Genomic DNA, 72,089 nt, shown 5'->3' on the forward strand with positions numbered 1-72,089 from the left:
AGTTTCAGTGCAAATTCAGTGTAAGGTCGTTCTTTAGGTTTATTATTGGATGAACTTATAGGACTAATAAATGGCTTGTCAGTTGTGTATCTTCCTTCAGAAAGCCAAAATATAATCCCCTAAAATACTGTAAATGTACACTGGCGACCAGTTATCCATTTTCATAGAAACACTCAAAGAGGACCTGTCACCTCTCCTGACATGTCTGTTTTAATAACTACATGCATTCCCCATGTAATATCAGTTTTGGAGCATCTATTCTTATGGCTCTGTTGTGCCATTCCTTTATTATTTGTACTAGAGGTTATGAATGAATTGTCTGCAGTAAGGGTACAGAGGGGAGGTAACCAATTGGGGGTGTGTACCTGCACAGTCTGACACTATCCAATCAGTGCTGCCATTTTCAGACTGTGCAGGTACACAACCCAAACTGGTTACCTCCCCTCTGTACCCTTACTGCAGACTGCTAGCAATTCACTCATAACTTCTAGTACAAATAATAAAGGAATGACACAACATAGAGCCATAAGAATAGATGCTCAAGAATTGTTATTACATGGGGAATGCATGAAGCTATTAATACAGGCATGGCAGGAAAGGGGACAGGTCCTCTTTAGAGGCCTGTCAGCAAGAAAATCACCAGGCACAATGCTTTTCTAGGACTACCCCAGCTTTCAATTAGAGATCCATTGTTTCATTCTGGGAAAAAAGATACTTTTAATCCATATGTAAATGAGCAGTTAAGTGCACCGGGGGCAGGGCCAAGCCACTCTGTGCACCCTTGCTCCTCCTGCCTTTTCTACCAGCCCCTCCCTCTCCTTCTTGATTGACAGGGCCAGACTACTACATACTCATCTTGCCTGGCCCTGTCAATCAAGATGGAATGGTAAAGGATGATGGAGAAAGTAGGTAAAGCAAGGGTACTTGGGCCCGCCCTCGGTGCACTAAACTCGATGCACTTAATTCTAGAGAAAAACTACTTTTAATCCTCATTTGCATATGGATTAAAAGTAGTTTTTCTCTAGAATTAAGCAACGGATTGCTAAGTGAAACAAATCATTACATTCATCTTATCTAGACCTACGAGGCATTGCCCCTCGTTTATCAATGAATTTCCTGGTGACACCCTCCCTTGAATGTTTAAATCTAAGATCAATATGAAGATAGTGTTATTATGTTACTGAAATGTCAACACAGCTATGTCAACCTTGTAAAGATGGTTTCAAGGCCAGTTTTTGAAAGTACTTAATAGTATTCTATGTTATTACAGCGTGAGATCAGACGATCTTTGTACCCAGGCCAGGACAAGGTATTTAGTACCCTATGCAGATAAGGTAAATTGCACCCTCCCCACTTGCCCGTGTAAAATCAATTAACTTAGGATGCTTTCACATTGTGTTTTGCAGTGTATGCTTTCTGTATGCATCCAGATGTATCTATAGGCCCCCATTCGGCCAACTATGGCTGTCCTTTTGGCCTCAGGCTCTCATGGTATGCATTTTATTTACTGCATGCCTGACAAAGGGCAACAAATGCCATTCTTTGGAGGTGTATGACAGGAGTTCCTCCCAATGTGTATCTCTGAAGGACACTGCAAAACGCATTGTGACATAATAATGTCCCACCCTCTGCCTCCATGCTCTGTCCCACTGGATAGGCTGTCTCTGACAGTTCAGCAGTCATACTGGACAGGCTGCACAAGCCAGTTGGGGTATCTGACTGGCTAGCAGAATACAAACCTACCCCTTCTTAATCCTCGCCCTGGCCCTGTTTGCACCTCTACTCTTTCCCTAGTTTTGTAGAGTTGTCAGTCACTACTGTTGCCTACAGCAGCTTTCTAATTCAGATGCCATGATTATTACAAACTGCACTAACATCTCCCTTCAGAAGCTCAAGATCTAGTGTCCAGGAGGTCAACATCTCCAAGGGATGGTGCGCTGGTTCCTAAATCCCACAGTACACGGCTGAAAGGGCTAAAAGCTACTGTATGTGGAATAGCAGTCTGAAATATTTCTGGGACTTGAATCCATGGTTCTTGGAACAAGTCACAGTCAGTTTGGTCTTTGCATAGATTCTTTGGACTTTGAGAAAGGTAATCTTTCACTTGTGGTTGCCATGTGGTCTCCAGATCCTTATCTTCAAAGGGGTTTGGTTTCTTCTCTGGTTCTAATTGTTTCAGGTATCCCAGTCTTACACTGACCACAATTTCCTTTCCGCCATTATCACAATTCTGTGTATTTCCTCTATAGGGAGTATCAGTATGACTGCTCATATGCTTGAGGGTTGGGGAACCGGTTGATAGGCTGATACCGCTGTCTTCTCCTTGGAGACTTCTATCAGGAGGATCTTCTTCTTGTACGGAGAAGTCTTTAAAGTCAAAATTTACCCTTGGCTCCCTTATGTCTCTTTCACCTTTCATCTCTGGGGACACTAGAGACACCTGTAATATTTTGTTGATGAAGAACTGACTTCCAAATCCACTGTCTGCACTGCTGCGCATGGGGGAGTCTCGAGGCTCAGCCATCAGATGATCCTTCAAGGCTGTCTCCCAGCATAGGGTGGTTTCAATCACAGGAGAGGGAGGTTTATCCATCCAGGACCAACTTCTTTGCATAAGGGACTTCTGGAGAGAATATATTACATGTTTTAGGGCTGAATATTCATGAGTTAGTTAAAGGATATAAAAACATGGTGGCATCTGTCTGGTTCTCAACATGCAGGAGTACTATAAAGAGGCATTATGCAGGGGCACTTGTAGGACCACTATTATCTATTAGTGGGCTTGTGTATGGAACTAATGTTGCAGTGGCCTTATGTCTGATACTTATTTTCAGGGGATGTTACAATGTGTGGCAATGTCATCTTTAGGGGCATAATGGCACTATTTTCAGGGGGCACGGTGTATGGCACTATTATTTTCAGGGGGAATCATCGCATAATTTCATGGGCACAATGTGTGGCTTTATAATATTCAGGGACAGTTTTTTTTATCTGGCTAGAAACCCCTTTAATGATATTAAAGGGGTGTTCCAGTTGTGACAACTTATGACTATCCATAGGATAGGGGTTAACTATTAAATCAGTGGGGTCTTACCGCTGGGAACCCTATCGATCACAAGAACAAGGACTACAAAACCCTTGGGACCGCCCAAAATGAACACATCTGTAGGTCAGACAGGCACACTGCAGCTCTTGTCTCTTTCATTTATCTCCGGAAATTGGCAAGTGCTGTACGCAGCTGTCACCAGAACCACAGAGATGAATGGGGCGGCAGGAGCAGCAGTGCGCATGTCCGACCTTTTTGTCTATTCATTTCAGGGGGCCCATGGGTACCCATTCTAGTGATCAGAAGGGGGCCATTTAATAGTCCTCTAATCATTTTTCCCTATCCTGTAGACGGGGGATAACTTGTTACAGCTGGAATACCCTGTTAATATAAAATATATTGGGATAGTGTCATTGTTTATTTGATTATTAATTTGGGGATAATTTTCTGTGTTGTGCTCCGCCACGGACTCTCACGCACACATTTTTATCAGCCAGATGAGGGACCAGTTAAAATTTTAATCCTACCCCTGCTTATCAATATGTCTCAGCCATAAAACCTAGAGTACAAGAGCAGGTGGAGAGCTTCTATCTGCCATAAATACAACCCCAAGTCCAAAAATGTTGGGACACTGCGTAAAATAAATGTAAATAAAAACATAATACAATGATTTGAAAAATTATATTATACAGCCATGGCCGAAAGTTTTGAGACTGACACAAATTTTCGTTTTCAAAAAGTTTGCTGCTTCAGTTTTTATGGTGGCAATTTGCATTAAAGGGGTTGTCTCACTTCGGCAAATAGCATTTATTATGTTGGGAAAGTTAATACAAGGCACTTACTAATCTATTGTGATTGCTTCCTTTGCGTCTGGATTCATTTTTCCATCACATTATACACTACTTGTTTTCATGGTTATGACCACCCTGCAATCCATCAGTGGTGGTCGTGCTTGCACACTATAGAGAAAAGCAATAGCCTATCTGCACTCCCATGGTCTCCGTCACCAGAGAGGACAACACTCTTTCCTATAGAATGCAAGCATGACCACTGCTGCTGGATTGCAGGGTAGTCGTAACCATGGAAATGAGCAGTGTATAATATGATGGAAATCAAAGGAAGCAATATGAACAATCACAATACAATAGTAAGTGCCTTGTATTAACTTTCTCTACATGATGAATGCCACTTCCTGACGTGAGACAACCCCTTTAACCCTAGATTGTAATGAACTGCAATTAATTACATAGACATTCCTCTCCATGAAAATGAACTTAATCACGAAAAAAACTATTTCCACGGCATTCGTCCCTGTCACAAAATTACCTTCTGGTATACTTTCAGTGATCTTCTTGTTAGCTCAGGAGAAAGTGTTAACGAGGACAAGGCAGATGACACTGAATTAGAATGGCACACTGGTTGCATCAAAGGGGCATATTTTTAAAAAAAATAATTGTCTTCTTTTGTTAACCATGGTTATCTCAGTCCTCAATGATTTCCATCAAATTGGCTTGACAGGCAAGAACATTGCTGCCTGTTAGATTGCACTTAAATCAACCATTTATCGGAACATCAGGAACTTCAAGGAGAGAGCTTCAGTTTCTCTGAAGAAGGCATAAGGGCACCAAAATAAGTGCAGCAAGTGCCAGGACCATCTTCTAAAAATAGTATTCAGCTATGGAGCCAATTCACCACCAGTGAAGAGCTTGCTCAGAAATAGCAGCAGGCAGGTGTGAGTTCATCTGCATACACAGTGAGGCAAAAGCCTTTGGAGGAAGAACTGGTGTCATGGAGGGCAGCAAAGAACCTGCTTCTCTCCAAGAAAAACATCAAGGACAGACTGACATTCTGCAGGACTTAAAGGGATTGGCCTGCAGAAGACTGGAGTAAAGTTATTTTCTCTGAAGAAGCCCCTTTAGATTGTTTGGGACATCTGAAAAAAAATGATTGCCCAGAGAAGAAAAGATGAGCGCAACCATGAGTCCTGTGTCATGCCAACAGTAAAGCATCCTGAGACTATTAATGTGTGAAGTTGCTTCCCATCTAAGGGAGTGGGCTCACTCACAATTTTGCCTAAGAACACTGCCATGAATAAAGAATAGTACCAAAACATCCTACAAGAGCAGCTTCTCCCAACGATCCTAGAGCAATTTGGTGATGGGCAATGTTTTTACCAGCATGAAGGAGCACCATGACACAAGGCAAAAGTGATAACTAAATGGCTAGGGAAATAAAACGTTGGAATTTTGTGTCCATTGCCAATCCCATTGAGAACCTGTGGTCAATCCTCAAAAAGTAGGTGGACAAACAAAAACACAGATATTGTGATAAACTCCAAGCACTGATTAGACAAGAATGGGTTGTCTTCAGTCAGTATTTGGCCTAGAAGCTAACATCCAGCATGCCAGGGCGAACTGCAGAAGGCTTGCGAAAGAAGGGCCAACACTGGAAATATTAAGTCTTTGCATAAACTTAATGGATTTGTCAATAAAACTTTAAAAACGTATGAAGTGCTTATAATTGTACTTCGATATACCATAGAAACATTTGACAAAAAGATAGAAAAACACTGAAGCAGCACACTTCGTGAAAACCAAAATTTGTGTCATTCTCAAAACATTCGGCCACGACTGTATTATAGTTAATGAGGTTACCTGGCACACAGTTTGGCCTTATTTCCCTATTCATGAATAAAACCGTATAGTAATTTAACACAATTTTCCATCAACTCACCAGTGTTTTAGGAGTCTTCACCACTCCACGGATATACAAACAGATGAATAAATTGACACAGATCAACAGGACCAAAAAGCTCAGGGTGCAGACTGCCAGGAGCAGAAGGGTAGTGCTTGGAAACTCTTTGAAGAGAGAATTGGAAGCCAATTAATGGCGGTAGACAGGAAATAATAGGTATGAGTTACTTTACAATAAACAATAATTCATTGGATTATAAAAGAACAAAAAAGATTGCTCCTATATAAAATTCTATAAAATATAATTACTATGTAAAGTTTCATACATGCTGGATCCCCAACAATTTAGCAGTAATATTTGAGAATATAAAAAAAAACTAAAAACTTAACATTATTTTGGCAGAATATCCTGTTTACATTTTTATGCTAAAAGCTTTGATCAGCCAAAAAACAAGAGACAGCACGCAGGCTTTGTTAGTTGCGTTGAGCATACACTGGCAGACTGCACTTTTTATGTTCACCTTTACCACTTGTCTAGTTTGCACAGATCGGCTATCCTTTTTATTTAGCTTTTTATACGGAGGACTGGGATAACTCCTGATAAGATCTTGCAGCATACAATACGCATGTGTATTAAGAAATCACCAATAATAATTTTTGTTTAGTGGGGTGATTAGACAATCCAATGATTGGCCAAATGAACGTTCTTAAGATGATACGTTCCTGATCCATGTAACGGGTCCTTAGAAGTCATTCATTCTCAGTGCCATATGAAGTAATTAGGACTGATAACGAATGTTCTTACACCCCAATCTCTGTCCTGCTAATAATAGGAGTTAATAATCTGGGATTGTTGATGGAGAGGTAAAGACAGTACTTTATACTGTAGGTGGTCCTACTACTGACTTACCTTGTTCTGGGATATAAATACAGATCTCTTCAGATGCTTCTCCAATGTTTTTACGTGACGATATTGAAGGCTGAACACTCAAGCAATACTCGTTTGACCCAACAAGGCCTTCAATATTGAAACTTTCGCCATCCTTGACGTACTGAAACTAAGAAGAGGAAGAAGACTAATTAGCTGGAAACCACGCTAATATGTGACATTTGACCTTCACTAGCATGAACATGCATTCAATGGTGAAAAAACAGTATATATACTGATATACTGTATAGGAAGCAGACAGTGTCACAGTGTACGGTTTTCAGTGGTTTCAGGATCTTTTTAGGGTGTGGCAATATTTGAGAAGTTTGCAGAAGGCTTTTATTACCCATCAGCCCTCCTGTTACTGAAGAACAGCACAGCTTCTCACCCTGCACACAGAACTTTGCACTCAGCTATGGATTAGGGCTTGGTAAGACCAGTATTTTTCCTGTCAGCAGCATTGCTGATTCTGTATTTTTGGCTAAAGATCAAACTAATGTGCAATTTTTGGCTGGATGTTAAAAGATGGTACACAGTAACAACATGAGCAATGAGCTGATCCTAATATCTGGTGGTGGGGCCATTCTATATGCCAGTTCCTGCCTTCATGACCTCTATCTTCAAGCTGCACTGATGTTCTAGAAGCCAGCTGATGTTTCAGGAAGGGGACATGCCAGATTCCAGTAGAGAACCCTTCTTGTGGAGCGAGGTCAGTAAAATGGACATCCATACATATGGCATGGCCTGCTTCAATATCAGGTCAATTACTCATCAGAGTCCCTTTTTCTGTATTTCCTCCCACACCGTGCTATGTAATACAAAAATATCCTAACTTCACTCTAAAGGGACACTACCACCAGAAATTTAATTTTCATAGGATACTTTTTTTTTATTTTTTATAATTTTTATTATTTTACTTTTTCATTTCAGCTATAGTCTCCCATTGAAAATTAAATACAAAATCTTGTCCTTCTGTAGCAGTCAGCACAGATAAATAAATCTCCTATATAAATAGGTAACCTGTTGTCAATTTACTGCTGTTGTGAGGAGAAGATCTTATCTGAAGGGTAATGCTCCTGATAATTGTGGGTGTAGAATCAGGATAAGGGTATGGCAGCTCTTTATAGTCCAAGATGAAGATGCCCACAGAAGAGCATTGCACTGATTAGTGTCATGTTTGATGCTATAATGAAGTCACAACAAGGGGCTCTCTCTGGTCTCAGTAAATGGTCTGAAACTGTTAGGCCTCATGCACACGACCGTACGTATTTTGCAAGCCACAAAAAATACAGATGACGTCCGTGTGCATTCAGTATTTTGCGGATTGGAACAGCTAGCCCCTAATAGAACAGTCCTATCCTTGTCCATAATGCGGACAATAAAAGGACATGTTCTATTTTTTTGCGGAACGGAAATACGGACATATGGAAATGGAATGCACACGGAGTAACCTCCTTTTTTTTCTGCGGACCTGTTGAAATTAATAGTTCCACATACGGTCCGCAAAAAAACCTGGAATAGACACGGAAAGAAAATACGTTCGTGTACATGAGCCCTTAAAGTCCAAAAAAAGAAGAAGCAGAATGCATGGAGTGACTTCAAAACATTATACCTAGAAAACCGTCCAACTTTTGTGACAAAAAAAACCTAAAACATAGCACATTCACATAAAAGGCTGATAATATGTCACAGAAATGTTTTGATGGTAGTCTCCCTTTAAATTAAGGAACATTTGCATACACTATAACGATTGCAAAGACGATTGCTATCATCTGATCAGCACGTAGCTTGCAGTAGAATGAAGCTGACCGTACACATTAGATGAACATAATCTTAAACTACCAATTTCAAAAGGATTGGACAACCAAGTAATGTGTATGGCAACCGCCCAACAGAAAAAAGATTTGGCGTATTGGGTTTCAACATGTCCAGTCCTTTTGATCCCTGGGGTTATTAGCTGCAGTGTCTAGCAGCAGCTTAGTCCCCTCTTCCCATTGAGAACACGTGTACACTTGGCCAAGCCGACCATGTACAGTACACTGACGAGCAAAAGGGTAACAATGTTTTGAACTTTTGACTTTCAGGCTCCATATCTCACCATCCACTACAGCTTCGAATCTGACACTGCCATCATTTTATAGATATCATCTTGACTATCACTATAAATTGGACTTGCAACTATTTAGCATATGATTAGTTCTGCAGATTCTTGTCATGTAACTGCATTGTTACTGTTTTGCTCCTGGTGCTGGAACAATCTTTTTCTTCTTGTATACTACAAATTACAACCTGTCCTCACATTCACTAATAGCTCAATATGTTATTTGGTTGATTCCTACGAGAAAGGTCACTGGTTCGAATCCAGGAGCAGCCATGAAGAGGATTTCCCAACAAAAGAGAAGCAGCATCCTCCAGCTCATCGATAGCGGTATCTCGGCCACGAAAGTTGCCAAACTGCATTATGTGAGCGCCATGACAGTTAGAAGAATAGGAAATGAAGTCCATCCATCCATTCCAAAGACAAGAGGTGGAAGTCCAGGTAAAATATCAGAGTCAACAAGTCGGCTCTTCACAAGGTCTATCAGTTCTGGCGCGACAAACATGGCAGTGGAGGTGGCTCGTATGCTTTGTAATAGTGAGATCACAGACGTCCATGTGACATAAGAAGCGTCGGCTCGAGTGTGCAAAAAAGTACAAACAACAATAGACTGGGCTCTGATGGCTATAAATGGGTGTAGAAGAAACAAGAAAAGGGGGCTAACGGATGGAGAAATTGAAGGAACTGCCAAGTTTGGGGGGAGGAAGCCTGATGACATGGGGTTGTTTCACAGCCAAAGGCGTTGGATACTTGACCAGGATCGATGGTGGTCTTAATGCTGAGCTATATGTGAGTATTAGTGTTGAGCGCGAATATTCGAAAAGCGAATTTTTTTCGCGAATATCGCAATTTCGAGATTTCGCGAATATTTCGAATATAGTGCTATATATTCGTAAAAACGAATATTCTTTTTTTTTTATTTTTTTAACAAAATTACAGTACACATATAATTGATTGTTTCCCAAAGGTCCAAAAGCTCAGATCTTAGTCACATTGCCGAGAAAGTGATTGAGGTGCGAATCTTCGTAAGGCAATTATATTAGCGCATAGGCGAATATCTGCACTTGTCCCAGAACAGAGGCAAAGGGCTTTGCATTCATACTTTAGTGAATTGAGTTGCGAATCTTCCTAAGGCGATTATATTAGCGCACAGGCGAATATCAGCACTTGTCCCCAGAACAGAAAGGCAAAGGCCTGTGCATTCATATAGTATAGCACCATATTCGCGAATATTTAGAACTTCGAAAATTTCGACTTACGAATATTCGTATTTTTTATTTTAGTTTCCACCGTACAGATTACATTCATCTGTACTCTGTCAACTACTTTCATCACCCCCCACTGTATCTCGATTGTTTCCCAAAGGTCCAAAAGCTCAGATCTTAGTCACATTGCCGAGAAAGTGATTGAGGCGCGAAATTTCGTAATGCGATTTTATTAGCGCACATGCGAATATCGGCTCTTCGTGAGGACACTAATCCCTCCCTCATTTTAGATTGTGGGCCAATGAGAAGGAGTCCAACAGGTTAGCAACATCCCTAGATCCGATGGTATATTCTAACAACACAGTGAAGTGACGCCTGTAGGATTAGTTAAATGTATCGCATAATATGTATTATCGAATTATCGCATATGCGAAATAATAACGAATTTGAATATTCGCGAATATTTTTCGAATATTCTTTCGAATATTCGCGAAATTTCGCGAATTCGAATATGGGACATGCCGCTCAACACTAGTGAGTATCGTACAAGATGAGTTACTTCATACACTCCAGTACTATGGGTATGAAAAGGATGACACATAGTGTTCCAGAAGAACAACGACCTGAAGAATACGCCAAGATTGGTGAAGAAATGGTTCAATGTCAATGACATAGAGGTCCTGGATTGACCCCCACAGTCCCCAGATCTCAACCCAATCATACACTCGTGGGTAGAGTTGAAGAAAAAGCTGTATTCGTATCCAAGTCAGTCGACCAGTATGCACCAACATCGGGAACGTGTAGAAGAGACCTGGGAACAGATTTCGGTCAAGACATGTTTGAATCTGATCAAGAGCATGCCCAGAAAGATTCAGGCAGTGTTAAAGGCCAAAGGTGGATTTACTAAATAATAAAAATTTAAATTTAGAATTATAGGAGCAAAACATTAACAATGCATTTACATGACAAGAATCTGCATAACTAATCATAAACTAAATAGTTGCAAGTCCAATTTATGTATGAGATAGTCAAGATGATTGTCTATAAAGTGATGGCAGTGTCACGTTCGAAGCTGTAGTGGATGGTGGGATATGGAGCCTGAAAGTCAAGTTCAAAACATTGTTACCCTTTTGCTCGTCAGTGTATGTGTATTGAGGAATTGGGAGGAACACAAGTTGTATGGCCAGCTTGAATAGCACCTTTAAGGCCTCTTTCACACTTGCGTTGTTGGGATCCGGCATGCACTTCCGTTGCCGGAGGTGCCCGCCGGATCCGGAAAAACGCAAGTGTACTGAAAGCATTTGAAGACGGAACCGTCTTCCAAATGCTTTCAGTGTTACTATGGCACCCAGGACGCTATTAAAGTCCTGGTTGCCATTATAGGAGCGGGGAGCGGGGGAGCGGTATACTTACAGTCCGTGCGGCTCCCGGGGCGCTCCAGAATGACGTCAGAGCGCCCCATGCGCATGGATGACGTGATCACATGGATCACGTGATCCATGCGCTTGGGGCGCCCTGACGTCACTCTGGAGCGCCCGGGGAGCCGCACGGACGGTAAGTACACTGCTCCCCCGCTCCCCACTACACTTACCATGGCTGTCAGGACTTTAGCGTCCCGGTAGCCATGGTAACCACTCTGAAAAAGCTAAATGTCGGCTCCGGCAATGCGCCGAAACGACGTTTAGCTTAAGGCCGGATCCGGATCAATGCCTTCCAATGGGCATTAATTCCGGATCCGGCCTTGCGGCAAGTGTTCCGGATTTTTGTCCGGAGCAAAAAGCGCAGCATGCTGCGGTATTTTCTCCGGCCAACAAACGTTCCGTACCGGAACTGAAGACATCCTGATGCATCCTGAACGGATTACTCTCCATTCAGAATGCATGGGGATAATCCTGATCAGGATTCTTCCGGCATAGAGCCCCGACGACGGAACTCTATGCCGGAAGACAATAACGCAGGTGTGAAAGAGCCCTAAGTAAGCATCAAAATGGTTATCCTTTTTTTCTAAACGTTCTAAATGCAGCCAAATCTAACAAATTCTGAACGAAAAAAATTTGCAGCAGCTTACCATGTGATTGTCTTTGGTTCGCCGGATGCAAACTTTATATATGCGGTTAAACTTGAAAACATCCTTGTAGTCTCGAGTAATGTGGTTCTTCGTGATCTTGGGTAAAATGAGCTCAACATGTAGTGAAGAGCCATTCACCTTCAACTCTACATGTGGCGGGGGCAGGTTAACTGTGTGAAAATGATACGATTAGTCTACCAGAAAATGCACAATGAAGGCCAATAGCAGAAGTATACAAATCGACAGGCACACACACAGAAACATAGGAAAGCAAATGCATTTATTACATCTACTAAAAACAATATGATAATATACCTAAAGATATAAACTAAAAATATGCACAGATGTGTGGAGAATAATCCACTGATAGAATTTTTAGGGTAGCAGATAATATGGCAAATAGTGAGGCTGTCCCAATCACTCCAGCACACTGATGAACAGTGTAATAAGACGATATCACAGTGGGTAAATTCAAACACCGTAGTGAGGCAAAGGACTGCCACTTATATTAGGGAACCGCATATTAACCCCTTAATAACAAGTCTGTCCAGACTAGATAGTACTATCAACAGTGTGGTGGAGTGATTGGGACAGCCTCACTATTTGCCATATTATCCACTACCTTAAAAATTCTATCAGTGGATTATTCTCTACACATTTGTGAATATTTTTAGTTTATATTTTTAGGTATTTTATCATATTGTTTTTAGTAGATTTAATAAATACATTTGCTTTCCTACGTTTCTGAATGTGGGAATTCCTGTCGATTTTGTATATGAATTTTATATGAATTGTTTACCACAGACAGGGTGAGTCAATTCGAATAGTGCACCCTATCCTTTACGGTCAACAGGGGAGCCACCTTATTTTGCTTTATTCAATAGCAGAAGTAGGAACCGAAAGTTGGACTTCAACCGATCTGATATTGAATAGTGATGAGCGGCAGGGGCAATATTCGAATTCGCAATATTTCGCAAATATTTTGTAGAATCTTCGTCATATATTTGCAAATTCAAGAATTCGCTATTATTTTCTTGATTGCGAAAAGTCACTTTTGCTACATTTTCCAAGTTGCTAGAAGTTTCCTGAGATTGAAGAAAATGGTTGGCACGGCAGAACATTAAAAATGGCATTATATGCAGATAGAGTGCTCCAATATATTTGTGATTGCGCAAATCGGCACTAATGATGTGAATATTTTGGCGCAATACGTGAGACTTCACATTTTAGCAGGTCTGACTACACATTACTGATTGGTGCACTAAGTATTGTTGTGAACTTGTGACATCACAGCACTATGTCTGTAGCATGTACGTATGGACAGCAGAACCTATCAGCTACACTATATCACTATCTAACCTACACTGACTATCTCCTACTAACTATCTGTATTATATATATATATAAGCTAACTAACTAACTATCTAATGTAATGACACAGCAAAGCACAGAGCACAGCAATGACACTGCTCTCTCTCTCAGACCTTTAAAAAACTGTAGAAAATGGCTGCTGGGGAGGTTCTTATATAGTAAGGGGTAGGCAACTTTTCTATTGGTTGCTAGGGATGTTGCTAAGCTCAGACAAAGACAATGCAGCCTTCTCATTGGCCAACAAGCAAGAAGCAGGGAGGGATCATGGGTTCAGATGAAAAAAAAAAATCTAGAATATTCGATAATACAAATATATATATATATATATATATTACTATATTCTAAATATTCGCGAATTCTCGAAGTGCCGATATTCGTGATTAATATTCGAATATTCGAGCCCAACACTAATATTGTAGATCCAACCTTAAGATTGGTCATCAAGTCCATGAAACCGGACAACCCCCAACGCTCCTTTCACAGGACTCATTGTCCTACTAGTAGTTGACAATTAGCTTTAAGCAACACGATAACAGCAAACCCGTAACCCGTCCTCCAACATACGCATATTACACATATGATAATCACCTTCTGTGAATCTGTATCGTGTCGATCGAGACCACTCTGATGTCTGGCTTCCAAGAACGCTCCTGACCCTTCCAAAATATCCAAAGCTCTCGGGCAAGGTCTCCTCTGTGAGATCACAGGACTGCTGGCTTATATAGCGGCAGTGAGGCACGGAGGTCCAGTTGGAGCCATAACTAAAAAAAGAATGGTAGTCGGTTATAAGAGGGGGGTCCTGTGTCCCCTAATAAATGGAGCGGTGGTCATAAGTCTATGATGCTGTATACCGGAACATGATATAGCCATTGTCCATGTCCACTTTCTCTTACCTTCTATACTCAACTTCATACAAGATGCCATCACCATTGGTTTTGTCGTGATTCCACATTAAAACATGAATAAAAAATTCCTTTTGGAAGGTGACATTTGCAGGGGACGTGACATTTTCTCCTATGGAAAAAAACATATATTTTTTAATTGAATGAAACAGAATCTACAGTTTATATTGTCTCCTAATAACAGTGCATATTTTACATGTTCAGGAGTTGTTGAGATTTACACACCAAGAAGGTTGACAAGTGCCAGCCACCCTCTTCTATAAAGTGCCTAATATCCTTAAAGGGGCTGGTTCTAGATTTGTTAGAAAGATATTATGTACTATATAATGTCAGATTTTCATTTTTTTAAATCAATCTTGGGAAAACCCCTTGAAATTGTAACATATCTCATGTAAGGGTAGATGTACACATAAAGGATGAATCAATGCAACATGGGTTAGTCAGCATCTGAAGAGAAGTCAGTGTTAAAATAACGTGGTTCATCAGACCAGGCCACCTTGTTCCATGGTCCAGTTTTGATGCTCGCATAACCATTGAAGGAGCTTTCTGCAATGGACAAGGGTCAGTACGGGCAGGCTGAGGATTCTGCGTCTACACTGCCCTATAAAGAGGACATGCTCTATGGGATCTGACGCTCTTCTATCATAGCCAGATTAAACATTTTAGCAATTTGTGGGCGCAGACCCAAAGGAATAGCCTCTGCTACTTACTCGACCTCCCAAGTGTCCCTATTTTGGACTGATGGTCCCTACTTTTGACCCAAGTTTCTCTTTGCTATTTACTTGTCCCTGTTTTTGAACTGAGGTATAGATCCATATTCTTACATCTACAAAATTGATCCAGAAAGTATTTCTCTGTTTCCTATCTACCCACCTTGTATATTATTTCATTATTTGATGCAATTTGGATTTTAGAAATTTCAATATTTCGATCATTTTTGCTCAAAAATGTGTAAAAGAAAACTACTGAAGTCAATAAATATGCAGGAAAATTGATCTTTCACACAATAAACCATAATTGTCCCTCTCTGACCACCCAAAAAGTTGCGAAGTATGACTTGCATCCATCAGTGTGCCTTACGCCTATGACCCTGTAGATATTTAACCAGACGTCCTTCCTTGGACCATACCTCTCAACTTTTTGGATGTTCAAAGAAGGATAAATAGTTACAAGAATAGGTGCACTACTGTGGTGGACGCAAACAGTAACATCTGACTAAACCCTGACACTGATGTTAAAAATGAGACTTTAGCCAGTATATCCTTATATGAAGGACATACCTGAGCCCGCGCACCACGCCAAGGTTTCTCAAGTGGCACGGGACCTAACGCTAAACCTACCTGTACCGTATGCGTAGTACCAGGAGCCAGTGGGCAAATACAGCAGCGTAAGATGTTCAAAGAGGGACACTTATGGTTCATTGTGTGAAAGATCCATTTTTCTATATATAAATCTATACACTTCAATAGTTTTCTCTTACAAAATGGTGCAAAAATAATCAGAATATGGAAATTTATAAAATCCCAACTGCATCAAATAATGGAAAAATATACAAAATGGGCTCAAATATACAGAGGAGAGGAACCAGAGAAACACTTTCTGGGTCAATATTGTGAATGTAAGGATGCAAATCTATACTTCAGATCAAAAAGAGGGACATTTAAAGGGCTTGTCTCACTTCAGCAAATGGCATTTATCATGTAGAGAAAGTTACTACAAGGCACTTACTAATGTATTGTGATTATCCATATTGCCTCTTTTGCTGGCTTGATCCATTTTTCCATCACATTATACACTGCTTGTTTCCATGGTTACGACCACCCTGCAATCCATCAGTGGTGGCCATGCTTGCACACTAGGAAAAAGCGCTGGCCTCTCTGGTGGCCGAGACCTTGGAGTGCACATAGGCTGGCGCATTTTCCTATAGGGTGCAAGCACGACCACCACTGATGGATTACACGGTGGTTGTAACCCCCTGGATACGAGCGATGTATAATGTGATTAAAAAATGAATCCAGCCAGCAAAGGAGACAATATGAACAATCACAATTCATTAGTAAGTGCCTTGTATTAACTTTCTCTACATGATAAATGCCATTTGCTGAAGTGAGACAACCCCTTTAAGGAGCAAAGAGGGACTTGGGCCAAAAAGAGGGACTGTCACTCCAACTACTGCATACTGTGAACTGCAAAACCACTGACAGACACAGATGGGACAGGCGGTAATACATATGTCTGTCCTTGGCCCTGTTTTTAATTAGCGTAGTGTTAAAAAGTTTTCCTGACGAAGGACAGAGTACTGTCTGAAATGCGTCTATAGGTATTGTGGTATCTGCAACCATCCGTAGTTGTAGAAGCGACGTCACTGGCTGCCCCATCCGAGCGCGAACCACGACCCTGTACTGACGGAGCCGCGCCACCAGCCGGGGCGCGATTCCCAAGTCTAGGCACTTAACCTTTGCCCACAATAACCCCATACCTGTGTAATGGAGGAATGAGGATCCCAGAAGATTTGAAGTTATCAGTAAGATAATTTGGACTGACCAGATCATCAGGGGTATCTTTCAACAGGGGGGTTTCGCATGCTTTCTGGTTGTAGGGAGAGCGCGGTATCATTTATATTATTGTGTTGTACAAATTAATTTGAATCCATGGGTGCTGCTCCTGAACGTACATCGAAAGAACCGGTTCCACAGAAGCTCCACAGCCCCTCCCCTCTACTGTGAGTGACAGCTGTAGCATGCAATCAGGAGACCCGTATAGCTGGGGCTGTGGAGCTGCTCATACCCCAAGCCCGAAGCATTGCAACCTGCACTTCCGGTGCACTTGTGAGATCCGGTGCACCAGTGGCATTCAGTTTCATTTTTACAGCATAGAAATGAGCTGGAACTTTTCCTGGCAGTAAATTGAGGAAGTAGTCCAAGAAAAATGTATAATTACTGCATCTACTGCACAGTGCCTGCCCACACAGTCTCCTGTGGATACGTTCATATTTCTGTAGACCTCCATTCGTGGATGGCGGCCAAAAGAGAGTGCTTTTCACCTCCGACAAGGTAAATGTGAGCATACCATTTGTGAGCTGTATAGGAAAGTGGATTAGATGGTGCAGAGGGCCACTGCCAAAAAAACAAACAGTTTTTTACGGTGGGACCCTATGAGTGACGGATGATCTGTCACATGCCTCTGTTGGATGCATACAACCTGTATACCTCTAATGGAAGCTGGAATACAAAGTATACAAAGTCTAATATATAATTTTCTTGCATTTTCTCTTAAAGGTTTAGGTTTTCCAAGACTTTTGTACTGATGACCTATTGTTTGGGTATCTAATTGGTGGGGGTCCGACACTCGGGATGCCAGCCATTCAGCTATTTTAGAAGGCACTAGAGTTGCAGCCTTATCCCTTCTCGCCAAGGACAGTGCCGTACATTGTATAGTGGTTGTGCCTGGTGTCAAAGCTCAGACCTAATCACTTCCATGGGACTGAGCTGCGCCTGGGCCATGTGACTGATGAACGTGACATCATATGGCCTAGGGAAAGCAGAGAGAAGGCTGCGGCGCTACAGAGCTGATCGGGGGTGGGGGTCCCACCAATCCATATGATAGGTCATCAGTTAAAAAATCTCGGAAAACCCCTTTAAGGTCCATTTACACAATGTTCTTCTACCCAATCGTCACCACGTTTAACCACGCTCCTGCTCGTTTGTCAGGTGACCACATATTTTACGCAACATTAAAAATTGCATTTAAACGGGGGATGTGCCGCTGACATGTGAGAAATGCATGAGGACTAATTATCTAATTAATATCCCCTTACGGACAATAATAGCCGCATGTAAATGTCACTTAACGAGCGCCAATCAATGCTTGTCAACGTGGAGAAAATCTGTCCATTTCTAGTACTTTGAAATCCCTATGTCGCACGCCACATTCTCAGGCCAGGTACTGTACCGGCATAATACAGTGTAGACTGCATGGCAATTATACAGTAAGTATACATGTATATATTCATATACTGTATCTCTAACCACCTGACCATTTGTTTTTTACCTGTTTCAGCTATTATACTTTGAAATCTGCGAAATGTATTTATATATGGTTTCCATCCTTCATTTCTACATTCCTTAGCTAAACAGGAACAATATGACGCCATTACACAACTTTACAGTAAGTTTCTGTACTCCGCTCTGATTACTAAAGAAAGGTACAAACAGAGCGGAAGCTGCAACAGAAACTTTAAAAGTGTACAGAGGAAATGACTGTGTTCTCGAGATCATCTTGTGATAGTAAACGCGGCATTCTGCCTCTGGAAATGTGACGTTTCTAAATACGGTATATTATAGGTGTCATGGAATAGGCCATGAAGATTACAGCAGGAGGACTTCATACCTCCCAACATTTTGGACGGTCAAAGGGGGACAACTAAGGTTCATTATGTGAAAGATCCATTTTTCCTTCATGTCTATACACCTGAATAGTTTTCGTTTACACAATAGCGCAAAAATGATTTGAATATAGACAAATCCAAAATGCATCAAATAATGAAATATTATACAAGACGAGCTTTAATATACAGAGAGGAACCAGACAAACACCTTCTCAATCAATATTGTAAATGTAATAATGCAAATCTATCCAGGGCCGTCTTTAACCACCTCCCGTCCGCACGTTGTTTTTAAACGTCCGAGAGGTGGTTCTCCATCTCTGAATGGACGTTCTGGAACGTCCATTCAGAGACGGCAGCTGCACGCTAATCGTGCAGCTGCAGATCGGGTTGCCCGCTGTCAGTGACAGCAGGGCAACCCTTAGAGAAGGCAGGGACAGTTCCCAGGTGTCCCTGCCTTCTAGATCGCTGTATACACAGTGCTCACAGAGCGCTGTGTATACAGTGCAGGAAGCGCTTTGCTATTATTGTGTAAAAAATAAATAAGATAAAGTATACATATTAGGTATCGCCACATCCGTAACAATCTGCTCTATAATAATGTCACTTGACCGAACCCCTCAAGTGAACTCTGTAAAAATAAATAAATAAAAACTGTGCAAAAACCAATTATTTGGTCACCTTGCCCCATAAATGATCAAAAAATCATATGTACCCAAAAATAGTACAATAAAACTGGCACCTTATCCCCTAGTTTCCAAAATGGGGTCACTTTTTGGGAGTTTCTACTGTAAGGGTGCATCAGGGGGGGCTTCAAATGGGACATGGCATCTAAAAACCATGTGGCGCTCCTTTTCTTCTGCGGCCGTGTGCCCATACAGCAGTTTATGACCACATGTGGGGTGTTTCTGTAAACCGCAGAATCTGGGTAATAAATATTGAGTTTTGTTTGGCTGTTAACCCTCGATGTGTTAAAGAAAAAATTGGATTAAAATGGAAAATCTGCCAAAAAAGTGAAATTTTAAAATCTCCATTTTCCTTTAATTCTTGTGGAACGCCTAAAGGGTTAACAAAGTTTGTAAAATCAGTTTTAGGCAACTTGAGGGGTGTAGTTTCTACAATGGGGTCATTTATGGGGGTATCCACTATGTAAGCCCCACAAAGTGACTTCCGACCTGAACTGGTCCTTAAAAAGTGGGTTTTGGCAATTTTCTTAAAAATTTTAAGAATTGCTTCTAAAGTTCTAAGCCTTCTAACGTCCTAAAAAAAATAAAATGACATTTACAAAATGATGCTAACAAAAAGTATACATATGGGGATTAAGTAATAAATATTTTATGAGCTATCACTTTCTGTTTTAAAAGCAGAGAAATTGAAATTTTGAAAATTGCGAATTTTTCTAAATTGTTGGTACATTTGGGATTTTTTCATAAATAAAGGTGAAATATATCGACTCAAATTTATGACTAGCATGAAGTACAATGTGTCACGAGAAAACAATCTCTGAATGACTTGGATAAATAAAGGCGTTCCAAAGTTATTACCACATAAAGTGAGATATGTCAGATTTGCAAAATTAGGCCTGGTCAGGAAGGGGCAAATGGCCCAGATGTGAAGTGGTTAATATTGATTGGACCCTGGGCAAGAATTTACTTAGGCCCCCTGGATCCCACCTTCCAACACCCTAGCATGCAATCACACCCTCCACCACAACACACACACAAAAAAAAAAATCCACACACCTGGTAGAGTACAGTGAATGACTGTAAATTTTTCCAGTTCTGAAGACTCCAGCAGGCTCAGGATCAGTGCTCTGGGCTAGAAGTGGGCACCGCTCTGCAGGAAGGAGACCGGGGCTCGGCTCACCCTAGCGTTACAGTGCATCCCAGCACCCCACAGTATGCAGTATAGCACCCTATAGTATACAGCACCCCACAGTATGCAGTATAGCACCCTATAGTATACAGCACCCCACAGTATGCAGTATAGCACCCTATAGTATACAGCACCCCACATTATGCAGTATAGCACCCTATAGTATACAGCACCCCACAGTATGCAGTATAGCACCCTATAGTATCCATCACCCCATAATATACAGTATAGAACCCTATAGTATACAGCACCCCACAGTATGCAGTATAGCACCCTATACTATACAGCCCCCCACAGTATGCAGTATAGCACCCTATAGTATACAGCACCCCACAGTATGCAGTATAGCACCCTATAGTATACAGCACCCCACAGTATGCAGTATAGCACCCTATGGTATACAACACCCCACAGTATGCAGTATGGCACCCTATAGTATACAGCACCCCACAGTATGCAGTATAGCACCCTAAAGTATGCAGCACCCCACAGTATGCAGTAGAGCACCCTATAGTATACAGCACCCCACAGTATGCAGTATAGGTCCTATAGTATTAAGCACCCACAATATGCAGTAAAGCACCCCACAGTATACAGTAGAGCACCTTACAATATACAGTACCCCACAGTATACAGCACCCCATAGTATACAGCACCCCATAGTATACAGTAGAGCAGTATAGCACCCCACAGTAAACAGTATACAGCACCCCACAGTATACAGTAGAGTAGTATAGCACCCCACACTATACAGCACCCCACTATACAATAGCTTACAGTATATTAGCATAAGAGCCCCTATCACCTTTTCCTGATGTAATCTTCACAAAAAAAAGCTCCACAATTATGGCAAACTTCTCCTGCAGCAACACTCCTGGTAGAAAAAAGGACCTTTGATTACCTCATAGCCATGTGACCAGTAATATCGCTATGTTATTGGTGACATGGTGATGTCGTCATCTAAGGTCCTTTCTCCTAAGAGAATCACAGCTCTCACTCTCTCAAAGTTCGCTGCCTGGAGTGCCCGCACGCAGGCAGGCATGGCAACACCCCCCTGTGTAGCTGACAGCCTGACACCCAGGGCGGACCGCCCCCTTCCCCCCAGACATGCCACTCGATGTCACTGAATTTGTGGGCAGTGGCCAGCGGGGCTCAAGAGGCAGCTGCCTTGGGCCCCCCAGGAGCAACTGGGCTCAGGGCAGCTGCCCCTTTTGCCCAGCGTTAAAGATGGCCCTGAATCTATCCCTCAGAACAAAAAGAGGGACATTTAACCACTTCACATCCGGGCCATTTACCCCTTTCCTGACAGAGCCTAATTTTGCAATTCTTACATGTCTCACTTTATGTGGTAATAACTTTGGAACGCTTCTACTTATCCAAGCCATTCTGAGATTGTTTTCATGACAGTGGTAAATTTGAGTCGATATATTTCACCTTTATTTCTAAAATAATCAAAAAATTTTGAAAATTTTTGAAAAATTCGCAATTCAAAATTTTAATTTCTCTGCTTTTAAAACAGAAAGTGAAACCTCATAAAATATTTATTACTTAAAATTCCCCATATGTCTACTTTATGTTGGCATCTTTTTGTAAATGCTATATTTTTTTTTTTAGGACATTAGAAGGCTTAGGCCTCTTTCACACGAGCGTAGCGTGTGAGGGTCCGATAAGATGCGGGTGCGTTGGGGTAAAATGCGCGATTTTTCCGAAGCGAGTGCAAAGCGTTTTAATGCGTTTTGCACACCCGTGAGAAAAACCGCCATGTTTGGTTCCCAGACCCAAACCCGGACTTCATCACTGAAGTTCAGGTTTGGGTTAGGTGTTGTGTAGATTTTATTATTTTCCCTTTTAACATGGTTATAAGGGAAAATAATAGCATTCTTAATACAGAATGCAAAGTAAATTAGGGATGGAGGGGTTAAAAAATAAAAATAAAAGTTAACTTACCTGCTCCATAGCTGCCGGTCTCTGTTCTATCTTCAGGACCTGGCAAAAGACCTGTGGTGACGTCACTGTGCTCATCACATGGTCCAATTACATGGTTCATCACCATGGTGAGGGACCATGTGATTGGACCATGTGATGTGACGTCACCACAGGTCCTTAGCCGGCCGCTCAACATTACAGAAGAAGACAGAGATCCGCAACTACGCGATCAAGTGGACTCGGTGAGTTTTTTTTTTTTTTTAACCCCTCCATGACTATTTTACTTTGCATTCTGTATACAGAATGCTATTATTTTCTCTTATACCCATGTTATAAGGGAAAATAATACAGATCGGGTCCCCAGCCCGATCGTCACCTAGCAACCATGCGTGAAAATCGCACCGCATCCGCACTTGCTTGCGGATGCTTGCGATTTTCACGCGGCCCCATTCACTTCTATGGTGCCTGCGTTGCGTGAAAAACGCAGAATATAGAGAATGCTGTGATTTTTACACAACGCACAAGTGATGCGTGAAAATCACAGCTCATGTGCACAGCCCCATAGAAATGAATGGGTCCGGATTCAGTGCGGGTGCAATGCGTTCACCTCACGCATTGCACCCGCGCGGAAAACTCGCCTTAGAATTTTAGAAGCAATTCCTAAAATTTTTAAGAAATTTCCCAAAACTTTTAAGGATCAGTTCAGGTCTGAAGTCACTTTGTGGGGCTTACATAAATGACCCCATTGTATTAACTACACCCCTCAAGTTACTCAAAACTGATTTTACAAACAAGAATTAAAGGAAAATGGAGATGACATTTCTAATTTTCACTATTTTGGCAGATTTTTCATTTTAATAAAAAAAATTCTTTAACACATCAAGGGTTAACAGCCAAACAAAACTGAAAATACGGTATATTACCCTGATTCTGCGGTTTACAGAAACACCACACATGTGGTCATAAAGTGATGTAAGGGCACAAGGCAGGGCGCAGAAGAAAAGGAGCGGCGTATGGTTTTTGGAAGGCAGTTTTGCTGAACTGGTTTTTAGATGCCATTTGATGCCCCCCTGATGCACCCTTACAGTAGAAACTCCCAAAAAGTGACCCCATTTTGGAAACTAGGGGATAAGATGCCGGTTTTATTAGTACTATTTTCGGGTACATATGATTTTTAATTGCTCTATATTATGTTTTTTGTGAGGCAAGGTAACAAAAAAATGGCTGTTTTGGCACTGTTTTTTTATTTTTAATTTTCTACAAAATTCATCTGACAGGGTAGATCATATGCTATTTTTATAGAGCAGGTTGTTACGAATGCAATAATATCAAATATGTCTACTTTCTTTGTTTGTTTCAGTTTTACATAATAAAGCATTTTTGAAAAAAAATTATGTTTTTGTGTCTTCATTCTCTAAACGCCATATTTTTTATTTTTATGCCGATCGTCTTGTGCAGGGGCTCGTTTTTTGCAGGAAGAGTTGACGTTTTTATTGGTACCATTTTTGAGTACATATGATTTTTTGATCATTTCTTATTACACTTTATGGGTCAAGGTGACCAAAAAATTGGTTGCTTTAGCACAGTTTTTATTTATTTATTTATTTTTACAGCGTTCACCTGAGAGGTTAGGTCATGTGACATTTTTATAAAGCAGATAGTTATGGACTTGGCGATACCTGATATATACTTTTACACAATAATAGCATTTTTGAAACAAAAAAAAAATTGTTTTAGTGTCTCCATAGTCTGAGAGCCATAGCTTTTTTAGTTTTTGACCGATTGTCTTAGTTAGGGTCTCAATTTTTGATGGTTTTATTGGTACTATATTGGGGGGCATACGCCTTTTTGATCGCTTAATGTTGCAATTTTTGTGATGTAAGGTGACAAAAAATTGCTTTTTTTGGCACTGTTTTTATTTTTATTTTTTTATGGTGTTCATCTGAGGGGTTAGGTCATATGATATTTTTATAGAGCCAGTTGTTACGGATGCGGCGATACCTAATATGTATTTCACTTTAACACAATAATAGAATTTTTTAAACAAAAAAATCGTGTTTTAATGTCTCCATGTTCTGAGAGCTATAGTTTTTAAAATTTTTTTGCGGGATGAGGTGACTGTTTTATTGGTACCATTGTGTGGAACATACGGCTTTTTGATCACTTTTTATGATGTAAGGTGACAAAAATTGCTTTTTTTGACAGTTTATTTAAATTTTTTATGGTGTTTATCGGACAGGGTGAATCATGTGATATATTTATAGAGCCAGTCGTTACGGACGCAGCAATACTAAATATGTCTATTTTATTTGATTTTTTCTATTTTTTACTTTTTTTGAAATTATTTAATTGGGGATTTTTTTTTTTTTTACATGTGAAACCTTATTTTATTTTTTTTAAACACTTTATTTTTTTTTGTTTTTATTTTACACTTTGCGTCCCCGTAAGATCATACAAGACCTGTGGGGGACATTTAACTTCAGTTTTTTTTTTCCACTATTCATTTCTCCTGTAACTGGGGCTGACATAGTAGCCCCAGTTACAGGAGAAATACACCCCCCAGAGAGGCTGTACAGCAGAATACAACGCTGTACAGCCTCAGTGCAGGGCTGATCATGGTCTATGGAAGACCCGACAGCTCCTGCACTCTCCTGGCCCCGGCGGTCACATGACGCATAGCGCTTCCTGATCTGTATACACAGCGCTCGCTGAGCACTGTGTATACAGCGATCTAGAAGGCAGGTACACCTGGCAACTGTCCCTGCCTTCTCTCTGGGGTGGCCTGATGTCACTGACAGCGGACCCCCCACTCGGCAGCTGCACGATTAGCGTGCAGCTGCCATCTCTGAATGGACGTTCCAGAATATCTATTCAGAGATAAACATCCACCTATAGGACGTTTATAGTCAATCGGCGGATGTGAAGTGGCTAAGGAGCAAAGAGGGACAGAGGAACATGGATAAAAAATAGGGACTGCCCCTCCAAATGGGGACACTTGGGAGGTCTGGGACATGTCTGACTTGTCTAATAGTAGCAAGGTGTTGAATATTGGGACTATATTGTACTAAATAGATACCTTGCTCAGAAGGTGTAGATATAGATTGTGCCTCTCAGCCACATAAGAAGACACTGGTATCATATATTCCACATGCTACATGCTCCACAAGCAGATCCAAAGAGTGCCATCACATGATAGATTTGTTGCAGAATTTTTTGCAACTGTGAAATTCAGCTGTATGGGACTCTATTTGCCACAACCCCATTCACATAAATGCAACTGATATTTAATTGCTAAAATTTCTGCAACAGATAAGCCGCCTGAGGAATGACACTGTATTTGGCTGTTATAGGACTTGTATTCTGCATTTCCACCGGTTTCACCCTCTGCAGGCTCCATCTCTAATTCATTGAGGACATTATACACCAGTACTGAGTGGTGTAGCTGTAAATCCAGCGCTGAGGTGAGATAAAACACTTAAAACCTGCAGCCCTGCCTCTTTAATTCAACAGCAGCTCCTCCTCTCCTTCCCATCTCCTTATTCTTCTATGGTCAGCAGCTGTAACTTGATCTCTCAGGGCTCCTGTGATTTGATATCTATGCTGCCCTATAAACATATGGACAGTAAGCATTTTTTTTCTAATAAAAGGGGTTGTCCGGGATTGGGGACATTGCTCTAATAGTACAAGTGTGGCCAGGGCCGGGCCGACACAGAGGCTGGGGAGGCTCCAGCCTCAGGGCGCAGGCCAGCTCCCCAGCCTCTGGGCGGCAGGCAGGCCACTGACCACGCCGCTGCTGCTGCCGCGCCTGCCGGGCTGCTGGCCGCGCTGGAGAACGGAGGGAGTAGTGAGCACTAGTTGGCACTGACTTACGTGTTCCCTTCCCGCTCCGCCTCCTGGCTCGGCGGCTCCGCTGCTCTGGTTTCTGCTCAGTCACTTGCCTGACTGGCTGCGTACAGCGCGCACTTTGACCTGACGCGCTGTATGCAGTCAGGTCACATGTGTGCCCTCTGGAGACCAGGAGCAGCGCGGGCAGCAGCACAGCACTGTGTCACGACCCAGCCCAGGCCCCAGCAGGGATAGAGCATGAGAGTCTGCCCTGAAGTGAAGTAAGATAGTTCTTAAATAAAGATAATATTCTTTTCCATCTGATCTGAGGTCTGATGGGGTTCCGGATGGGGTAAAATTACAAGGAACGCCCCGGGGGGGGGGGGTAGGGGGGTTGGGTGGGTTGCGGTGGATGTCTGATTAATAACAAACATACATATCTAAATGGCGGGGGCGCACTTGGGCAGCTCAGCCTCTGTTGGTGGTGGACCTTGTCCCAGCCCTGAGTGTGGCATACACGATACATACAAGCATGTAGTACCTTTGCCACAGATTTTTGAAGCCCCATTTTCATCTTTGAAATTCATGGCCGGAAGTTACTGTTTTCTTCTCCTCATTGACGTCCCGGGTCCATTGCAGGCAAGCAAAGCTTCCTCTTCCACTGCTCAGGGAGCCCAGTGACATTACTGGCAGCATAAGTAATTTATGCAGAGTGGATGGAGGGGCGGTAACCAGGCTGGCCGACATAGCGCTCAGCCCCGCCCCTCCAGTTCGGTGACGTCACTGGGCAAGGAGCTTTAGAATGAATGGAGGTGAATATTGATGAGAGGCGGAGTTACAGCGGCTGGCCGACATCCCGCTAAGCCCCGCCCCTCCAGTCCGGTGACGTCACCGGGCAAGGAGCTTTAGAATGAATGGAGGTGAATATTGATGAGGGGGTGGAGTTGCAGCGGAGCAGAGAGACAGCTGTAACCACCTGATGCCGCGCTGCCCCAGGACCCACAGGGCAGTGCAGCCGGAAGAGGGAAAGATAAACAGATATATAAACAATGAGTGGGGCACCGTTGGAGCCACATAGAAGTGGTGAAAATAGCTGAAAATATATAGAGGCACCTTTATTTAGATTGCAAGTAAATGTGTTTTTTTAACTCCTTAAGGACCGGGCTCATTTTCACCTTCAGGACCAGGCCATTTTTTTACAAATCTGGCCAGTATCACTTTATGTGGTGATAACTTTAAAACGCTTTGACTTATCCAGGCCATTCTGAGATTATTTTTTCATCACATATTGTACTTCATGACACTGGTAAAATGGAGTAAAAAAAAACAACATTTTTATTTATAAAAAAATACCAAATTTGCCAAAAATTTGGAAAAATTTGCAAATGTCCAAGTTTCAATTTCTCTACTTCTATAATACATATTAATACCTACAAAAATAGCTATTACTTTACATTTCCCATATGTCTACTTCATGATAGGATCATTTTGGGAATTACATTTTATTATTTGGGGACGTTACAAGGCTTAGAAGTTTAGAAGTAAATCTTGAAATTTCTCAGAAATTTGCAAAAACCAACTTTTTAAGGACCAGTTTAGGTCTGAAGTCACTTTGTGAGGCTTACATAATAGAAACCACCCAAAAATGACCGTAATGGTCGTAAACTGCTGTACAGGCACACGGCAGGGCGCAGAAGGAAAGGAATACCATACGGTTTTTGGAAGGCAGATTTTGCTGGACTGTTTTTTTTTTACATCATGTCCCATTTGAAGCCCCCCTGATGCACCCCTAGAGTAGAAACTCTATAAAAGTGATGCCATTCTAGAAACGACACCCCTCAAGGTATTCAAAACTGATTTTACAAACCCTTTAAGTGTTCCACAAGAATTAATGGAAAATAGAGATACAATTTCAAAATTTCACTTTTTTGGCAGATTTTCCATTTTAATATTTTTTTTCCAGTTACAAAGCAAGGGTTAACAGCCAAACAAAACTCTATATTTATGGCCCTAATTCTGTAGTTTACAGAAACACCCCATTTGTGGTCATAAACTGCTCTACAGGCACACGGCAGGGCGCAGAAGGAAAGGAATGCCATACGGTTTTTGGAAGGCAGATTTTGCTGGACTGGTTTTTTTGACACCATGTCCCATTTGAAGCCCCTCTGATGCACCCCTAGAGTAGAAACTCCATAAAAGTGACCCATCAAAGAAACTACACCCCTCAAGTAATTCAAAACTGAATTTTACTAACGTCGTTAACCCTTTAGGTGTTCCGCAAGAATTAATGGAAAATAGAGATACAATTTCAAAATTTCACTTTTTTGCCAGATTTTCCATTTTATTATTTTTTTCCAGTTACAAAGCAAGGGTTAACAGCCAAACAAAACTCAATATTTATGGCCCGGATTCTGTAGTTTACAGAAACACCCCATATGTGGTCGTAAACTGCTGTACGGGCACACGGCAGGGCACAGAATAAAAGGAATGCCATACGGTTTTTGGAAGTCAGATTTTGCTGGACTGGTTTTTTGACACCATGTCCCATTTGAAGCCCCCCTGATGCACCCCTAGAGTAGAAACTCTAAAAAAGTGACCCCATTTTAGAAACTACGGGATAGGGTGGAAGTTTTGTTGGTACTAGCTTAGGGTACATATGATTTTTGGTTGCTCTATATTACACTTTTTGTGAGGCAAGGTAACAAGAAATAGCTGTTTTGGCACCGTTTTTTTTTGTTATTTACAACATTCATCTGACAGCTTAGATCATGTGGTATTTTTATAGAGCAGGTTGTCACGGACGCGGCGATACCTAATATGTATACAATTTTTTTTATTTATGTAAGTTTTACACAATGATTTCATTTTTGAAACAAAAAAAATCATGTTTTAGTGTCTCTATATTCTGAGAGCCATAGTTTTTTCAGTTTTTGGGCGATTATCTTAGGTAGGGTCTCATTTTTTGCAGAATGAGATGACGGTTTGATTGGCACTATTTTGGGGGGCATATGACTTTTTGATCGCTTGCTATTACACTTTTTGCGATGTAAGGTAATGGTTTATTTAGCACAGTTTTTATTTTTTATTTTTTACGGTGTTCATCTGAGGGGTTAGGTCATATAGGTCATATTTCTATAGAGCCGGTTGATACGGACACGGCGATACCTAATATGTATACTTTTTCTTTTATTTATGTAAGTTTTACACAATAACAGCTTTTTTAAAACCTAAAAAATGATATTTTAGTGTCTCCATATTCTGAGCCATATTTTTTTTAATTTTTGGGCGATTGTCTCAGGTAGGGGCTCATTTTTTGCGGGATGAGGTGATGGTTAGATTGGTACTATTTTGGTGGGTGTATACCTTTTTGATCTCTTGCTGTTGTACTTTTTGTGATGTAAGGTGACAAAAAAAATGGTTTATTTAGCACAGTTTTTATTTTTTACGGTGTTCATCTGAGGGGTTAGGTCATATGATATGTTTATAGATCCGGTCGATACGGACGCGGCAATACCTAATATGTCAATTTTTTTTTTCTTATTTTTTACCAATTTTTTTAACTTTATTTGGGGAAAATGACGTTTTTGTTTATTTTTACTTGAAACTTTTAAATTTTGGGGGGGAAAACTTTATTTTTTCAATTTTTTTTTCCACTTTATTTTTTGTCCCACTTTGGGACTTCAACTTTTGGGGGTCTAATCCTTTACAATGCATTCCAATACTTCTGTATTGGAAGTCATTGGCTGTATGAGTAATACTGTGTGTATTACTCATACAGCTTCTGGCCTGTGAGATCCAGGGGGCTGGATCTCACAGGCACATCACAGGAAGGCATCATGCTGCCTTCCATGCCATCGGGTCCCCCCTACAGCCCCACGGGGACCCGATGGCACCGCCGCCGCTCGCAACTTGAAAAGCCGCAAACTGCAGGTCTGAATTGACCTGCGGTTTGCGGCGAACGCCAACACGGAGGGGTCACGGGACCCCCCCACGCAATTAGCCAAGGTGCCTGCTCAATGATTTGAGCAGGCATCTTGTTCCGATCACCGCACGCCGCGCGGCGGTGATTGGAAATACACAGGGCGTACAGGTACGCCCTGTGTCCTTAAGTACCAGGACATCAGGGCGTACCTGTACGCCCTGTGTCCTAAAGAGGTTAAAACATTTTTTTATCTTAGGTATCTTTTTTGCGGGATAAGATGATGGTTTGATTGGCACTATTTTGGGGTTTTAATAAAACCCTGCACATTGTAATGGAATCTATTGGTTATTTAATACCAAAGGAAAGCAAATAATGAAGTGGCTTTAAAATTTCATTTCATGTTACTTTCTCTCTGGCTGAATTAGGGAAGTATAAGTTGAGGCCTGCGTCATGGGATTTCCCATTCTTGTACTATCCAACAGTATGAGTGATACTCAACAGCTGCTATGGCATCCCCAATTCCCCAGTATTATTCCACACAATATGGTACACAGGTCCATAGTCCACAAATTTTGTAAATAAATTCTAGGTAGATCCAAATACAAATTTTCTAATTCGATTTGGCTGGACAGAGAGAGACAAGATAAAGAGAAAGAGAGTGAGATAAAGAAATAAAAAAAGTATATATAAAAAAAAAAAAAAAAAGAGAAATACTCTCAAATCCTTTTATCCCAGGAAGTTCAAAAACTATATTAAATACCTTATAGGAACAATAACAACTATGATTCATCAGAACACTTTAGGAAATAGACTACAGTATCTATCTATCTATCTATCTATCTATCTATCTATCTATTTATCTATCTATCAAAAATGTGAACGTAAACCTGCTTAGTTAAGAAATCAGAACGTAATTACCTTCAGAAGGTGACAGCAGGCACACAGCAGCCCTAAGTAATGTCACGCAGCCCAGCACGAAGAGACACAGCTTTGCCATAGAGACTAAATATCATAGCTTAATGATGCATGACTAATAAGTCAAAGTAAACTTATGAGTCCTCTTGATACTTCCTCATTTTTCTCCACGCCTTGGAGGAGGTGTCCTGATATCCCACGCAAGGAAATACCAGGGGATATTTTGCAGAGAGTCCTGAGAATGGAACGAGAGACACTTACTAACTTAAAGCAGTGTATATATATAAAGGAACTTCCTCCAAACTGTAAGCTCTACGCCGCCGCCTATTTGACTGTGTGGTGGCTTCAATCATTTTGTTGCATTTTATATATAATTGCTGTATTGTACATAAAGCAAATGTGGAAATTGACCGGCGGTGCAGATTTTAAAATCCCCAGCCAGTCAATTTATGTTATTCACTGCTGATTTCACTTATTTCAGTGTAGAAGAGATGTGGAGGATCTATCACACATTTGTGGATGCACATGGATCTACTCTAAGGCCTCTTTCACACGAGCGTGTCCGGATAAGGTCCGGATGCGTTGTGGCAAACCCGCGCGAGTAGGTACCCAATTGCAGTCAGTTTTGACTGCGATTGAGTTCCGTTGTTCAGTTTTTATCGCGTGGGTGCAATGTGTTTTGCACGCGCGTGATAAAAAACTGAATGTGGTACCCAGACCCGAACTTCTTCACAGAAGTTCAAGTTTGGGTTCAAGGTTGTGTAGATTGCATTATTTCCCCTTATAACATGGTTATAAGGGAAAATAATAGCATTCTTAATACAGAATGCATAGTACAATAGGGCTGGAGGGGTTAAAAATAATAAAAAATAATTTAACTCACCTTAATCCACTTGTTCGCACAGCTGGCATCTCTTCTGTCTTCTTCTTTGAGGAATAGGACCTTTGATGACGTCACTGTGCTCATCACATGGTCCGTCACATGATCCATTACCATGGTAATGGATCATGTGACGGACCATGTGATGAGCGTAGTAACGTCATCAAAGGTCACAACAAGTGGATTAAGGTGAGTTAAATTTTTTATTTTTTTTAACCCCTCCAGCCCTATTTTACTATGCATTCTGTATTCAGAATGCTATTATTTTCCCCTATAACCATGTTATTAAGGAAAATAATAATGATCGGGTCCCCATCCCGATCGTCTCCTAGCAACCGTGCGTGAAAATCGCACCGCATCCGCACTTGCTTGCGGATGCTTGCGATTTTCACGCAGCCCCATTTACTTCTATGGGGCCTGCGTTGATTGAAAAACGCACAAAATAGAGCTTGCTGCGATTTTCACTCAACGCACAAGTGATGCGTGAAAATCACCGTTCATGTGCACAGCCCCATAGAAATGAATGGGTCCGGATTCAGTGCGGATGCAATGCGTTCAACTCACGCATTGCACCCACGCTGAAAACTCGCCCGTGTGGAAGGGGCCTAAGGGGAGAGGTTCGATCCCACCCGATGAGATGGAATGAGAACTGTGTATTACAGCTGACGCCCTCTGCTGATGGAATAGCTCCTGCACACGGACAATCGGACAATCCCTATCCCTGTTTGTAACACGATCCTGAAACTACTTCCCTCACTGCACTGTAAACCACTGTGAAAAGTGATCGGGGGGATTATAATATTTGGTGGGACCAGCCGACAATCTAATGAGTATGGGGGCCTCCTATCTCTCCTTCGACCACAGTTAGATTTATCCATGTTCAATCATTTTGTTTTCAAGGAGATACAGTGCCTTGCAAAAGTATTCACCCCCCTTGACTTTTTTCGTATTTTGTTACATTACAGCCTTAAGTTCAATGTTTTGTTAATCTGAATTTTATGTGATGGATCAGAACACAATAGTCTAAGTTGGTGAAGTAAAATAAGAAAAATATATAAATAAAACTATTGTTTAGAAATACAAACCGGATTCCCCAAAAGTTGGGACACTATACAAATCGTGAATAAAAACTGAATGCAATGATGTGGAGGTGCCAACTTCTAATATTTTATTCAGAATAGAACATAAATCACGGAACAAAAGTTTAAACTGAGAAAATTTACCATTTTAAGGGAAAAATATGTTGAATCAGAATTTCATGGTGTCAACAAATTCCAAAAAAGTTGGGACAAAGCCATTTTCACCACTGTGTGGCATCTCCCCTTCTTCTTACAACACTCAACAGACGTCTGGGGACCGAGGAGACCAGTTTCTCAAGTTTAGAAATAGGAATGCTCTCCCATTCTTGTCTAATACAGGCCTCTAACTGTTCAATCGTCTTGGGCCTTCTTTGTTGCACCTTCCTCTTTATGATGCGCCAAATGTTCTCTATAGGTGAAAGATTTGGACTGCAGACTGGCCATTTCAGTACCCGGATCCTTCTCCTACGCAGCCATGATGTTGTGATTGATGCAGAATGTGGTCTGGCATTATCTTGTTGAAAAATGCAGGGTCTTCCTTGAAAGAGATGACGTCTGGATGGGAGCATATGTTGTTCTAGAACCTGAATATATTTTTCTGCATTGATGGTGCCTTTCCAGACATGCAAGCTGCCCATGCCACACAAACTCATGCAACCCCATACCATCAGAGATGCAGGCTTCTGAACTGAGCGTTGATAACAACTTGGGTTGTCCTTGTCCTCTTTGGTCTGGATGACATGGCGTCCCAGATTTCCAAAAAGAACTTTGAATCGTGACTCGTCTGACCACAGAACAGTCTTCCATTTTGCCACACTCCATTTTAAATTATCCCTGGCCCAGTGAAAACGCCTGAGCTTGTGGATCTTGCTTAGAAATGGCTTCTTCTTTGCACTGTAGAGTTTCAGCTGGCAACGGCAGATGGCACCGTGGATTGTGTTCACTGACAATGGTTTCTGGAAGTATTCCTGAGCCCATTCTGTGATTTCCTTTACAGTAGCATTCCTGTTTGTGGTGCAGTGTCGTTTAAGGGCCCGGAGATCACGGGCATCCAGTATGGTTTTACGGCCTTGACCCTTACGCACAGAGATTGTTCCAGATTCTCTGAATCTTCGGATGATGTTATGCACAGTTGATGATGATAGATGCAAAGTCCTTGCAATTTTTCGCTGGGTAACACCTTTCTGATATTGCTCCACTATCTTTCTGCGCAACATTGTGGGAATTGGTGATCCTCTACCCATCTTGGCTTCTGAGAGACACTGCCACTCTGAGAAGCTCTTTTTATACCCAATCATGTTGCCAATTGACCTAATTAGTGTTATTTGGTCTTCCATCTCTTCGTTATGCTCAAATTCACTTTTTCCAGCCTCTTATTGCTACTTGTCCCAACTTTTTGGGGATTTGTTGACACCGTGAAATTTTGAATCAACGTATTTTTCCTTTAAAATGATACATTTACTCGGATTAAACGTTTAATCTGTCATCTACGTTCTATTACAAATAAAATATTGACATTTGCCATCTCCACATCATTGCATTCAGTTTTTATTCACAATTTGTTTAGTGTCCCAACTTTTTTGAAATCCAGTTTGTAGAAAACAGAAAATTGGTATGTGCGTATCTATTCACCGCCTTTGTTAGGAAGCCCATAAAAAGCTCTGGTGCAACCAAATACCTTCAGAAGTCACATAATTAGTGAAATGATGTCCACCTGTGTGCAATATAAGTGTCACATGATCTGTCATTACATATACACACCTTTTTTGAAAGGGCCCAGTGGCTGCAACACCTAAGCAAGAGGCATCACTAATCAAACACTGCCATGAAGACCAAGGAGCTCTCCAAACAAGTAAGGGACAATGTTGTTGAGAAGTAAAAGTGATGGTTATGTTATAAAAAAAAATATCCAAATCTTTGATGATCCCCAGGAGCACCATCAAATCTATCATAACCAAATGGAAAGAACATGGCACAACAGCAAACTTGCCAAGAGACGGCCGCCCACCAAAACTCACGGACCGGTCAAGGAGGGCATTAATCAGAGAGGCAGCACAGAGACCTAAGGTAACCCTGGAGGAGCTGCAGAGTTCCACAGCAGAGACTGGAGTATCTGTACATAGGACGACAATAAGCCGTACGCTCAATAGAGTTAGGCTTTATTGCAGAGTGGCCAGAAGAAAGCCATTTCTTTCAGCTAAAAACGAAAAGGCACGTTCTGAGTTTGCGAAAAGGCATGTGGGAGACTCCCAAAATGTATGGAGGAAGGTGCTCTGGTCTGATGAGAATAAAATTGAACTTTTTTTATCCATCAAAGAAAACGCTATGTCTGACGCAAACCCAACACATCACATCTCACCCAAAGAACACCATCCCCACAGTGATACATGGTGGTGGCAGCATCATGCTAGGGGGGTGGGACTGGGAAACTGGTCAGAGTTGAGGGAAAGATGGATGGTGCTAAATACAGGGATATTCTTGAGCAAAACCTGTACCTTTCTGTGCGTGATTTGAGGCTAGGACAGAGGTTCTCCTTCCAGCAGGACGATGACCCCAAACACACTGCTAAAGCAACACTTGACTGGTTTAAGGGGAAACATGAATATGTGTTGGAATGGCCTAGTCAAAGCCCAGATCTCAATCCAATAGAAAATCTGTGGTCAGTCTTAAAGATTGCTGTTCACAAGCGCAAACCATTCAACTTGAAGGAGCTGGAGCAGTTTTCCAAGGAGGAATGAGGAAAAAATCCAAGTGGTAAGATGTGGCAAGCTCATAGAGACTTATCCAAAGTTACTTGGATCTGTGATTGCCGCAAAAGGTGGCTCTAAAAAGTATTGACTTTAGGGGGGTGAATAGTTATGCACATTGACTTTTCCTGTTATTTTGTCCTATTTGTTGTTTGCTTCACAGTAAAAAAAAAAAAACATCTTCAAAGTTGTGGGCATGTTCTGTAAATTAAATGATGCAAATCCTTAAACAATCCATGTAAATTCCAGGTTGTGAGGCACCAAAATACGAAAAAAAAGTCAAGGGGGGTGAATACTTTTGCAAGGCACTGTAAGCCTCAACCAGAGGTGTCTCTGCTATTGACTTACTCCCTCCTCCAAACCTCCCTCCTCCAAACCTCCTCAGCCAAGACGAGGGTGCATGTACGACAGGGTTGGGAGGAATAGATTTTGGCTGACAAAAGTGATTGGCTCACCACCATCTAATCAGTATAGCCTTAGTAAGAGAAGGGGGCCTGTCTATATATGAGGGCTTAATAAGGACTGTTGGAGCAGTTATCCACCTCCTTTCTTCAAACCCTATACTAACGGTGCATTCACACGACCGCAAATATGGGTCCGCCATTTCAATGGGGCTACCAAAGATGCGGACAAGTCATAGTGTGCTGTTCGCATCCATCCTTCTGTTCCGCGGTCCGCAAAATGTGTAATGCACATGGCCTGCATACGTGTTTTGCAGATCGGCAATTTGCGGACCACAAAACACTTACGGTCGTGTGAATGTTGCCGAAGACTGTAACCCTGTAACCTCCAGTAAAGTAACTGGTGACTGCCACTGATGTATATGAGAAAAGTCTCTGATCAGTGTGAGTGTCAATCTCTTGTACAAGCAATGGAAGATAGTAAACTTGCTATTCTCCTTCCCCTAGCGACATCGGTTGCATGTAGAATTCCATGCTTTTAGATTAATTTTTGGACGTACCTTGAGAAATGATGAAAGACTCTCGCCAGCTCTGTGATGCATGTGTGACAAACAGGACAAGACTACAGCAAACAGAAGATACAAGCAAACAGAAGAGGAGTTACAAAATGGATAGCACAATGAAATACAACCGTAGATAACTTCATAAATCAAATATAACAATGGCCCCTAGACAGTGGTGCACCCAGCCTTTTTGCTGCCTGAAAACTAAAATGCCCCCCCACCAATGCCAATTTCTTAAGCTAACCCCTTTGCCACAATAAAATACTCATTGCCCATGGCCCTTCCACTGGCCTCTCTTGCCCCTACCTGGTGCTGCCTGAGGAGATCGCCTCACCTGGCATCATTGGTGTTGCACCCCTGCCCCTAGATAAGTACACTAAATATAGTGGTAAACAGATAACACAATGCAATTAGGAGAAATCTAGTTCATAAGCTATAGCTGGGATAGCACCGTTTTGCTATGGTATCTATGCATTTTGTTGTAGGCACTGTATTTTTTTATGTGAGGTCAGGGTCACACTTGTAGCATTGCAGCACATGGGTTGTATCCTAGGTGGGGCCAGGTCATAAATAGGAGAAGCAAGAATCAGTCAGTTAGTGTCTTATGGCAGATTACAATAAGGGTGTTTTGGGTGGCCACCCAAGGCTCCTGGGGGGTCCATAGCTGCCCAAAGTGTCTATAAATGTCAGACTGTAATTCCTGCCTGAGCAGGATGCCAAAGAGAGCAGCAGCTGCTTCCTTTTTGCAGGAGGAGAGGTCCGGGGCCCTTCTAGCTAGCTATACAGACCACTGGTACTGTGTAGTGGCATAATGCTCCTCCACCACTGGAACTAACTGAAACCAAAGACTCCAACTCTTCCTCCCTCTACTTCCTACATCAAATGATCAAGGTTTTTTGCACAGAGTTCCTGCCAACAAAGTACAGTAAGTGAAAGTGCACGTGTTTGAGTACACATAGACGGATGTGGGGGTCGGGACTGTTAAATATGTACAGTTGCAAGTAAAAGCAAGTTTATCAAGACATTTTGCAGGAGAACTTAAGGCCATCTGTCCACCAGCTGAAGCTCAACAGAAGATGGGTGTTGCAACAGGACAACGACCCAAAGCATAGAAGTAAATCAACAACAGAATGGCTTAAACAGAAGAAAATACACCTTCTGGAGTGGCCCAGTCAGAGTCCTGAACTCAACCCGATTGAGATGCTGTGGCATGACCTCAAAAAAGCGATTCACACCAGACATCCCAAGAATATTGCTGAACTGAAACAGTTCTGTAAAGAGGAATGGTCAAGAATTACTCCTGACCGTTGTGCACGTCTGATCTGCAACTACAGGAAACGTTTGGTTAAAGTTATTGCTGCCAAAGGAGGTTCAACCAGTTATTAAATCCAAGGGTTCACATACTTTTTCCACCTGCACTGTGAATGTTTACATGATGTGTTCAATAAAAACATGGTAACATTTAATTCTTTGTGTGTTATTAGTTTAAGCAGACTGTGATTGTCTATTGTTGTGACTTAGATGAAGATCAGATCACATTTTATGACCAATTTGTGCAGAAATCCATATCATTACAAAGGGTTCACATACTTTTTCTTGCAACTGTATATGTGTAATGTCTGTATGTATATGTGTATATAGATGTATATGTGTCTATGAATACAGTATGTGTATATATAAATGCATGTGTGCATATACACTGTTGATGTACTGTATATCTACCTACGTATCTATCTATTGATGTACTGTTTATGTGTACTGTCTGCATATGTATATATAAATGTGTGTATAAATGTGTCTAATGTGTCTATGCATATGTGTATATATGTATGTGTCTGTATAGATGTACGTGTCTAAATAAATGTATATGTGTATATATTGATGTACAGTATTCATCTCCCATAGACTCTCATAGTTTTTATTACCCAGTGTCTCTCTGAATGGAATAACACTATTCCATAAAGCAAAAAAACTCCATAAAAACGAAACAGGCCTGATGGAGGCCAAAAGGGCACTTTATTGTTCTCCATCAGGTCAATGGAGGCCTATGGATACATTTGATGTATGTGTCAGGGGTTGCATACACCAGCGCCAGTGTGGCAGTGCGACAGAAAAGAATGAGTGGGGCCCAAGCCTGGGCAACAGCTCAGGGTCTGTGGGCCACTTAAAGGGGTTGTCCGGTTACTGATAAGGATGACCCATTCTTACGATAGATCATCAATATCAAATCGCTGGGGGTTCGACTCCCGTCAATCAGCTGCTTGAAGATGTCCCACAAGCACCGCATTTTCTTCACTCCTTACCTGCATGTCATCGGCATCGCATCAGTGAGCAGCATAACTACAACTGCTCTGTACCATTCGAGTTAATAGAATGGAGGAGTTGTAATTACACCTGCTCGTCACTGCAATGCCGACGGTGAGCAGGTAAAGAGTGAAGTAAACGAGGCGCTCACAGGTTAACGTCAAGCAGCTGATTGGCAGGGTGCTGGGAGTCGGACCCCCAGCGATCTGATATTGATGAATTATGCTGAGGATAGTGTAGCGGAGCGCTAGTGCGACATAGGCTTTCTCCACCGGTATTCCAAGGGTTACTTCGGGATAAAGTAGTTAGCACAGGAAGAACAGCATCAGTAGTAAATAAAACCATCCACGAATATCCCATCACTCTTCCCAATAACTGGACGACACACAGTATCAGAAGCAGAACCGTGTTAAATGCCACATACCCTGCTTTTATGCAACTCTCCGATTCAAGGGAGACATCCACAGAAAATGATCCATTCTGCAATCACAAACTGGCTACAGCCCACACATCACCTTCCCTCAGCCTGAGAATTAATCCAATCAACAGTCCAGTTGAAACATCCATTGTAGCCGTTGTGTTTCTACCAGACAACCAGACGAATGCTCAGCAGGTCACTGATTACTTTTTGTCTTACAAGTAACTAACAATAGGGAATTGAACATAATATTGCAACAATAAACGTTATGGAAAGCCAAAATTAAGGATGGTGGATAGTAGCCATACGCAATCCGCTACAGATAGGTCATCAATATTAGTAACAGGAACATGACAACCCCTTTAAATCCACCCTGTTAGAATGGTTATTGCAGAGTGCGGCTGTCACGGTCCCTCCCGTGACAGATGTCAGGATTGTGGACTCCCGAGTTCTCCATAGATCCCTCCAGTATCTCGTTCACTGGAAGGGTTACGGACCAGAGGAGAGGATGTGAGTTCCAGTGGCCGATGTTAATGCTAATCGTCTAGTGAAAGCCTTTCACAGAGCTCATCCTGATAAGGTCGGTCCTGGGTGCCCAGAGGTCACCCGTAGAAAGGGGGGTACTATCACGGTCCCTCCCGTGAAGATCGAAGAGACTGGCTGCACGTGAAGGGATATACCAGCCTCTCTTGCTTCTGTATTGTTGTTGTCAATGACCACACCTCTTGCTTCAGGTGTAGCTTAGTGGTCATTACACCTCCTCTATATAGTCTGACCTCACCCTTCTGGCTATGCGGTTGATAGCTTCATTTGGTTTTGGAAGAGTTTGTGTGTTGTCCTCTCTGGTGTTCCAGCTCGTCCATCTCTCTACAGAAGTTAAGTGTCTCATTCCTTTGTGTTTTATTATCTCTCCCGTGTCTGTTGTTACTAGGCCCCAGGGAGACGCTGGTTCCTTCATCTGGGAAGGAATGGGTCATCTCAAGCCCTGCCAATACCCATAGGGCTCTTTAGGGTCTCCGGGTCCCGGGGTATGGGCATTCCTACCTTCAAGGTGTGCCCATACGGATAGCAGTCAGGGCAAGGAGTAGGGTTCTATAGATGGTGACCCTTTCCCTTGCATTGAGGCCTAGTGGATTTTCCCTTCTGTTGTCGGTGTGGTGTTCCCTCCCATACCTCATCCGTGACATTATCAATCGCCATAAACCGCCATTTTGTTCTGGTCAGTGCAGCTATGGATCCTATGTCTGCACTGGTCGGACAGCTGCAGGGTCTGTCTTTGGAGGTAGCTGACCTCCGCGCGACCGTCTTGCAGATCCAGAGACCACAGGTGGCTGATCCGGTGGTGAGTACCCGGCCTGTCCTGAACCTAAGGTTGCCCTCCCGGACAGATTTTCCGGGGCTAGTGACAATTAGAGAATTAGAGATGTCGCGAACATAAAATTTTCCGTTCACGAACGGCGAACGCGAGTTTTTTCGCAAATGTTCGCGAACGGGCGAACCGCCATAGACTTCAATAGGCAGGTGAATTTTAAAACCCACACGGACTCTTTCTGGCCACAATAGTGATGGAAAAGTTGTTTCAAGGGGACTAACACCTGGACTGTGGCATGCCGGACGGGGATCCATGGCAAAACTCCCATGGAAAATTACGTAGTTGACGCAGAGTTGGGTTTTAATCCATAAAGGGCATAAATCACCTAACATTCCTAAATTGTTTGGAATAACGTGCTTTAAAACATCAGGTATGATGTTGTATCGATCAGGTAGTGTAAGGGTTACGCCCGCTTCACAGTGACAGACCAAACTCCCCGTTTAACACACCGCAAACAGTCCATTTGCACAACCGCAAACTCCCCATTTGCACAAGGTTGGATACCAAGCTAGCCATGTCCCGTTCCTTGTCCTCACTGACATCATTGAAGGTCTCTTCCTCCACCCAGCCACGTACAACACCAAGGGTCCCCGAAAAATGACAACATGCCCCCTGGGACGCCTGCTGTGGTTGGTCTTCCACCTCCTAAAAGCCACCTTCCTCCTCTGACTCCTCTTCTTCAGACACCTCTCTCTCCGTTGCCGCAGGTCCAGCAATCGACGACGACAAGGCTGCTTCTGGTGGTAATCACAACTCTTCCTCTTCATGCTCATCTACGGCCTGATCCAGCACTCTCCGCAGGGCACGCTCCAGAAAAAACGCAGATGGGATGAGGTCGATGATGCTGCCTTGGGTTTGACTGACCAGGTTTGTCACCTCCACAAAAGGACGCATGAGCCTACAGCCATTGTGCATGAGCGTTCTGTAACGCGGCCAAAAAATACCCAGCTCCGCAGAGGCTGTCCTCTTATTTTTTTTAATTAAAAAAATCTGTTCTTACCAGTTTAATCTCTGTTTTGTCCCTATCAGGGGCCGTTGTGGTGTATGGAATAGATTTTAGGAACCGGGAGATGGAAAAAGATGCTTGGTCGGTCCTCTTACTTCCAATTTGGGGCACTGCGCGTGCGCCGTGCAATTTACTGTGCTACCAGATATGAGTGGTATGTTAAGTAGTACTTTTCCTATCAGTTTAATCCCTGTTACGTCCCCTATCAGGGGACGTGTATGGAATAGAGTTTAGACAACCGCAAAGAGTTGTCAATAGTTGACACACTCATGACATAAATTTTATTCCTCTATGCGTCAATCTTGGTGTAGTGATGACTGTGCTCGTGCGCACGTTTGGCAGATTGCAGGCGATGGCGGTTTTTCAAAGCCTATGGTCATGCTGAGGTAGTTCAGTGACAGTTAAGTGACCCAGAAAACAATGATTCCTTAGATGATCACAAAGAAAATTAATGTTTTTTCTATGCAAAATTATCCAGCCGGTCGCTTTTGGTCTGTTCACAATGAAGCAACGACCTTATCTCATCTGGGGTTGTGCCAATATTGCCATTGCCAACACACTCATAGAGGTGATTGCTTCATCGCAAGCCCCTTCACCAGAACAAGGTAACGATCACGAAAGGGAATTGACACATGTATGTGCCTTTTTTTGTTTTGTTTTGTTTTTGCAGCCACAGTGCAGCACCAGAGGCCAGAAAAATTAAGCATTTACACATGCCTGAAAAACTTGGTAATGTTGCAGCCGCTGCTGTAGCAGCGGCCGGAAAAATTGATGTTTTCCAGGCAGAAAGTGCACTAAAACATTGTGGCTTGAACCCTAGTTGGTGGCGGAGAAGTCACGCAAGTCATCCAGCATGCAGAGATAAAATACAGCAGCGTGTGGGCCATTTTTAGCCCAAGGCAGCTCATCTCATCACCAGGCCTTTTTTAGTCAAATGTATCGCCCACTGTCAGTCCCTTTGGGATCCATGCCTCATTCATCTTAAAAAGGTGAGGTAATCTAGACTTTTTTGACCGAGGCGACTTCTCTTCTCAGTGACAATACCTCCTGCTGCACTGAAGGTCCTTTCTGACAGGACACTTGAAGCGGAGCAGGCCAGAAGTTCTATCGCAAATTGGGATAGCTCAGGCCACAGGTCAAGCCTATACACCCAGTAGTCAAGGGCTTCATCGCTCCTCAGAGTGTCGATATCTGCAGTTAAGGCGAGGTAGTCTGCTACCTGTCGGTAGAGTCGTTCTCTGAGGGTGGACCCCGAAGGGCTGTGGCGATGCGTAGGACTTAAAAAGCTCCGCATGTCCTCCATCAACAACACGTCTGTAAAGCGTCCTGTCCTTACCGGCGTGGTCGTGGTAGGAGGAGGATTACTTTCACCTCTTCCCCTGTTAGATTCCCGTTGTGCTGTGACATCACCCTTATACGCTGTGTAAAGCATACTTTTTAACTTGTTTTGGAACTGCTGCATCCTTTCCGACTTGCGGTAATTCAGTAACATTTCAGGCACTTTCTGCTTATACCGGGGGTCTAGTAGCGTGGCCACCCAGTACAGGTCGTTCTCCTTCAGCCTTTTTATACAAGGGTCCCTCAACAGGCATGACAGCATGAAAGACCCCATTTGCACAAGGTTGGATGCCGAGCTACTCATGTCCCGTTCCTCGTCCTCACTGATCTCATTGAAGGTCTGTTCTTCCCCCCAGCCACGTACAACACCACGGGTACCAGATAGGTGATAACGAACACCCTGGGATGCCTGCTGTGGTTGGTCTTCCTCCTCCTCAAAGCCACATTCCTCCTCTGACTCCTCTTCCTCAGACTCCTCTTCCAGCGTTGCCGCAGGTCCAGCAAGCGATGCTGATAAGGCTGTTTCTGGTGGTGATGGTGACCACAACTATTCCTCTTCCTCTTCGTGTTCATCTACGGCCTGAATCAGCACTCTTCGCAGGGCACGCTCCAGGAAGAAAACAAATGGGATGATGTCGCTGATGGTGCCTTCTGTGCGACTGACTAGGTTTGTCACCTCCTCAAAAGGACTCATGAGCCTACAGGCATTGCGCATGAGCGTCCAGTAACAAAAAAATACCCAGCTCCGCAGAGGCTGTCCTAGCACCCCGGTCATACAAATACTCGTTGACGGCTTTTTCTTGTTGGAGCAGGCGGTCGAACATTAGGAGTGTTGAATTCCAACGTGTCGGGCTGTCGCAAACCAAGCGCCTCACTGGCATGTTGTTTCGCCGCTGAATATCTGAAAAGTGCGCCATGGCCGTGTAGGAACGCCTTAAATGGCCACACACCTTCATGGCCTGCTTGAGGACGTCCTGTAAGCCTGGGTACTTATGCACAAAGCGTTGTACGATCAGATTCAACACATGTGCCATGCACGGCACATGTGTCAACTTTCCCAAATTCAATGCCGCCAACAAATTGCTTCCGTTGTCACACACCACTTTGCTGATCTCCAGTTGGTGCGGGGTCAGCCACTGATCCACCTGTGCGTTCAGGGCGGACAGGAGTGCTGGTCCGGTGTGACTCTCTGCTTTCAGGCAAGTCAACCCCAAGACGGCGTGACACTGTCGTATCCGGGATGTGGAATAGCCCCTGGGGAGCTGGGGGGGGGGTGCAGTTGATGTCGAGCAAGACGCAGCAGCAGAAGAGGACTCAGCCGAGGACTCAGCCGAGGATGGAGTAGGAGGATTAGAGGAGGTGGCAGCAGGCCTGCCTGCAAGCCGTGGAGGTGTCACCAACTCCTCTGCAGTGCCACGCATTCCATGCATGGCAGCCATCAGCAGGTTTACCCAATGCGCAGTGTACGTGATATACCTGCCCTGACCGTGCTTTGCAGACCAGGCATCAGTGGTCAGATGGACCCTTGCCCCAACACTGTGTGCCAGACATGCCATGACTTCCTTTTCCACAATAGAGTACAGGTTCGGGATTGCCTTTTGTGAAAAGAAATTTCGGCCGGGTACCTTCCACTGCGGTGTCCCAATAGCTACAAATTTTTTGAAGGCCTCAGACTCCACCAGCTTGTATGGTAAAAGCTGGCGGGCTAAGAGTTCCGACAAGCCAGCTGTCAGACGCCGGGCAAGGGGGTGACTCTGTGACATTGGCTTCTTACGCTCAAACATGTCCTTGACAGACACCTGACTGTGGGCAGATGAGCAGGAACTGCTGAAGGCGAGAGGCAGAGTGGCGGATGGTTGAGAGGGGGCAAGGAGGACAGCAGTGGTTGACGTGGCTGAAGATGCTGGACCAGGAGGAGGATGGCGGCTTTGAGTTTGTGTGCTGCTTGTACTCATGTGTTGATCCCATAGGCATTTGTGATTTGAGATCATGTGCAAAGCAGTTGTACCTAGGTGGGTGTTGGACTTCCCACGACTCAGTTTCTTTTGGCACAGGTTGTAAATGGCATCGCTGTTATCAGAGGCAGACACACAAAAAAAATGCCACACTGCTGAGCTTTGCAATGACGGCATTCTGGTGGTGGCAACAGCATGCGTTGATTGGCGTGCTGTGTGGCTGACCCCGGGTGCCGATACATGCTGTCTGACGGTGCCACTAGCTCCTTGCGATGACCTCCCCCTGCTTCCAACTCGTCTCCTCCTCTCTGTCTCCCCATCTGAACTATTTCCCTGTTCTTTTTCTCTTCAAGCGGGCACCCACGTGACATCCACGAACACATCGTCATCATCAACCGCTTCACTTGTATCTGACAACTCAGCAAAGGAAGCAGCAGCGGGTACAACATCATCATCATCACACCGTACGTCCATGTGTGTAATGCTGCCTGACTGAGACATATCCCTGTTATCTACATCCTCTGGCAATAATGGTTACGCATCACTCATTTCTTCCAACTGATGTGTAAATAACTCCTCTGACAGATCAAGTGAAGCAGCTGTGGTGCTAGTGTTGGTGGTGGCGGCAGGCGGGCGAGTGGTAACTTGAGAGGAGCCCAAAGCTGAGCTGGAGGAGGATGGTGCGTCAAGGTTCCAAGCGGAAGCTGTAGAAGATGGGTGTCCTGTGTTAGTCAGTCAACTATGTCCTCAGAACTTTTCGAGTTCAGGGTACGTGGCCTCTGAACACTGGGCATTATTCTAGGGCCAAAGGGCCCCTGCGGGGTGGCCTGCCTATGCCTGTCATTTTTTTTAGATTAGTTGTACTATGCGTGCAAGCTACTGTGACACCAGATATGAGTGGCACTGTGCACTGGCAGTAGTTGGCACAGTACACACTGTAGGCCTGACACACACGCTTGCAGGCAAGTAACTGCAATTATATTACAGTCAAAAAAGTTTTTTTTATTTTTTAAATGTAATCTACTGTGACACCAGATATGAGTGGCACTTTGCACTGGCAGTAGTTGGCACAGTACACACTGTAGGCCTAACACGCACGCTTGCAGGCAACTAACTGAAATTATATTACAGTCAAAAAAGTTTTTTTATTTTTTAAATGTAATCTACTGTGACACCAGATATGAGTGGCACTGGTGGCGCTGTGCACTGGCAGTAGTTGGCACTGTGCACTGGCAGTAGTTGGCACAGTACACACTGTAGGCCTAACACACGCTTGCAGGCAACTAACTGAAATTATGTTACAGTCCAAAAAGTTTTTAGTTTTTTTTAAAAATGTAATCTACTGTGACACCAGATATGAGTGGCACTGTGCACTGGCAGTAGTTGGCACAGTACACACTGTAGGCCTAACACACACGCTTGCAGGCAACTAACTGAAATTATATTACAGTCAAAAAAGTTTTTTGTTTTTTTTATGTAATCTACTGTGACACCAGATATGAGTGGCACTGGTGGCACTGTGCACTGGCAGTAGTTGGCACAGTACACACTGTAGGCCTAACACACATGCTTGCAGGCAAGTAACTGCAATTATATTACAGTCCAAAAAGTTGTTGTTTTTTATGTAATCTACTGTGACACCAGATATGAGTGGCACTGTGCACTGGCAGTAGTTGGCACAGTACACACTGTAGGCCTAACACACACGCTTGCAGGCAAGTAACTGCAATTATATTACAGTCAAAAAAGTTTTTTTTTTAAATGTAATCTACCGTGACACCAGATATGAATGGCACTGTGCACTGGCAGTAGTTGGCACGGTACACACTGTAGGCCTAACACACACGCTTGCAGGCAACTAACTGAAATTATATTACAGTCAAAAAATGTATTTATTTTTTAAAATGTAATCTACTGTGACACCAGATATGAGTGGCACTGGTGGCACTGGCAGTAGTTGGCACAGTACACACTGTAGGCCTAACACACGCTTGCAGGCAAGTAACTGCAATTATATTACAGTCAAAAAAGTTTTTTATTTTTTTTTATTAAATCTACTGTGACACCAGATATGAATGGCACTGTGCACTGGCAGTAGTTGGCACAGTACACACTGTAGGCCTAACACACGCTTGCAGGCAACTAACTAAAATTATATTATAGTTAAAAAAGTTTTTTTTATTTTTTAAATGTAATCTACTGTGACACCAGATATGAGTGGCACTGGTGGCGCTGTGCACTGGCAGTAGTTGGCACTGTGCACTGGCAGTAGTTGGCACAGTACACACTGTAGGCCTAACACACGCTTGCAGGCAACTAACTGAAATTCTGTTACAGTCAAAAAAGTTTTTTTTTTTTTTTTAAATGTAATCTACTGTGACACCAGATATGAGTGGCACTGTGCACTGGCAGTAGTTGGCACAGTACACACTGTAGGCCTAACACACACGCTTGCAGGCAACTAACTGAAATTATATTACAGTCAAAAAATATATATATTTTTTTATGTAATCTACTGTGACACCAGATATGAGTGGCACTGGTGGCACTGTGCACTGGCAGTAGTTGGCACAGTACACACTGTAGGCCTAACACACACGCTTGCAGGCAAGTAACTGCAATTATATTACAGTCCAAAAAGTTTTTTTTTTTATGTAATCTACTGTGACACCAGATATGAGTGGCACTGTGCACTGGCAGTAGTTGGCACAGTACACACTGTAGGCCTAACACACACGCTTGCAGGCAACTAACTGAAATTATATTACAGTCAAATTTTTTTTTTATTTTTTAAAATGTAATCTACTGTGACACCAGATATGAGTGGCACTGGTGGCACTGGCAGTAGTTGGCACAGTACACACTGTAGGCCTAACACACACTCTTGCAGGCAAGTAACTGCAATTATATTACAGTCAAAAAAGTTTTTTATTTTTTTTAATTTAATCTACTGTGACACCAGATATGAGTGGCACTGTGCACTGGCAGTAGTTGGCACAGTACACACTGTAGGCCTAACACACACGCTTGCAGGCAACTAACTAAAATTATATTACAGTCAAAAAAGTTTTTTTTTTTTTTAAATGTAATCTACTGTGAGTCTGTGACACCAGATATGAGTGGTGGCACTGGGCAAGTGGGCACAGTATACGCTGTGTGCCTGACACACACGCTGGCAGGCAAATGAAGTTATATTACAGAGGAAAAAAAAAAAAAAGCAGACTGATGTACTAGCCCTAAAAAGGGCTTTTTGGGGTGCTGTCAGGACGCTGTCCTTACAGCAGATCAGATGAGTGTTTCAGGACTGGAGTGGACACTGAATACACTGGCCTAACTATTGATTTCCCTATTAAATCAGCAGCAGCTGCACTGTCCCTCCTCTCACTAAGGGCTCATTCAGACGGCCGTATGCTGTCCGCAAAAATACTGAATGCTATCCGTTTTTTTGCGGATCCGCAAAAAAAATGAAACATGTCCTATACTTGTCCGTGAAAATCAGGACATGGCCCCATTGAAGTCTATGGGTCCGCAAAAATACTGAATGCTATCCGTTTTTTTGCAGATCCGTTTTTTTGCGGATCCGCAAAAAAACGGATAGCATTCAGTATTTTTGCGGACAGCATACGGCCGTCTGAATGAGCCCTAAGGGTACTTTCACACTAGCGTTTTTCTTTTCCGGCATAGAGTTCCGTCACAGGGGCTCTATACCGGAAAAGAACTGATCAGGCATATCCCTATGCATTCTGAATGGAGAATAATCCATTCAGTTTGCATCAGGATGTTTTCAGTTCAGTCGTTTTGACTGATCAGGCAAAAGATAAAACCGTAGCATGCTACGGTTTTATCTCCGGCGAAAAAAACTGAAGACTTGCCTGAATGCTGGATCCGGCATTTTTTCCCATAGGAATGTATTAGTGCCGGATCCGGCCATCAAAATACCGGAATGCCGGATCCGTCCTTCCGGCCTGCGCATGCGCAGACCGGTAAAAATGTGAAAAAAGATACAAGACGGATCCGTCTGTCCGCATGACAAGCGGAGAGACGGATCCGTCCTTGCAATGCATTTGTGAGACGGATCCGCATCCGGATCCGTCTCACAAGTGCTTTCAGTTAGCGGCAGATCGGCGGATCCGGCGGCCAGTTCTGATGACGGAACTGCTCGCCGGATCACACTGCCGCAAGTGTGAAAGTACCCTAAGACTGCAGCTTCCGAATGAATCTAAAATGGATGCTGTCCAGGAGGTGGGAGGGTCTGGGAGGGAGGGTATGCTGCTGATTGGCTGGAATGTGTCTGCTGACTGTGAGGTACAGGGTCAAAGTTTGCTCAATGATGACGTATAGGGGTCGGACCGAACATCGCATATGTTCGCCCGCCGCGGCGAACGCGAACAAGCAATGTTCGCCGGGAACTGTTCGCCGGTGAATAGTTCGGGACATCTCTATTAGAGATGTCGCGAACATAAAATTTCCGCAAATGTTCGCGAACGGGCGAACCGCCATAGACTTCAATAGGCAGGCGAATTTTAAAACCCACAGGGACTCTTTCTGGCCACAATAGTGATGGAAAAGTTGTTTCAAGGGGACTAACACCTGGACTGTGGCATGCCGGAGGGGGATCCATGGCAAAACTGGAAAATTACGTAGTTGACGCAGAGTCGGGTTTTAATCCATAAAGGGCATAAATCACCTAACATTCCTAAATTGTTTGGAATAATGTGCTTTAAAACATCAGGTATGATGTTGTATCGATCAGGTAGTGTAAGGCCTCTTTCACACGGGCGTTGCGGGAAACTGTGCGGGTGCGTTACGGGAACACCCATGATTTTTCCGCGTGAGTGCAAAACATTGTAATGCGTTTTGCACTCGCGTGAGAAAAATCGCGCATGTTTGGTACTCAAACCCTGTAGGCCTAACACATGTTTGGTACTCAAACCCTGTAGGCTTGGGTTAGGTGTTCTGTAGATTGTATTATTTTCCCTTATAACATGGTTATAAGGAAAAATAATAGCATTCTGAATACAGAATGCATAGTACAATAGAGCTGGAGGGGTTAAAATAAATAAATAAAAAATTTAACTCACCTTAGTCCACTTGATCGCGATGCCCGGCATCTCCTTCTGTCTCCTTTACTGAACAGGACCTGTGGTGAGCATTCATTACAGGTCAAGGACCTGTGGTGACGTCACTCCGGTCATCACATGATCCATCATGTTGTGCCTTTTCATAGGTAAATACATTTATATCCAATTCATTATTGTCAAGATGGATGTTCATTACCTTTAAGAGCCATGCTCGACTATAGTTGCAATTTTGTATGTCTTGAGTAGGCCAAATTAAGGTCACACAAAGGTTTATACTCTTCAGTGTTATCCTTCCCATGAATGTACCAGTCTCCTTGTCAGAAGAAGCCTCCTTGTCTACTTTTAAATTTATGACGGGAGGTAAAGATGAGCTCTATGCAGCTGGTGATCATTACCTATACAATTAGGCAATTATCAATGAAGCAAAGTATATAATATTCATGTATTAATTTAATGATCCTTAGTTAGTCCTTAGCATAAGACAATCAGTAGGACATATATATATATATATTTGTTTATATTATATTGTTATATGTTACGAAGACAACATGTATCCAGTATATTGTATATATTTCTCATTAGAAGAGTGTCTGTGAAGATGTGTGTTTTGTAACAATTAATCACATCTTTGGTATGACAGAGGAGGTACTGATATCTCTGTGAGAAAACAAGGGAATTTACGATCCATAAATTAAGTGTGAGAAATGTTCAGAGAGACGCCTAGAGGTCTGTCTCTAATTGCTACAAGTGTCAGAATTAATCCCTATGGCTTTGAATTAAAGCTTCTAAGGTCAAAATGTATATTCAGACTTACATAAGTTAACCCTTTATACTATGATGCAGATAGCTTATACAGCAGTGCCACCTATGTATCAGTAGGTGACATTACAACAGTAGCAAAAATGCATTCTGGGTAAGGTTATGATGTCACAATTTTTATCAATGGTCACGCCCATCCGACAATGATTGGAAAGTTCCAAATTAGGAAGGTGTGTCTAACTGATAAGTTTGGGATCATAAGCCATTCGCAGGAGGTAAAGAGGGAGCAAGAGAAAGAAAGGAGAAAGGTAGAAAGAAAGGAGAGGAGAAGTTGAGGGCTATCAAGATGAAAGCCATGGTGAGATGCGCTATGATGGACCACCCAGCTTTCCTAGGAGCAGAAGTGAGATTCCTGCTAGGACTTGGTAAGAGACACAGAAAATGATATTTCATTTTATTAAGACTAATTAGAGAGTGTGGGTGAAATTATACCATCTAGATTGGCGAATAAATAAATAATTAAATTAATTGATCATCTCCATATTGAGATGTAGTCTTAGGATATTGTGAGGCTTCATTCTACCTGCAGAAGAATCAAGACTCATAATCTAGCAAAGCATTAAATAATTGCTTTTATATATATATATATATATATATATATATATATATATTTATTGATAGAACATTCTTCGCCAAGCTAAGTGATGGATTCCCACAGGAAGAACTTATTTCAAGTCCTTCCTATTTAAGATATGGTCTAGCAAGATCCTAGATCCCTGTTATTTGTCTTAATAGTCTTACCAAAGTTATATGTGTGAAAATAGTCCAGGATGGGGTGGAAGTATACAGTTATCTCTTCTAAGTTATATCCTTGAATGGATTTGCCCATCTTGTGGTCATGTGATGTGTAGTTGGTTAGAAGGGGGTGGAATGTATTTAGCATTCTATAATGATGTCTAGGATTAGACATGCCCATCTTGATATCATGAGGTTTTCTCTGAACAGAAGTAATGTATATAACTTATGTTCCTACAGTACTTTGATATCCTAACCTAATAATAGCTTGTGTATAATGTGACAAGTTATTTCCACTCACATGTATTGTTAAGCTTGTAATGCTTTATATTAACGCTATATATATTCAGTTGCATGTATCTTTGTGTTTATTTACTTATATATGTTTATAATCTTGTAACCAATAAATCTGCATATTTTTATAATACCTGTGTATTATTGTATAATGCAAAACGACATTTTATCATTAACGTCATCTCACGTCAAAAAGAACTTATTTATCTGAGGAAATAGTCGGACTCGGATGTGAATTGTATCAATTAGGTTGGCTACAATTCACCAGGTCATGATTTTAAGAATTTATGACAAATTTTATAAATTAAATTTTTTTATGATTAATAATTTTTATGACCATAATTAATAATTCTTAATTGAATTATTACCCACCGACAATCACCATGGTAAAAGATCATGTGATGGATCATGTGATGACCGGAGTGACGTCACGAGTGACGCGATCAAGTGGACTAAGGTGAGTTAAATTATTATATTTTTTTTTTAACCCCTCCAGCGCTATTTTACTATGCATTCTGTATTCAAAATGCTATTATTTTCCCTTATAACCATGTTATAACGGAAAATACTAATGATCGGGTCTCCATCCCGATCGTCTCCTAGCAACCGTGCGTGAAAATCGCACCGCATCCGCACTTGCTTGCGGATGCTTGCGATTTTCATGCAACCCCATTCACTTCTAAGAGGCTTGCGTTGCGTGAAAAACGCAGAATATAGAGCATGCTGCGATTTTCACGCAACGCACAAGTGATGCGTGAAAATCACCACTCATGTGAACAGCCCCATTGAAATGAATGGGTCGGTATTCAGTGCGGGTGCAATGCATTCAACTCACGCATCGCATCCGCGCGGAATACTCGCCCGTGTGAAAGGCGCCTAACGGTTACGCCCGCTTCACAGTGACAGACCAAACTCCCCGTTTAACGCACTGCAAACTACCGCAAACAGTCCATTTGCACAACCGCAAACTCCCCATTTGCACAAGGTTGGATACCAAGCTAGCCATGTCCCGTTCCTTGTCCTCACTGACGTCATTGAAGGTCTCTTCCTCCACCCAGCCACGTACAACACCAAGGGTCCCCGAAAGGTGAAAACATGCCCCCTGGGACGCCTGCTGTGGTTGGTCTTCCACCTCCTCAAAGCCACCTTCCTCCTCTGACTCCTCTTCTTCAGACTCCTCTCTCTGCGTTGCCGCAGGTCCAGCAATCGACGATGACAAGGCTGCTTCTGGTGGTGATGGTGACCACAACTCTTCCTCTTCATGCTCATCTACGGCCTGATCCAGCACTCTCCGCAGGGCACGCTCCAGAAAAAACGCATATGGGATGAGGTCGATGATGTTGCCTTGTGTTTGACTGACCAGGTTTGTCACCTCCGCAAAAGGACGCATGAGCCTACAGCCATTGTGCATTCTTCTCATAAAACCGTGATTCTGGTGGTAGTTGATGGTTTTAGTAAAATGGCGCACTTTATAGCATTATCAGCTCTCCCTAATGCCAAAACTCTTGCACAGGTGTTTGTCGATAACATCGTGAAACTACATGGCATTCCCTCTGATGTGGTGTCTGATCGGGGGACGCAGTTTGTTTCCAGATTCTGGAAAGCGTTCTGTACTCGACTGGGGGTACAATTGTCCTTCTCTTCGGCTTTTCATCCTCATTTGAACGGACAGACTGAGCGCACTAATCAGAATCTGAAGACTTAATTGAGATGTTTTGATGATTTTCCTCTTCTTTGTCTTCTATTTTGGGGAAAATTCTAAATAACCTGAAAAAGATGGGCAACAGGTATAAACGTGTGGCTGACAGGAGACGTATAAATGGTCCTGACCTAAGAGTGGGTGATTCTGTATGGCTATCCACAAGAAACATTAAGCTTAATGTACCTTCTTGGAAGTTGGGCCCATGATTTATTGGTCCATATAAGATCACTGCCATTATCAACCCTGTAGCATTCCGTCTTGAACTTCCTCAGGCTTTGAAAATTCATAATGTATTTCATAAGTCATTGTTGAAGAAATGTGTCGAACCTGTTGAGCCATCCTCCTTACCTCCCGCTCCTGTCATGGTGGATGGTAATTTAGAATTTCAGATCAACAGGATTGTGGACTCCCGAGTTCTCTGTAGATCCCTCCAGTATCTCGTTCACTGGAAGGGTTACGGACTAGAAGAGAGGATGTGAGTTCCAGTGGCCGATGGTAATGCTAATCGTCTAGTGAAAGCCTTTCACAGAGCTCATCCTGATAAGGTCGGTCCTGGGTGCCCAGAGGTCACCCTTAGTAGGGGGGGTACTGTCACGGTCCCTCCCGTGACAGATGTCAGAAGATCGAGGAGACTGGCTGCACGTGAAGGGATATACCAGCCTCTCTTGCTTCTGTTTTGTTGTTGTCAATGACCACACCCCTTGCTTCAGGTGTAGCTTAGTGGTCATTACACCTCCCCTATATAGTCTGATCTCACCCTTCTGGCTATGGGGTTGATAGCTTCATTTGGTTTTGGAAGAGTTGGTGTGTTGTCCTCTCTGGTGTTCCTGCTCGTCCATCTCTCTACAGAAGTTAAAGGGGTATTTCCATCTCAATGATCATAGTTTAATTTAATAAATATGTCCCATTGAGCATTTTTGTAAATATATCTTATAAAAACTTTCCCAGCATTCCCCCAAAAATGTGTTGCCTCCTACCTCATTGTATATGTTTGGTACCAAAGTAGCTCCATCCAGTGCCCGGCCTCTTCATGTTATCGCGAACGAGCATGGCCCCCGGCGGCCGCGCATGTGCTGTTGTTTATTCCTTTGTCTGCATCTAAAACAGAGCCGAGCATTATTTTAGGAGCGGAGCAGAAGAATATAGATCTGTGCATGCGAGGCCGCCCGAAGACTTCTAAAACTGCATAGGAGCGTGAGGACGTGCCGGAGAAGGATCAGAGGACCGGAGGCAAGTTCAAGAGAGATGAGTATTATTTAAAAAATATTATATGCACCATCAAATCCACCAACGATATAATAATATATGATAATAAAGGGAATCAACAGGAATTGAGGAACTCCATTATGGCATCTAGGCACATAGGGGGAAGACAAATATGGAGTAGATGGAACAAAGGGAGCCACATTTATGGAATTGAGTGACGATTCCCCAGCAGGGGGGAGGGGCTTCACAGACACTGCAGGCTGCTGATGACTCATACAATCCACATGAAACAGCACGCAAGGACTGAGCTCTGAGTGATGTCATAAGGAGGCGTGGCAGGCCTTTACTCAAACTGCCTAAATCCGCCCAGTCTTAGCAGCAGGAAACCAGGAAGTGAACGGCAGATCTGGCTGCAGGTCAGGATGAAGTAGCAAGATGGGAATACCTCTTTAAGTGTCTCATTCCTTTGTGTTTTATTGTCTCACCCCGTGTCTGTTATTACTAGGCCCCAGGGAGACACTGGTTCTGTCATCTGGGAAGGAACGGGTCATCTCAAACCCTGCCAATACCCATAGGACTCTTTAGGGTCTCCAGGTTCCGGTGTATGGGCATTCCTACCTTCAAGGTGTGCCCATACGGATAGGAGTCAGGGCAAGGAGTAGGGTTCTATAAGTGGTGACCTTTTCCCTCTCCCTACTGAGGCCTAGTGGCTTTTCCCTTCCCTCCTGTTGTCGGTGTGGTGTTCCCTCCTATACCTCATCCGTGACAGCTGATGAACCAAATTATTCCTTCCGATGAGCACACATATGTGCCCACCTATACAGTATGAAGCTTTATAAGTGTGCCACCACACAGTATGAGGTCCTCATAAGTGCACCTGAAGACACACCTGCAGTTGGGACATGCGGCATCCGTCCTGGGACCATAGGGCAGAGGGTGAAATTCGGGACTGTCCCGCTGAATCCAGGCCAGCTGAGAGGCATAGTGATATATTCCCTTTAAGTTTCTGAACCTCTGCCACTCTATTACTATCTTGAACTGTAAACTATGGTATTCTGGAGATTAGTCATCTGCACTTTAGTCATCTACTTTATGCTCAAAAAAGAGGAGGTGAAAACATTTATGTTGCATTTGAAAGTGAAAATGGAGGTGAGGATAAGCTGAAAAAGATACGGTACTTTTTCTGGAAGAGAAAAGCAACATATGCTGTACTGAACACTTAATCCTCACTGCACCACATAGGAGACAAAGGACCTCAGCTACACTAATGTCAGCTAATACTGCTCCATTAGTAGGAAATCCCCTTGTACGTGGAATGCTGAAGTTAGACATAGAGAGCGCTGGATGACATCTAGACACTGTTTATCAGGCTGGAACAACACCAACATAACCATAAACCATAAGGTCCTGATTAGATATTGAGCGAATTTCAATTTTTGAAATTCGTTTACGCTTTGTTAGGTGATAAAAGCAGAATTGCGTTATGGATTCCGTTACCACGGACCATAACGCAATTCTATGACGGAATGCATAACGGAAGGCCTTTAGAGCCATTCCGTTATTCATTCCGTCATAATAGAAGTCTATGGCCTGCATAACGGATCCATCCCGTTTTCGTTATGCAGGAGAGGACTCCCCTGCATAACGGAAACTGGACGGATCCATTTTGCAACCAATAGACTTCTATTATGACGGAATGAATAACGGCCAGAAGTGAATGTATAACAGTCTCTCTTTACTTAGTGCAAAATATAACCTGTGGCACATCCAGTAGCAGTAAATGCAAAGTGCAGTCTCTGGCACCATATGATTAGGTATGGTGGCTGGGTGGATGGCAATTCAATAGCACTGGTAGGCACTTATTGATATAGGTGTCCACTGTGATACAGACTTGATGTTAGTCTGGCCCGAAGGTGGTTTGGGTTAGGTGTCTGAGCCGTAGTCCCTCACCTGCAGCAGTGTCTATAAAGCTGTAATTTTGCTGATTACCCTGCTGCCTTGTCACATTGAAGGTTTCTGGAAGCAGTGTCCTAAATACTGAAGGTCTCTCTGGAGTGTTGTTCTCACTGGAGAATTAGACACGTTCCCTAGAAGCTCTGACATGTGCTTCCTCTTCCTTCACTGTCTGAACTGGAACTCCTCCTCCTGGCAGGAAGTAGGACGAGCCCACTCCTACCAAGTGGGGAGGAACAGGGTGGTTAACCCTGTTCCTGACAACCATTACCTCCTCTGCTGGATTGAAAGGCCAAAACATGAAAATACATAGTTATACATAATACAGTACACAGAAAACATACAAATTGCAGATACACCCAGATCTGGGGTACTGCAAATACAATGTTAACCCAGCCTTGTAGTTAAGTTTTGTTGGTTGATACTTGCTCCTAGGCTCTAGATAATATTATTATTTATTATTAAAGCGCCATTCATTCCATAGCGCTGTACCTATATTGATGATATCCTTAGGATAGCTGATTTATATTAGATCGGTGTAGATTAACCTGTTCCGGACATAGGGCGCACCGGTACGCCCTGATTTCCCGATCCTTAAGGACACAGGCGCACCAGTATGTCCTATGTATTTCCGATCACCGCCGCTCGGCGGGCGGGGATCGGAACCCGGATAAATGCGAGGGAGGGTCCTGTGACCCCCCCCCCCCCATGTAGGCGATCGCAGCAAACTGCAGGTCAATTCAGACCTGCGGTTTGCTGCGTTTCCGGGTTATTCGGGTCTCTGGGGACCCGATAACCTGGAACAGGATGGTGATCGGTGGTGTGATAATACACCACCAATCACCATCCTGCGATCCTGAGAGGTGATGGTAACATCACCTCTCAGGATCGCTCTCATTGGTTGGCTGGGCGGGCAGGTCATTGAAATTATCGCAGCGCTCCTCTCCTCCTCCTTTTATGTCTAAGAGCTGCATGTCGGATCCAGAGCTGCACGATCTCCAGCCAGCACCCCGTCTGTGCCCCAGCACTACCCATGTATTTAGGGAAAGGCTAGGGTCAGATTAGGTTAGGCAGGGATATTCAGGGAAAGTTAGTGGAAGAAAAAAAAAAATTGGGTGTCTGGGGTCCACAGCACAGCTGTGTGACCCTAGACCCCCAGGGGTGCTGCAGCCTGCCCCCCCCCCCCCAACTTTTTTGGGGCGCAAGCAGTTTTTTTTTTTTTTGTGCGTACGCTGACTGTGGCTGGCACTCTTAGCGTCCGGCCACTGTTAGCGCATCGCACACCCCACCGCTGATCAACGGATGGTTGATCAGCGATTTTGAATTTATTTGTTATATATTTATTATACACTCACCTAAAGAATTATTAGGAACACCTGTTCTATTTCTCATTAATGCAATTATCTAGTCAACCAATCACATGGCAGTCGCTTCAATGCATTTAGAGGTGTGGTCCGGGTCAAGACAATCTCCTGAACTCCAAACTGAATGTCAGAATGGGAAAGAATGGTGATTTAAGCCATTTTGAGCGTGGCATGGTTGTTGGTGCCAGACAGGCCGGTCTGAGTATTTTACAATCTGCTCAGTTACTGGGATTTTCACACACAACCATTTCTAGGGTTTACAAAGAATGGTGTGAAAAGGGAAAAACATCCAGTATGCGGCAGTCCTGTGGGCAAAAATGCCTTGTGGATGCTAGAGGTCAGAGGAGAATGGGCCGACTGATTCAAGCTGATAGGAGAGCAACGTTGACTGAAATAACCACTCGTTACAACCGAGGTATGCAGCAAAGCATTTGTGAAGCCACAACACGCACAACATTGAGGCGGATGGGCTACAACAGCAGAAGACCCCACCGGGTACCACTCATCTCAACTACAAATAGGAAAAAGAGGCTACAATTTGCACAAGCTCACCAAAATTGAAGAGGCTACAATTTGCACGAGCTCACCAACTGTTGAAGACTGGAAAAATGTTGCCTGGTCTGATGAGTCTCAATTTCTGTTGAGACATTCAAATGGTAGAGTCCGAATTTGGCGTAAACAGAATGAGAACATGTATCCATCCTCTGATGGCTACTTCCAGCAGGATAATGCACCATGTCACAAACCTCAAATCATTTCAAATTGGTTTCTTGAACATGACAATGAGTTCACTGTACTAAAATGGCCCCCACAGTCACCAGATCTCAACCCAATAGAGCATCTTTGGGATGTGGTGGAACGGGAGCTTCGTGCCCTGGATGTGCATCCCTCAAATCTCCATCAACTGCAAGATGCTATCCTATCAATATGGGCCAACATTTCTAAAGAATGCTATCAATGCCACGTAGAATTAAGGCAGTTCTGAAGGCAAAAGGGAGTCCAACACCGTATTAGTATGGTGTTCCTAATAATTCTTTAGGTGAGTGTATATTATTTATTATATATATTTAGTTATTTTTTTGTCTGTTAGGTTTAGGGTGAGTTCGCGAACACCCGTGGCAGCACACACGCGCACACCAAATAAAGTTTAACACGCACGCACACACACACGCAGACACACACTCCCCTATGGCCTGCCGGATGTTTCCGGCCCACCAGTTAAATCCACCAGAGCCCCCTGCCGGTGAACTTGTCTGGTATACCCCAGAGCATTTTGAGCCCATGATTCCTGAGTTTGTAGGCCAATCAGGAATCCAGATTTACACAGTGGGCTTCACTAAATATGACTTTTTTAGTCTTTTTTTCAGTGACCACTTTGTAAATCTAATGGTGGAACAAACAAACCTGTACGCTCAACAGTTTGTTGCTCAACACCCGGGCTCCTAGTCAAGAAACCTAGTGTCAGGCATTACTGGAGTGGGGACGTCCTCTACCAGACCCCACTTTACAGTACGGCCATGAGACGCTCCCGGTTTGAGGCCATCCGGAAATTCCTGCATTATTCAGATAATGCAGCATGACCCCCCTGTACAAAATCAGGCTGGTCATCGATCACTTTGGGGCCAAATTTGTACAGGCCTATGTAACTGTAAGGGATGTCGCGGTTGATGAGTCTCTCATTGCGTTCAAGGGGAGACTCTTTTTCCGCCAGTATGTTCCCTCTAAACGGGCGAGGTATGACGTGAAGCTGTACAAACTTTGTGAGAGTACCTCAGGGTACACTTACAAGTTTTGTGTGTATGAGGGGCGAGATTCCCGTATTCAACCCCCAGAATGTCCCCCCACTCTGGGTGTTAGTGGGAAACTTGTGTGGGACCTTATGCACCCGCTGCTAGATAAGGGTTACCACCTGTACGTGGATAACTTTTATACTAGTATCCCCTTGTTCCAGTCCCTCGCCGCCAGATCCACGTCCGCTTGTGGGACCGTGCGGAAAAATCAATGCGGCCTCCCTACCTACCCCCTCCAGGTACCTATCCCCAGGGGTGAGACCCGTGCCCTTACCACTGGAAACCTGTTGCTGGTCAGATATAAGGACAAGAGGGATGTCCTTGTACTGTCCACAATTCATGGTAACGGCATCACCCCTGTCCCTGTGCAAGGTACCGCGGCAATGGTCGTCAAGCCCGATTGTAACATCGACTACAATCTGTATATGGGAGGAGTTGATCTCTCTGATCAAGTCATCAAGCCATATAACGCAATGCGCAAAACCCAGGCATGGTACAAAAAAGTTGCGGTCTACTTGGTACAGGTTGCCTTGTACAACTCTTTTGTGCTATCCCAGGACGCTGGCAACACAGGGACATTCCTTCAGTTCTATGAGGCAGTCCTCAAGTCCCTGATCTTTTCTGACTGGGAAAGAGCAGGCCGGGAACTGTAGGCGCCCAGATCGTCCCTGGCCAACACTTTCCAGGTGTGGTCCCCCATACTGGAAAGAAGGGACAGACCCAAAAAAAGTGCAGAGTGTGTCGCAGGAGGGGGATACGGAAGGACACCACTACTCAGTGTGACACGTGCCCCGATCATGCGGGCCTCTGCATTCAGAGTACCACACTTCCATGGAGTACTACATTTATATCCCAATTTAGCCACTAACAATCGGATAAAAAAATGGTTCTAAGACTTGAGACACTAAAACAAAAAAATGAAAAAATAAATAAAAAGTAGACATATTAGGTATTGCGTGCCAAAAAAGCAATTTTTGGCCAAATTTTCCAGGTTTGTGAGGCAAGGTTACCAGAATTTCCATTTGCCAATAACTCTTGTGCAACACCTAAAGGGTTAACAAAGTTAGTAAAATCAGTTTTGAATACCTTGAGGGGTGTAGTTTCTTAGATGGGGTCACTTTTATGGAGTTTCTACTCTAGAGGTCTATCAGGGGGGCTTCAAATGAGACATGGTGTAAATAAACCAGTCCAGCAAATCTGCCTTCCAAAAACCATATGGCGCACCTTTCCCTCTACGCCCTACTGTGTGCCCGTACAGTAGTTTACGGCCACATATGGGGTGTTTTTGAAAACCACAGAATCGGGGCAATAAATATAGCATTTTGTTTGGCTGTTAACCCTTGCTTTGTTACTGGAAAAAATGGATTAAAATGGTAAATTTGCCCAAAAATTTAAATTCTCAAATTTCATTTCTGCAAACTACAGAATCGCTATGTCTTTTAAAGTGTGGGAGGAAACCCGGAGAACGCGGAGGAAACCTATGCAAACATGGGGAGAACATACAAACTCCATGCAAGGAAACAGTTCTGCATCCATGTGTTACAGGGCTGGTTTTTATATGGTATGGTATGGTCGTGTAATATAATGATGTCTGATTTTTATTTTTTTCATTAATTATGGGATAACCGCTTTAAGTTAGTGCATGGAACAGATGGTACAGTTTGTTTTGCACCAATTATCACCATTTACGGCTTGTGATCAGTTGACTTTCTGTTGATTTCATGAACATCTGATTTAGTGGTTTTTGAACAGTAGGTTGTTATTACAATGTTATCTTTCTTAAAGGGATTGTCCCATGACTAATGCACTAATGCAAAAAATCATATCCAGCTCTGTACCTTGCATAGATCCAAAGATCTCCCTATTCATTGCTCCAATTGCTCTAAAAAATGTTTTTTAAGAGATGGCAGCTCAGGAGGCCTATCCATTCTGCTGCAGCTCTCTCCCTGTAGCTTCTAACAATAGATCGCTTACCATGGTGTATGACAAGTGACATGAAACTGTCTTCCATAACCTCACCTTTGTAGCAGAGTTTGGCTGTTTCTCACCCAGTTTTAAAGGGGTTATACAATTTCATGAACCCCCCCCCCCACATGTGCCGGGCCCCTCATCGGTAATATACTTACCCCACTCCTGGCGCCGCTACTGGTCCCCGCACCGTCGCTGCTGCTTCTCCCTGCACACGGATGAAAACATCCAGTGTTGGGGGGGAGCAGCCAATGGCAGGCGAGGACAGGGGGGAGCCTCCCTAGTGGCAGGGAGAAGTAGCAGCGGTGGTGGGGGGACCAGGAGCGTCGTCGGGAGTGGTGTAAGTATATTACCAGTGAGGGAACCGGCACATGTGGGGGTTCTTGAAATTGGATAACCCCTTTAAGCCTCCAACCCACAAATGAAAATGAAAATGAAGATCATTATCACCTGTTTGGTATAATTGGTTAATTATACACCCTATTATAATCCTACAAAATCCCTGACTTTATGTATGGGTACCTAGAAGAATTGATGCTGTTTTGAAGGCAAAGTACGGTCACACCAAATTTTGATTGGATTTATATTTCTCTTTTGTTCATTCACTGTTCATGTTGTTGGTTGATAAAAATAAACTAAAAACACTTTTATTGTTGAAAACTTTCTTACTTTGCAACAATACTATATATACTACATATATTTGATATTGATATTTGAGGTTGCGAGTCCCCCACGAGCAACTGGTTCTTGGAAATTTAAAGCACAAATACTGTGATCATCTGTCAAGTCTACACCCTCAATGGTCAAATGTGAAAGAAACAATCTGCCAACTCTACACCCCCAATGGGCCAATGTGAAAAAAAATTCCGACTGCCAACCACCCACCTGCAATGACCCAATTAGAAAGAAACTATCCTTCAACCCTCCACTTGCAGGATGTGTTCTTTATTTCTAAGTAGTGCCACAGACACATGCAAACAACACAGTCATCCGCAATCTCGAAAAATAATTACAATGGAAAAATTTATTTTTTCGATAGTTCCTTTGAAAAGATTTATTTTTATCACATGCATTCATAGCAAAGTATTGGCCGCCCAGCCACAACCACAAATTGGAACCTAGTAGTTACCTACAACCCAAATCTTTAAATTCTAAGAAGGGATGCTCTGAGACTACATCCAATACTACACACAGTGCTACAGACAGCCCACGTATTGACCTTTGGGTCATTTTGGTTAAGCTCCTTAGCTCTTTACTCCACCAGTCATTGTATGGTCTGTAGACACAATCTGGGGACTTGAAGCAGGGAATCTCAGATCTCTGCATTGGATTTAAAGTGTAAAAACCTGCAGTGTCTAAGACTCAATTAACCAGTTTGGACAGAGAGATGTCTGACTGTGGAAGCTCTATTTCTAAACCATTACTACTGGAAGTGCCAATGTCTGATAGATGCAAGTCCCACCTCTGGGACTCGCAACGTGGGGTGGAGAATAAATGGAGTTACATGCTTGACTGCTTCCATAACTCCCTTAAAAGTGAATGGAAATACTTGTGCACATGCATGGCCACCTATCCATTCATTCTCTGCATGGATGTGGTGGCCTCTTCTTCAGCCATGACAAGTGTTTTTTTATTATCTTTGTATCCTATAGATGAGTCTGTAATGGGAATGCATTTTTAAAGGCCAGGCTCCATATATGATATTAATATTGCCGATATTGCGTATTATAACTGATTATAACGGTGGGGGTATAAAATGACATGCTGTTCCATGAGCTTTTACCCTAAAATGAAGTGAGTCAATAGTCAATATAGTTTCACACCTCTCCTGACATGTCTGGTTTAGTAACTGATTGCGTTCTTCAAGAAGGAGACACAGTGGTAGACGTTCCTAATTGATTAGTCAAACAAAGCCTGCGCAGAACGTTAAAAGAAAAGGAAAAAAGGGATCCGTTTTATTGTTCAGACTATTAAAACATGGGGCAGACAGCCCAAAAAGAAATAAACCTCTCAAGCTCAAAGGTGTTGTCCGAGTTATGGAAAAAAAAAGATATAGCACTGTAAATCTGATGGTCAGCATTAAATAACTAAGCTAAGCAAGTTTTAGGCAAAAAGATATCTACAGTATTTAATTTCCCTGGTTCTCTTCTGGCCCTTTGTTTACTTGCAATAAAAACAATCTGTGCCCCTCCCCCTGCACTGCTAAGGGAGTGAATACAAGTATTGCCCTGAGTGACATGTCTGCCTGCTGGAAAAGTAGAGGGCCACAGCAGCATATCCAGCAATTCTTCTTTATTTAAGTCGATCACCTCACAACATAGCATAAAAACAGCAGCAACGTTTCGGCTAGGAATAGCCTTTGTCAAGCATGACCAGGCTCGGACTGGCCCACAGGGGTACAGGGGAATCCCCCGGCGGGCCCCTGAGCAAGTTGGGCCCCTAGTCTCCCACCCCCTGCACAAGTGGCACATAACACATTAGACATACTGCACTACATACATATATTCAATGTACAGCACCTCAACCAGCCTATGTTCATATAAAAAAACTTGTTAGATTATTTAAAGATAAATTTTACTGGTGGGCCCTAGGTACCCCAGTCCGACACTGAGCATGACAAAGGCTATTCCTAGCCGAAACGTTGCTGCTGTTTTTATGTTGTGAGGTGATCGACTTAAATAAAGAAGAATTGCTGGATATGCTGCTGTGGCCCTCTACTTTTTCTACATGCCTATGGATTGCGTTGGATCTGTGATCTCCTGCCCAGCTGTTGCATGACCTCCACCATTGCTCTTCACAAGCCGCTTGCTGTGCTGCTCCTGAACACCTTTCTTTCTCTATGTCTGCCTGCTGGGAGACTCAGCAGCATGTTGTATGTATAGAACTACAAGTCCTAGCTGTACAATGACACTGCTAATACACACAGGATCTTCCCCCTACCTGCAATTCTCTGCAGAACTTCTCTTTCAGCTCCTGTGCCCAGAATTTGTCTCCTCACTGCCTGCAGCTAAACAGTAAACACTTTAGCCCTGAGTCTGTGCAGCTGAAGGGGTTAAGAATCCTGGGAGAGAGCAATAAGCAGCAGCTAGCAGTGCAGGGGGGCGTGGCCAGCACAGTGACATTTTGTACAGATCTCTCAGGCTTGTGCACAAACATTATCAGAGCAGGGAGAGAAGCTGACATCACAGGTCATGTGACCCTCAGTGAAATCTCAGAAACCAGCCACTGGAGATAAAGTGAGTTAATTGGAAAGCTGTTACATTTGCCTAGTTAGAAACATAGAAAGAATAAAAAAATAACTCGGACAACCCATTTAACCACTTTAGCCCCCCTAGCCTAAACACCCTTAATGACCAGGCCACTTTTTACACTTCTGCACTACTCTACTTTCACCGTTTATGGCACGGTCATGCAACTTACCACCCAAATGAATTTTACCTCCTTTTCTTCTCACTAATAGAGCTTTCATTTGGTGGTATTTCATTGCTGCTGAAATTTTTACTTTTTTTGTTATTAATCGAAATTTAACGAAATGTTTGCAAAAAAATGAAATTTTTCACTTTCAGTTGTAAATTTTTTTTTTAAAAACGCCATCCATATATAAATTTGTCTCTAAATTTATTGTTCTTCATGTCTTTGATAAAAAAAATGTTTGGGTAAAAAAAAAATGGTTTGGGTAAAAGTTATAGCGTTTACAAACTATGGTACAAAAATGTGAATTTCCGCTTTTTGAAGCAGCTCTGACTTTCTGAGCACCTGTCATGTTTCCTGAGGTTCTACAATGGCCAGACAGTAGAAAAACCCCACAAATAACCCCATTTCGGAAAGTAGACACCCTAAGGTATTCGTTGATGGGCATAGTGAGTTCATAGAACTTTTTATTTTTTGTCACAAGTTAGCGGAAAATGATGATTTATTATTATTTTTTTTCCTTACAAAGTCTCATATTCCACTAACTTGTGACAAAAAATAAAAACTTCCATGAACTCACTATGCCCATCACGAAATACCTTGGGGTGTCTTCTTTCCAAAATTGGGTTACTTGTGGGGAAGTTATACTGCCCTGGCAATTTAGGGGCCCTAATGTGTGGTAAGTAGTTTGAAATCAAAATGTGTAAAAAGGGACCTGTCAAATCCTAAAGGTGCTCTTTGGAATGTGGGCCGCTTTGCCCACCTAGGCTGCAAAAAAGTGTCACACATCTGGTATCGCCGTACTCAGGAGAAGTTGGGCAATGTGTTTTGGGGTGTCATTTTACATATACCCATGCTGGGTGAGATAAATATCTCGGCAAAAGACAACTTTTCCCATTTTTTTATACAAAGTTGGCATTTGACCGAGATATTTCTCTCACCCAGCATGGGTATATGTAAAAAGACACCCCAAAACACATTTCCCTACTTCTTCTGAGTACGGCGATACCAGATGTGTGACACTTTTTTGCAGCCTAGGTGGGCAAAGGGGCCCACATTCCAAAGAGCACCTTTAGGATTTCACAGGTCATTTTTTACACATTTTGATTTCAAACTACTTACCACACATTAGGGCCTCTAAATTGCCAGGGCAGTATAACTACCCCACAAGTGACCCCATTTTGGAAAGAAGACACCCCAAGGTATTTCGTGATGGGCATAGTGAGTTCATGGAAGTTTTTATTTTTTTTCCCATTTTTTTATACAAAGTTGGCATTTGACCAAGATATTTATCTCACCCAGCATGGGTATATGTAAAATTACACCCCAAAACACATTGCCCAACTTCTCCTGAGTACGGAGATACCACATGTGTGACACCTTTTTGCAGCCTAGATGCGGAGAACCTTTTTAAAGAGAAACTGTCCGCAAGATTGATCCTCTTAAACCTATTAAAATGATACCAGTTTTGTGAAATTGGTTGCACTGTTCCAAGAAAAAAGATTTAAATTTTTTATGCAAATTAGGCCTCTTTCACACGGGCGTCGCGTGTGAGGGCCGGACAAGATGCGGGTGCGTTGCGGGAAAATGCACGATTTTTCAGCGCGAGTGCAAATCGTTTTAATGCGTTTTGCACGCGTGTGAGACAAATCGTCATGTTTGGTACCCAGACCCGCACCCGGACTTCTTCAAAGAAGTTCGGGTTTGGGATCGGTATTGTGTAGATTTTAACATGGTTATAAGGGAAAATAATTGCATTCTTAATACAGAATGCTTAGTAAAATGTCCATTGAGGGGTTAAAAATAATAAACAAATTTAACTCACCCCATCCACTTGATTGCGTAGCGGATCTCCTCTTTTTTCTACTTTCTTCAGGACCTGGCTAAAGAACCTTTGATGACGTCACTGCGCTCATCAGATGGTCCATCACCATGGTGATGGACCATGTGATGGACCATGTGATGAGCGCAGTGACGTCACCACAGGTCCTTTTCACTAAAAAAGAAAGAAGACATGCCAGGCTGAGCGTTCAAGTGGATTAATGTGAGTTTATTAATTGTTTTTTATATTTTAACCCCTCCATCACTATTTTACTAAGCATTCTGGATTTGCATAGAGAATTAAAGTGGGTCCTTTATTAAAGGGAACCTGTCACCAAAAAATCGCTTATTAAGCTGTTCAGAGTACCTTATAGAGCTACATAGTAGTGTCCTATTGCACTTTTTCTTCGTTTTCCAGCATTTAGCCTCATTGGGAAATCAATGTTTTATTCAGCTGCTGCAAGTCAGGCTTGAAGTCAAGGGGGCAGTGGCCTAGTCGTCTCCAATCCTGCTCTTCCCGCCTCCCGCCGCCTTGATTGACACGCCGCATCTCAGTGCCGGGACCGCGCTCTCAGCCCACATGCACAGTAAAGGGCTGCTGTAGCGCGATCCCGGCTCCGGCTCGTACACTCAGCCGGCTTCAGTCTCGCTACAGCGCATGCGCCCGCCTTACATACTCGCGCCCGCGCCCGGCATCTTCTCTACCTGCGCATACAGAGCGGGCGCATGCGCTGTAGCGAGACTGAAGCCGGCTGAGTGTACGAGCCGGAGCCAGGATCGCGCTACAGCAGCCCTTTACTGCGCATGCGGGCTAAAAGCGCAGTCCCGGCACTGAGATGCGACGTGTCAATCAAGGCGTCTGATTGGGCATCTGAAGGGTCTTACTGGGGGTCTAGAGAAGTCTAATGGGGGTCTGAAGGTCTAATGGGGTCATATTGGGGGTCTGGAGGTCTAATGGGGGTCTGAAAAGGTGAGGAGGAGGATGAAAAGGTGAGGAGGATGATGGAAAAGTAGGAAAGTAAGATGTCTGTGTTTGTTAAACTCTGCAGAGACAAGACACAGCTGAAAGAAGTCGCCGGTCTGGTCTGAAGGAGAAGATGAGGAAAGAGAATATCTACATCAGATGAGACATCACTGGATGGAAGAGGTATATATGTGGGGCTGTATGACCCTGTATGTTCTGTAGCGCTGTATGTAATGTTTTCCAAGTATGTCTTTAAAGGGGTTGTCCACTTTATTTTTCGTGCAATTGCTGCGGTGAGCAGGTGAACAGAGCAGAGAAAGCAGCTCTCATATCAGCACTGCTCTCTCTTCAAACAGCTGATCTCCAAGCACCCCTGATATTAATGTCTGATATTAATATCTTTAGGATAGGGGGTCAGTAGTAAAAAGAGGACAACCCCTTTACCAGTAGGACTGGAGGGAATCGGTTAGGTTGAGAATTTGGCATGGGGTGGAGATGTTTAAATTTTTGCCTCAGGCCTCAGAAAGGCTAGGTGCACCCCTGCCCCTTGCCATAAAGCACTGAGGGAGTGGGGGAAGGGGGTTTAAGCTATACTCCTGCACCAGGACCCATGAGCCTTTAGCTACGCCCCTGCCTAGGCAGAAAGTCATGTAGCCCCCCCACTGACCCCACCCTTCTTAACTCGCTATCCCCCCACAGCAGGGGTCGAGTCGAGGGGGAATGCGTGGGAACGGCGTTCCTGCACTTTTTTCATGGCAGGAACGCCGTTCCCTTTCAGGGCAAAAGGACCAGGAGGGGAAGCGGTGAAATCAGATTCACAGGGGGCGGAGCGGAGGCGAGGCCCTGCGTGACTCGCACTGTGCAGGGCAGGCTAAGTGAGGAGAGAAGGGGAGCGGCTTCAGTTGAGGACGGAAGACTCACTGACTGACTCCCCCCCCCTCCTGACTGAGAGCTCCCCTCCTCCTATCCTGAGCCTGCGACTGCCTGACTGCAGTGGCGTACCTACCATATAGGCAGACCACGCAGCTGCTATGGGGCCCGTGAGGAAGGGGGGGCCCTGCAGTGGAGGAGAGTCCCCGCCCCTGTCTATCTTCCTAACTGTCTCCCGTCTGCTAGCCCCGCCTCCTAGCCCCGCCTCCTGCCTGTTAGCTCCGCCCCCGCCTGATTCCTCTGGATTGCCACAACCAGTAATGAAGTAAGTGACGACTTGTAGGTGAGGACAGTGCAGAGGTGTATGTGTGTGGAGGGGGGCAAGGTCACTCAGCTTTCCCAGGCTATTCCTCTGCACATATGCCATTCAGAACAGGAGGGAAGCTGGGTGTCATTACATTATGTTATGTGACTCAGCTTTCCTGATGTCCTGCATGGCACAAGTGCAGAGGCATGAGAAGATATGAGGGTTGTGTTACTCAGCTTTCTCATGTCTCTCCACATGTGCCATGCAGGAGAGCAGAAAAGCTGGGTGCTATTACATCATGTGATGTCACTCAGATTTCCTACTATCCTGCAAGGCATAAAAGCTATGGGGCCCAATGATTTCTGTGTACGCCCCTGCCTGACTGTCTGCTGAGGTGGGCGTGGCTGGACCATCCGACCGGACCGGGGTCCTCGTGGTCCGGTCCAGACAAGTCTAAGTGTCTGTGACTGTCCCTGAGTCAGTCCGGGGGCCCTAACCCGCCTGGTGGGAGCGCCGGTGGCCAGCAGCCCTAGACCAGACCAGTCAATACCCCCTCTTTTATCTCAGTCAGTACTCTCATCAGATGTGACTGCAGGCAGCACAGCAGCAGGCCAGAAGAGATCGATCAGCCAGGATTAATGTGCACAGCCTGGGTGGGAGGCCCCCCTTACCCTGGCCTTAGGCAAGTGACAAACTGCCCCCCCCCCTCCTCAATCTTAGGCAAGTGACAAATCCAGCTCTGCTACATCTACAATGAGCAACTACAACAAATGTAATGCCAAACTGCAGTTCCTCTATGCGATTGTGATGCCTCAGATAGCTTCCACTGGACCCACAGCCTGTGGGTCCAGTGGAAGCTATCCAAGGCATCACATAGAGGAACTGCAGTTTGGCATTACATTTGTTGTAGTTGCTCATTGTAGATGTAGCAGAGCTGAGTTTGTCACTTGCCTAAGAATGAGGGGGGCAGTTTGTCACTTGCCTAAGAGAGGCCTCCCACTGTGCACATTAATCCTGGCTGATCGATCGCTGCTGCTCTCACATCTGATGAGAGATTTCCTAAGGGGGTATTGACTGGCATTAGAGACGGGCTGGTGGATGAGGGCAGCCACCCGGTCCTGCCTATGGATCACCCAGTTTGCACTTAGCTATGCCCAGGCCCCATGCCAGGGGGTCCCTGATGTATTAACTGACCAATAACATGGAGATCCCAGTGCCAGCTGCCTTGCTGGTGGACGATTGGCATATACTTATATGGGCCACAGCAGAAGTATATGCCAATCGTCCACCAGCAAGGCAGCTGGCACTGGGATCTCCATGTTTATTTCATGTTAATTTTGCAGTTGTTTGTGTAAACTGGCACTTTACAATAAATTGTGCACTGAATTTTCAGCGAAATATATATCTTTTTTTTTTTTTGGGGGGGGGGGGGGTTGCAGTGGATCTTGGGTAAGTTCCCACACTTTTTTCCCCAGGACTTGACCCCTGCCCCACAGCCAATCACTAAACCCTGTAATGTATTACCCACCCAGGTTAAACTATTTAACCCCTTCCTAACCCTGCTCTCCTACAAACCCCGTCATGTCGGACCTGCACTAAGCTCCACTCTCCTGGCCCTCTCTTTCTTCTGTCTTTACTTCAAACTTGATAGTAAAAGAGAAAGTAGCTGATAGAGAAGAGGCAAAAAAGTAGACTGTCTATCTCTATCACGGCTCATTATCTGCATCCTAAACTATTTCCTATGCATTCCTCCACAATAATTGGAGTACAAAGTTAAAGGGGACCTCTCTCTGTGAAATGCAGCGCAATCTGTAGGCAGCATGTCAAAGAGCAGGAGACCACCAGGAAATAATATATACAGTTGCAAGAAAAAGTATGTGAACCCTTTGGAATGATATGGATTTCTGCACAAATTGGTCATAAAATGTGATCTGATCTTCATGTAAGTCACAACAATAGACAATCACAGTCTGCTCAAACTAATAACACACAAATAATTAAATGTTACCATGTTTTTATTGAACACACCATGTAAACATTCACAGTGCAGGTGGAAAAAGTATGTGAACCCCTAGACTAATGACATCTCCAAGAGCTAATTGGAGTGAGGTGTCAGCCAACTGGAGTCCAATCAATGAGATGAGATTGGAGGTGTTGGTTACAGCTGCCCTTCCCTATAAAAAACACCGACCAGTTCTGGGTTTGCCTTTCACAAGAAGCATTGCCTGATGTGAATGATGCCTCGCACAAAAGAGCTTTTAGAAGACCTACGATTAAGAATTGTTGACTTGCATAAAACTGGAAAAGTTTATAAAAGTATCTCCAAAAGCCTTGCTGTTCATCAGTCAACGGTAAGACAAATTGTCTATAAATGGAGGAAGTTCAGCTCTGCTGCTACTCTCCCTAGGAGTGGCCGTCCTGTAAAGATGACTGCAAGAGCACAGCGCAGACTGCTCAATGAGGTGAAGAAGAATCCTAGAGTGTCAGCTAAAGACTTACAAAAGTCTCTGGCATATGCTAACATCCCTGTTAGCGAATCTACGATACGTAAAACACTAAACAAGAATGGATTTCATGTGAGGA

General features: G+C 43.4%; 1 protein-coding gene across 1 annotated transcript; it reads right to left on the minus strand.

Moving 5' to 3' along the window:
* Positions 1-1,539: 1,539 nt before the first annotated feature.
* On the minus strand, positions 1,540-31,367 carry IL10RA (interleukin 10 receptor subunit alpha). Its single transcript, XM_040425768.1, has 7 exons — positions 31,162-31,367; positions 14,303-14,423; positions 13,998-14,170; positions 12,039-12,208; positions 6,650-6,797; positions 5,780-5,904; positions 1,540-2,623 (listed from the first exon to the last, which is right to left on the minus strand). The coding sequence occupies exons 1-7, from the start codon at positions 31,238-31,240 to the stop codon at positions 1,892-1,894; spliced, it is 1,548 nt and encodes a 515-aa protein (XP_040281702.1). The 5' UTR covers positions 31,241-31,367; the 3' UTR covers positions 1,540-1,891.
* Between the last annotated feature and the right edge of the window lie 40,722 nt (positions 31,368-72,089).

The sequence above is a fragment of the Bufo bufo genome, chromosome 1, assembly GCF_905171765.1.
Source record: "Bufo bufo chromosome 1, aBufBuf1.1, whole genome shotgun sequence".
Taxonomy (NCBI): domain Eukaryota; kingdom Metazoa; phylum Chordata; class Amphibia; order Anura; family Bufonidae; genus Bufo; species Bufo bufo.

Excerpts from the sequence above, each read along its gene's own strand:
- IL10RA (XM_040425768.1), bottom strand. The coding sequence starts at position 31,240 with ATGGCAAAGCTGTGTCTCTTCGTGCTGGGCTGCGTGACATTACTTAGG. Across the intron at positions 14,424-31,161 it reads CCTGCTGTCACCTTCTGAAG|GAGAAAATGTCACGTCCCCT; the intron begins GTAATTACGTTC and ends TTTTTTCCATAG. Across the intron at positions 5,905-6,649 it reads TATTTATATCCCAGAACAAG|AGTTTCCAAGCACTACCCTT; the intron begins GTAAGTCAGTAG and ends CTCTCTTCAAAG.